The sequence below is a fragment of the Schistocerca serialis genome, chromosome 11 (genome assembly GCF_023864345.2).
Source record: "Schistocerca serialis cubense isolate TAMUIC-IGC-003099 chromosome 11, iqSchSeri2.2, whole genome shotgun sequence".
NCBI lineage: Eukaryota > Metazoa > Arthropoda > Insecta > Orthoptera > Acrididae > Schistocerca > Schistocerca serialis.
In genome coordinates, this window is record NC_064648.1 from 189,522,073 (window position 1) to 189,594,161 (window position 72,089).

Consider the following 72,089-nt stretch of genomic DNA (forward strand, 5'->3'; position numbering starts at 1 on the left):
CACATCTATCAACACATGGTCAATCTGGTTTATTGTGTTTCCATCGGATGAGTTTCATGTTCCCTTATGAATTTCTTTATGTGGGAACAGTGTTGATCCTATTACCATATTTCTAGATGCTATGAACAGTATAAGCCTGTTCCATTATCATTACGTGTTGCGTGTTTGCTGTGGGGGCCAATTATCGGTCTCTAAATCTGTTCTTTCCCCACCTGAGCGTTTAGATCTCCAGCTATTATTTTAATATCATGCCCTGGGCACTCATCATATACTCTTTCCAAAGATTCATAGAATACTTCTTTCTCTTCTTCTTCAGATTCTTCTTGCTGGCGCATTGGCATTAATTATGGAGTGGGTAAAGAATTTCCCCTTTATCCTGAGTGTTGATAATCTTGGACTAATGGGTGTAAATCCTATTACCAAATGCTTTAATTGATGATGTACAACAAATACTGTCCCCAGCTGGTGATTTCTTTCACTGCAGCTATAGTATATATTCGTCTCTTTCTTTTCTAAAACTCCACTCCCTGTCCATTTAATTTCTTGTAGTGCTATTACACTTTGCTTCAGACTCATTATTTGATGCAGCATTACTTTCAGTGCTCCTGGTCGATATAGGCATCTCACATTCCAAGTACCAGTATATAGATCTGATCTACACCTTATAGTTCCTTCTTCCTAATTTTTCCTCCTTCATTTACTTGTATTCCATCCTCTTTGTCCTTTTTCATGCCAGGTCTGTCTTCCTTCATCCGTCCAACGTTACTTTGTAGAACTTTCGCAACATGTAGTGATGTTATTCTAATGATGTTTTCTAATTTGATATCTAGTGATGTTATTCTGCTTATGTTTGTTCTTTCCATACCGCCAGGTTCTATAAAATATTCTATAATTCATTCAATATACCTTTGATTTATTTTCAGAAACACATTGCAAAGCCAGTACCACAACAGAATGGCTACAGGATTGCGCAACCAAATGTTCTCTGCCACAACACTATATTTTCTGGGATGGTTACTAGGGATAGGCGAAAGAAAATACCCAAGATCATTATTTTTATTTTACCATCTGTGCCAAATTAATATGTCGGGTAATATATTAATGTTATGTCATGGTCTGTAGTAGTATCATAGATGTTCTGGGTTTGCAGTCAGATGAACCGCGGCGGGGTCAGGGATTTTCTCTGCCTCGTGATGGCTGGGTGTTGTGTGCTGTCCTTAGGTTAGTTCGGGTTAAGTAGTTCTAAGTTCTAGGGGACTGATGACCATAGATGTATTCCCATAGTGTTCAGATCCATTTTTTGTTACTGAACCAGTCTTTTGACTGCATAACTTCCAGCAATCTGAATTTTTATGGGATGAAGAAATACTGAATATTCATCTGTCCTAGGAACCTCATCAGAGATTCACCATGTATATGTTTAGAATAAAGTATAATGAGCCACTTGTAACACATTCAGCCAATGATACACAGCTTTTTATTTGTCATGTATTCAGTTCTTTTTCCTTGATTCTTTCCACACATCACCTCTCCTCTGTTTGTAACTTCAGATTGATCAGTCCGTGAGAGTATGAAATGGGCTATGAAAATGAACTATCATTTACAACAGTTTCTTCTAGATATGTGCAGTTTGGTTTGACCTTTTGGATGCAACATGATCGTGAAGGAATAAAACAAGTAGGAGTAGCAACAGTTACGACCAGTGCTTGATTTGTAAAATAGAAAAGGTACTAGTACTGTGACTTACCAGAGGTATCAATATGGCGTAACATCACAAATAGAGGACTGGTTATAACAACAAAAGCAATTGTTTGGTTTTCCTTTGTCATCTCACAGCAATAAAAAAAGGAAGATTTATGTTTGACAGTATTATGAAAAGAATAGTTGCTACTCACCATACAGTGGGAGTCGCTGATTCACAGATAAGCACAACAAAACGACTGTCAAACACTGCTTTTGGCTACAGTAAGTCTTCATTAGATTTAGACTGCACACAACACACAAATGCAATGTGTGCTGATGTGGCCACATTCTATTTCTTTATTTATTTATTTATTTAGCATCCAGTAGATCACACATGTGATATAGGAATTGTCATTTGATTACACGTAACACATAACAACACATACACATAATAAATTGACAAACATATACAAACAGCAAACAAATTACATATACGTAGTACATAAGTAGTGTACAAGAACTTATTATCCAAAAAACAAAAGTACATGCTCACGATAAACAATTTTAGATAATGAACTATGCCTTATACCCAAAACATGTTACAGATGTACACAAATTGTATTACGGATATTTAACAGATTTTTCCTAAGTATCATAATTACAAAGTTGAAAACATCATTTGATTAGTCTGAATTTTTAAAAAATAAGTAGGCTACAGGTTTCAATCCACAGTCTGAGACAGGTATTCATTTACACTATAGCAGCATTTTTCCATCAAGTATTTTTTTACTTCATGCTTGAAATTATTTTTGCCTTTCAATTCTTTAGTTTGAGATGGAAGTGCATTTAAAAGCTTTATTCCTAAGTGGCTAACATGTTTCTGACTTCTAGTTTTTGCTACATACGGAATGTGGAAGTCTTTACAATGCCTTGTATTGTGATCATGGTAGCTTGAGCTGGTTTGGAGATCGCAGTTATTTTTACTTATCATTTCCAGGCATTTAAAAATATATATTGATGGTATTGTAAGTATCTTTAGTTGTCTGAATAAGCGTCTTCAGTGAGTTTGTGGTGCGCTGTGTGTCATGATACGAATAACTCTTTTTTGCATAACAAAAATGTCATTTAGTCTTGACCTGGTTTTTCCCCAAAAACTTATGCCATAGCTTGCAACTGATTGGAAATAACTGAAATACACTGCTCTAATACATTCTTTGCTGCATACCTTGGATATTATTCTTAAGGCAAAACATGCTGAGCTAAGTTTCTGAGTAAGATATACACTGTGTTCATTCCAGTTTAAATCTTGGTCAATTCGCATTTCCAGAAACAGAAACTTTGTGGTGCACACTTTTTCTATTTGTTTGCTATCCAGCATAAGGCACATATTTTCCCCTTGACACTTGCTTCCATACTGTATAAGGTTTGTTTTCTTTGTATTTAATGTCAGCTTATGAATAAAACCATGACTGTATGTATGAGAGCGTTTTCTCTGCTGTAGTACACAATGATTCTTTTATGTTATTAATTATGATACTCGTGTCATCTGCAAATAGTAGAATTTTGGCTGAGCTGTCTGGAGCTTGTACATCATTGATATAAATTAGAAATAACAATGGGCCCAGAATGCTGCCCTGTGGAACACCTATTTCAATTTGTTTTGGTTCAGATATGAGTTTAAAATTGTAAAGATTGTTGGATGACCTCAGCTCAACAACTTGTGACCTGTTTTGCAGATAAGATTCAAACCATCTTGTAACAGTACCCCTGATGCCTATTGCTTCAAGTTTCTCTAATAATATCACATGGTTCACAGTATCGAAGGCTTTGGATAAATCTAGATTAATTCCAACAATCTGTTTATTTGACTCCAAATTTCTTACTATTTCTGTTGTGTAGTCCAATATGGCTGTTTCTGTATTGTGCCCTGCTCGTAAGCCATGTTGACTGTTATTTATTAGTTTATGTTTTTCTAGATATTTTGTAACCCTGATTTTCATAAATTCCTCAAGTATTTTGGAGGAGGCTGGGAGGAGAGATATAGGTCGGTAATGTTCTATTTTATGTCTGTCACCATTTTTGTATAGAGGTATCACTTTGGAGATTTTAAGTTTGTCCGGAATATCACTTCACTAAGGGACAAGTTTGCTATGTGCACTGTAGGTTTGACAACACATGGAGCAATTTTCTTAATTATTGATACAGGTACATCATCCAACCCAGAGGACATTTTGGATTTCAAGCATTTAATGAATTTTAGAACTTAATGCTCATCTGTTGGCATTGCCATCATGCTGGTATTTACCATTGGAGTTGTCACTGTTGGTTGCTGCTTAAATTTACTACTTAAAGTAAGGGGAATATTTACAAAATAATTGTTTACATAGTTTGCCATAGCATCTTTTTCTATGGGAATATTTTCATTATTTTTAAGATTGATTTCCTGTTCTTTAGTTTGACTCCCAGTTTTTTTAACCATTTTCCACACCATTCTGGACTTGTTACTAGCCTGTCTTATTAATCTATCATTACTTAATAATTTTGCTTTTGCTATTACTTTGTGGTAAGTCTTTTTGTATGTCCTCACATACTCAACAAACTGCTGATCATGACATGTTTTTAACTTTAAACTTCGTAATTTCATGGTTTCACTTGACTTTTTAATTCCGGGTTTAATCCAGGTCCCTTTGGATCCAGATGATCTATAACTCAAAAGCTTTTTTGGGAAACACATTTCAAAGTATGTCATAAAAGTGGAAGCAAATATATTGTAAGCATCATTTGTGTTTGTTTGTGCCAGGACCTCTGACCAAACTGCATTTTTAAAATTATTTTTGAACTGATTACAGTTTTCTGTAGAGAAAAATCATTTTTATTTTCCTCCTCCTTGGGAGTTGCAGTGAGATTAAAGGTTAGTGCATTATGATCTGATAATCCTATATACACATTTGTAACTGCAACTTCATGTGTGTCCACATTTGAGAAGATGTTATCTATTAGGCTTTCACTGGAATCTGTTGTTCTAATGGGAGCTGATATGTGGGGGAACATGTTGAAGCTTTTTAGTATGTCCAAAAACTTGTTTTTTACTGGACTCTGGACCAATAGATTAATATTAAGGTCACCACAAAGAATTATGGTAGAGTTCTCATTTGAGAAAATGTTGAGCATTTCTTCCAAATTCTAAAGAAAGACTTCAGTATCTCCAGATGGTGACCTGTATATTGCTGCAACAATTATTTTCTTCTTTAAACTATATAACTGAATGGCTATTGCCTCAAAATCCTTTTCTATGATTAATGGTTTAGCCTCGTATCTTAACTTAAATTTAAGCTTGAGATTTAGATAAATGCATACACCACCACCTTTGGCATTTTGGCTACAGTACTGACTGGCAAGTTTATATTGGCTTAAGTTTACGCTGTTTAGTTCATTGTCCCTGCACCAATGTTCTATAACACATAAACAATCAATATGGTCACTATTTGCTGCTACCTCACTTTCAAGGTACTTGTTTTTAAGACACTGAATGTTCAGACTCATAATTCTTAGCTGATTTGAACAATCCAACTGACCTGTGACTTTACACTCTGTTGATGCATTTTCTCTTACACTGTTACAAGATTTCATACCTTGTTGTAGATTCCTCTGCTTGCAAACATTTCCCTGTTTCCCTGTTATGTGCTGTTGTTCACTGTTTTGCCCCAGCAGAAATCCTGGCTTCTAAAGGGTGGCTGCCTTCTTCTGGTGTGATGACTGCTCCGATTTCCACTGCTGCTGCTGTGTGCTGTTGCAGTGAATGTCAGTGATTCTGGTTGCTTGGTTATTGATGGAACTACTGTTTCTGATGTTGCTGTGACTGCTAATGATTCTGGTTGGTTGGTTTCTGTCGCTGTAACTATTGTAGCTCTGGCTGCCAAGGAAAGACTTTGAGCATCTAGTACTGCTGCTTGTGTGTGTGTGTGTGTGTGTGTGTGTGTGTGTGTGTGTGTGTGTGTGTGTGTGTGTGTGTGTGTGTGTGCGTGTGAGAGAGAGAGAGAGAGAGAGAGAGAAAGAGAGAGATTCTTATGAATGGCTGTTTGGCCAAAAGCTTTGTGTGACAGTCTTTTTATTGTATGTATCTATAACTCAGCACCTCCATTATGGATCTACATCTGCATCTGCATCTACATCTACATCCATACTCCGCAAGCCACCTGAGGTGTGTAGCGGAGGGTACCTTCTTTAAACTATATAACTGAATGGCTATTGCCTCAAAATCCTTTTCTATGATTAATGGTTTAGCCTCGTATCTTAACTTAAATTTAAGCTTGAGATTTAGATAAATGCATACACCACCACCTTTGGCATTTTGGCTACAGTACTGACTGGCAAGTTTATATTGGCTTAAGTTTACGCTGTTTAGTTCATTGTCCCTGCACCAATGTTCTATAACACATAAACAATCAATATGGTCACTATTTGCTGCTACCTCACTTTCAAGGTACTTGTTTTTAAGACACTGAATGTTCAGACTCATAATTCTTAGCTGATTTGAACAATCCAACTGACCTGTGACTTTACACTCTGTTGATGCATTTTCTCTTACACTGTTACAAGATTTCATACCTTGTTGTAGATTCCTCTGCTTGCAAACATTTCCCTGTTTCCCTGTTATGTGCTGTTGTTCACTGTTTTGCCCCAGCAGAAATCCTGGCTTCTAAAGGGTGGCTGCCTTCTTCTGGTGTGATGACTGCTCCGATTTCCACTGCTGCTGCTGTGTGCTGTTGCAGTGAATGTCAGTGATTCTGGTTGCTTGGTTATTGATGGAACTACTGTTTCTGATGTTGCTGTGACTGCTAATGATTCTGGTTGGTTGGTTTCTGTCGCTGTAACTATTGTAGCTCTGGCTGCCAAGGAAAGACTTTGAGCATCTAGTACTGCTGCTTGTGTGTGTGTGTGTGTGTGTGTGTGTGTGTGTGTGTGTGTGTGTGTGTGTGTGTGTGTGTGTGCGTGTGAGAGAGAGAGAGAGAGAGAGAGAGAAAGAGAGAGATTCTTATGAATGGCTGTTTGGCCAAAAGCTTTGTGTGACAGTCTTTTTATTGTATGTATCTATAACTCAGCACCTCCATTATGGATCTACATCTGCATCTGCATCTACATCTACATCCATACTCCGCAAGCCACCTGAGGTGTGTAGCGGAGGGTACCTTGAGTACCTCTATCGGTTCTCACTTCTATTCCAGTCTCGTATTGTTCGTGGAAAGAAGGATTGTCGGTATGCTTCTGTGTGGGCTCTAATCTCTCTGATTTTATCCTCATCATATCTTCGCAAGATATATGTAGGAGGGAGCAATATACTGCTTGACTCTTCAGTGAAGGTATGTTCTCAAAACTTTAACAAAAGCCCGTACCGAGCTAATTAGCGTCTCTCCTGCAGAGTTTTCCACTGGAGTTTATCTATCATCTCCATAATGCTTTTGCAATTACTAAATGATCCTGTAACGAAGTGCGCTGCTCTCCGCTGGATCTTCTCTCTCTCTTCTATCGACCCTATCTGGTACGGATCCCACACTGCTGAGCAGTACTCAAGCGGTGGGCGAACAAGCATACTGTAACCTACTTCCTTTGTTTTCGGATTGCATTTCCTTAGGATTCTTCCAATGAATCTCAGTCTCGCATATGCTTTACCAACGATTAATGTTATATGATCATTCCATTATAAATCACTCCTAATGCGTACTCCCAGATAATTTATGGAATTAACTGCTTCCAGTTGCTGACCTTCTATATTTTAGCTAAATGACAAAGGATCTTTCTTTCTATGTATTCGCAGCACATTACACTTGTCTACATTGAGATTCAATTCCCATTCCCTGCACCATGCGTCAACTTGCTGCAGATCCTCCTGCATTTCAGTACAATTTTCCATTGTTACAACCTCTCGATATACCACAGCATCATCCGCAAAAAGCCTCAGTGAACTTCCGATGTCATCCGCAAGGTCATTTATGTATATTGTGAAAAGCAATGGTCCTACGACACTCCCCTGTGGCACACCTAAAATCACTCTTACTTCGGAAGACTTCTCTCCATTGAGAATGACATGCTGCGTTCTGTTATCTAGGAACTCTTCAATCCCATCACACAATCGGTCTGATGGTCCATATGCTCTTACTTTGTTCATTAAACGACTGTGGGGAACTGTATGGAATGCCTTGCGGAAGTCAAGAAACACGGCATCTACCTGGGAACCCGTGTCTATGGCCCTCTGTGTCTTGTGGACGAATAGAGTGAGCTGGATTTCACACAACCGTCTTTTTTGAAACCCATGCTGAATCCTACAGAGTAGATTTCTAGTCTCCAGAAAAGTCATTGTACTCGAACATAATACGTGTTCCAAAATTCTACAACTGATCGACGTTAGAGATATAGGTCTATAGTTGTGTACATCTGTTCGACATCCCTTCTTCAAAACAGAGGTGACATGTGCCCTTTTCCAATCCTTTGGGACAGCATGCTCTTCTAGAGACCTACGGTACACTGTTGCAAGAATGGGGGCAAGTTCCTTCACGTGCTCTGTGTAAAATCGAACTGGTATCCCATCAGGTCCAGCGGCCTTTCCTCTTTGGATTTGTTATAACGTCCACCGTCGTGCCATCTCCTTGTAAGACAATCAGTAGAAGGAGTCACTAATGAGATATGTTTTAAATTTTCCTTTGAATTATGTCCTTGTTCCCCCCAAAGAAACTGATAAATGAAATTGATCTTATGAATTTTTGTGTGGTGGAGGGGGGAGGGTGGAAACAGAGGGTATGGTTTGCACTGCTCACATGGAAAAATCTCTCTTAGCATGTGTTAATTAAGAAATGCCAACCTCATCATTGATCTGCCATTATAGATTTATCATTGAGTCAACATAGCAGAATTAATATATTCATCTTTTTTGTCGTAATCTATTTGGATACACTGATGCAAAACTTCAGAAAGAGTACACAAGATAAACGCCCCATGTATAAGGGGCTGTCAAATGAAAATAAGACTGATGGAAAAAGTAAGTAAAATGTTTAGTATTACAAAAGTAATCACCATATCTGTGAATACATTTATGCCACTGTGAGACAAGATGGTCCATCACTCCATGGAAAAATGTTTGCGGTTATCTATGAAACCATAATTGTACCCATGTGTGCACCTCTTGGTGTGAACTAACGAATGGCCAAGAATGTTTTTTTAGGGCTCCAAAAATATGGAAATCACACGAGGAGAGACTGGAATGCTATGGAGGTTGTGTGAAGGCCTCCCAGACAAAACTGCGGCACAGTTTAAGCAACCTGGCAATAAAGTGCCTGCCAAGATTGTACAGAGTATGCTGTAGAAGTTTCGCTGGGAAACACACATTATCCATAAAGTCCCAATCTGTCCTCATGTGATTTCCATATTTTTAGAGCCCTGAAGAAAGGTATTCATGGCTGTCCCTTTGGTTCAGATAAAGAGGTACGTGCCTGGCAACTGCAAACATTTTTCCACCAAGGCATTGACCGTTGTAAATGTGTTAACAACTATGGCAAGTATTTCTGTATTAATGAATAGTTTACTTACTTTTTTCCCATCTTTTTCGTATTAATCTCACTGCCCTTGAAAGCTACTCTATCTTACGTTTGCTTTTGTAGATCTGTGTTCTATGTGCACAAGTGCTCTATTACTGTTTCACAGCATTTTATTTTTTTTAATACTGTGTTCACTTCAAACTTGCAGCTGTGTGCTGGATTAAATATATCCCAAATCTGGTAGAAGAGGGCACCAGAATACAAGCTTCTAGTGTACAGATGAGGAACTTGAAACTTAGCAAGTTCGAGTAAAAAGTCGTATTTAGGTAATGTATCAGTAAAATTAATTATTCATCAATTTATCTGAGTTCTGCTAATGCCAATGGTATAGTTAATTTTTCACTGTACATGTTCTTTTAAGAGAAATATTTAATTTGCTTTATTGAGAAGCCATATGCTCAGGAACATATTGTGAGCTAGCAGTTGAATATTACAAGAATGACAAATTATTTGAAAGCGCTCATTTCACTCTATCAGTAAATATCTTGTTATTTGTGAAAAGTCATTAACTAAAATGTTGTTCGCAATTAAAGTTTCCATACCCAGAAAATAATATTATTTGGACCTTTAAGTATGTTTACAAAATCATAGCTGTAATAATTTCTTGCTGTAATTTTTCTGAACTAGAAAATAGCTTTGGTTATCAGAGTAATTTGACAATTAAGAGAGGAAGAACACTATCTTGTTAAATGTACAAGTGGGTAAGTAAATTCTCATGGAAGTGCACATGGTATGAATAAAGTAATCCACCAACTTTATTATTTCCCAATCATCTATCACATACATAAACCAAATTATTATTTTCTTCCCCATAATGTCATTGCCACTAATTTCGAAATTGCTCTCTTTATATAGCAACAGGAATTCAGGTCCTAGTAAAAGATACGGGAACTTCTGCACGGCAGAGTCACAACTAGCTACTTTCACCTTAATATCTCGATGTGAACATTCATAGAGTTCACTCGAACATTCCACATTCCAATGTCAGTCACTAATTTGAGCAGATCTTACTTTTACAGTCACTCAGTGTGATTATTTAATGAACTTGTTTGGAAAATCTGTCTAGTCGTCCGCATAACTTCTTTGTATTAAAGTGTTAGTAAAGTTTTGGAGACAAAGTTCTTTGAAATGTTATTTTCTGAAGATTTACTTTTTTGTAGATTTGGATGATGACTTCACCACGGAAAGAACCTGCCACTGTTTAGGGTTCATAAAGTGTAGTAGTTGACTTGATTTATTTGAATTATAAAAATAGTTGATAGCAGAAGTTAATCATCATTGTGTGTTTTGGCACCAAGAAATGTGAAGTAATCTCAAGTTTAAATCAATGACATCATGTCCATCACTGAAATATCAGATTACAATTTCAACCAATTTCAGAGAATGAGACTTCTGAAGTTTAGCATTACGAAAGAATACCAGCTATTTAACCAGGTCAGTAATGCTACGTAGTATGTTTAGCTTTTCACTGGGCAACTGAGAATACCTAATGACGATGAAGAGCTTCCTAAAGATGCTTTAAACATAAAATGTGCCTACCCATACAACTAAGTATGAGAGCAGTGCACATTAAAAAAAAGCATTTTGTAAGGAACTTCCTTTCCAACTGAAAAAACAGGGTGCCCATAACTGCAATACTAAGTTCTATACTGTACAGTGCATTCATTGACACAGCGAGCGAGCAAGTGAGTGAGCGAGCATGCTGGGACATACTAGACACAGGATAATGAGCTGCTAATTGCAGCATCTGCAGGCTATGCTGGGACTGTGGGGGAAGTGGAGTAAAGTAGAGAAGGTAAAAGGATTCTGCCACTGCGCCGGTGGGATAGACGGTTGTGTAGGGCTCAGGTGGAAGGAGGGTAGGTTGAGATCAGGCAGTGGTGTGGGTGGAAAGAGTCCAGTCAGTGAAGCAGTCATTGACTTCGGGCATATCATGTTCGGTGGCATGCTCAGCAAATGGGTGATCCAGTTGTCCTTGGCCAGTTTGGCACTGGCCATTCATGTGGGCACACAACTTGGCAGTGGTCTTGACATGTAGAATGACTGAAAGTGGTTGCAGATAACTTGGTAGATCACGACTGCTTTCACATTTGTCCCTGCCTTTGATGGGATGGGAGATGCCTGGGACAGGACTGGAGCATGTTGTCATATGGTTCAGGTTTTGCATCTATTACAGATAAGCCCCATGGGACAATTGGTGTGTGTGTGGGGAGGGGGGGGAGGGAGGGAGGGATATTTTTCAATTCAGGACATGATGAGACGTAGTCGAAACCCTGCCATTCTCTGAAGCATTGTTAATGAATCCTGATGATGACAGAAAAATTATTATGAACTATCATTAATGCAATACAAATCATCCATTTTAAGGAAACTAAAGAGTTTGGGCAGAGAGCCAAAACTCTTTGCCTTTACAAATGTCTGCTTGTGTCTGTGTATGTGCGGATGTATATGTGTGGATGGATGTGTGTGTGTGTGTGTGTGCGCGCGAGTGTATACCTGTCTGTTTTTCCACCTAAAGTAAGTCTTTCTGCTCCCGGGATTGGAATGACTCCTTACCCTCTCCCTTACGATAATTTTCTTGAAAGTTAATTTTTTCCATAAAACTTTAACTATGTTAATGACAAGTTGGAGTGCTAGTCTTTACAATGAGTGGTATCATCTTTAACAAATCTATTTATTAGCTCAAAATATTTTCACTGCTTTTTACTATAGTAAAATTTTTAAATCAGACATAACTTGTAATTAACATGGTTTTAAACAAAACTAATTGTATTTTTGCTGTCAGATACTGAGACTACAACTGTAACAATGAAATCTGACCTAAATAACAAATGGGCAGATTTATGCATACATCACATACAAATATTACTGAAAATCAGAACCAAAAGACGCCCAAGGTCAGAAAAGAGAGAAAAAAATTACTGGCAGTAGTTGCGGTGTAATTAGTGCAGGTGGCGGAAGCCAGCTCGATCTGCCACAGTATGCCACTATCATCCCCTGTGATATGTTCAGTTGTAGCTTACCTTCACTGAGCCAGTGTTTATTAACACACAATGTAGTCTTATTGTTTACACCTAATAGACTACTAAGATTACCAATTTCATTTTTAATGACCTGACATTTATATACCAGAATAATCATGAGTCATCACCACAAAATGGTAAAGGTGGATTCTTAGTCAGCAGCTCATCATTGTCTTCACTTTATACACAGTCTTCTGTTGAGAGGAGATTGCATACATACAACAGCAGATACCTCCTTGATTGCACTGAATGCAGATGCTCCCGATAAAGCAATTTGCTCAGAACTACCCATATAAAAACCACAGTTCCTTTCTTGTTCTGGCAGACTCTCATACAATGACTTCTTTCTTTTCATTCAAATTCTGTGTATATGTTTTATGCAATGTCGTACTAATATAATTGAACATTTGTAATACTGTTCTATGAAAGAAAAGTAATTTTCCTTTTTCATGGTTTTGTCCATGTGTTTGTAGCAGTATCAGTAAATATGAAAAGACGCAACAGCACAATACACCGCCCTGCAGCCTACAGATAAGTTAACAAACAGAATTAGGAGATATGAGGACAATAAAAGCAGGCGATAAAATGGGGACTGTTATAAACTGAAACATGGAGAAAAAGATGTGAAGAAAAGATAAAAGCAAACAGTCGGCGATGCTGATTAAAACACATAGTAAATAGACAAGCACAACTTAAAAAAAACATGGCGACAGTCTGGTTTCTGTTTTCACGAGATAAAAAACACAACTAGCGACAGAATGGTGGCTGTTCACAACACTGTCAGGGGACACACAACACTGAACACTCAGTTGAAACAGCACTATAGAGGCGACACGACATCAGATGGAGGGAGGGAGGACCCAGACCAATGAGGGGGGAAGCGGGAGGCGAGGATAAAAAGAGGAGAGCCAATGGAGGGAGGGGACATAGAAAAAAGGGGGGCTGGGTGGACGGAAGAAGTGGGAAAGGCAGTGGAGGGGAGAGCAAAAGGGGTCAGGGGAGAGAAGGGAGTCAAGAGCAAGGGCGGGCAGGGGAAAAACAGGATGGAAGGATGGGAAGAGGGAGGGTAGGCAGGGAAAAAACAGGATGGAAGGACGGGGAGGGGAAGCCCGGGAAAAGGATAGAGGAAGGGAGGGGGAGGTGAGGATCAGGGTTGATAGGAGGGATAAATGGAGGGAGAGAGGTCATCATCTGGGAGCGGGAGTTGGTGGAAGCCACTTTGGGAAAGGAGATTAAGGGTGCAGAGGCGGAGGGTAGGGGGGACACAATGGTGAAGGTGCGGGAGAAGGCAAGGGTTGGAGAGGAGAAGGGCAACCAGGGAATGAGGGATATCAAGTTTGCGGGAGGTGTAAAGGATCCAGATATATTCGAGGAAAATGAGCAGATGGGGGAAAGCAATCAGGTCATAGAGGATCCACGTGGGGACAGGAGGTGTATATGGATGAGACAGAGTGCATCGCACTCAAGGATCTGGAGGGACTCGTAGAATTTGGGGGGGAGGGGGGGGGGGATATCCAGGTGGGACTGGAATAAGAGAGGATACGATGAATTTCAGTAGTTGCAAGGGCAACAGTCTGGATGATTGAGTGAAAGCAAGGGGAAACAACGGCCGTAATTTTCCTGAGGGCATGCAGCTTTACTGTATGAGGGGGGAAGCGGGAGGAGAGGAAAAAAATAGGGAAGCCAATGGAGGGAGGGGACATAGAAAAAAGGGGGGCTGGGTGGACGCAAGAAGTGGGAAAGGCAGTGGAGGTAAAATAGTTCCATATTCGGATCTCCGGGCGGGGACTACCCAAGAGGATGTCGTTATCAGGAGAAAGAAAACTGGCATTCTACGGATCGGAGCGTGGAATGTCAGATCCCTTAACTGGGCAGGTAGGTTAGAAAATTTAAAAAGGGAAATGGATAGGTTAAAGTTAGATATAGTGGGAATTAGTGAAGTTCGGTGGCAGGAGGAACAAGACTTCTGGTCAGGTGACTACAGGGTTATAAACAAAAAGTCAAATAGGGTAATGCAGGAGTAGGTTTAATAATGAATAGGAAAATAGGAATGCAGGTAAGCTACTACAAACAGCATAGTGAACGCATTATTGTGGCCAAGATAGATACAAAGCCCACACCTACTACAGTAGTACAAGTTTATGTGCCAACTAGCTCTACAGATGCTGAAGAAATTGAAGAAATGTATGATGAAATAAAAGAAATTATTCAGATAGTAAAGGGAGACATAATTTAATAGTCATGGGTGACTGGAATTCGAGTGTAGGAAAAGGGAGAGAAGGAAACGTTGTAAGTGAATATGGATTGGGGCTAAGAAATGAAAGAGGAAGCCGCCTGGTAGAATATTGCACAGAGCACAACTTAATCATAGCTAACACCTGGTTTAAGAATCATGATAGAAGGTTGTATACATGGAAGAACCCTGGAGATACTAAAAGGTATCAGATAGATTATATAATGGTAAGACAGAGATTTAGGAACCAGGTTTTAAATTGTAAGACATTTCCAGGGGCAGATGTCGACTCTGACCACAATCTATTGGTTATGACCTGTAGATTAAAACTGAAGAAACTGCAAAAAGGTGGGAATTTAAGGAGATGGGACATGGATAAACTGCAAGAACCAGAGGTTGTACAGGGTTTCAGGGAGAGCATAAGGGAATGACTGACAGGAATGGGGGAAAGAAATACAGTAGAAGAAGAATGGGTAGCTTTGAGGGATGAAATAGTGAAGGCAGCAGAGGGTCAAGTGGGTAAAAAGATGAGGGCTAGTAGAAATCCTTGGGTAACAGAAGAAATATTGAATTTAATTGATGAAAGGAGAAAATATAAAAATGCAGTAAATGAAGCAGGCAAAAAGGAATACAAACGTCTCAAAAATGAGATCGACAGGAAGTGCAAAATGGCTAAGCAGGGATGGCTAGAGGACAAATGTAAGGATGTAGAGGCTTATCTCACTAGGGGTAAGATAGATACTGCCTACAGGAAAATTAAAGAGACCTGTGGAGATAAGAGAACCACTTGTATGAACATCAAGAGCTCAGATGGAAACCCAGTTCTAAGCAAAGAACGGAAAGCAGAAAGGTGGAGGGAGTATATAGAGGGTCTATACAAGGTCGATGTACTTGAGGGCAATATTATGGAAATGGAAGATGATGTAGATGAAGATGAAATGGGAGATACGATACTGCGTGAAGAGTTTGACAGAGCACTGAAAGACCTGAGTCAAAACAAGGCCCCCGGAGTAGACAACATTCCATTAGAACTACTGACAGCCTTGGGAGAGCCAGTCCTGACAAAAATCTACCATACGGTAAGCAAGATGTATGAGACAGGTGAAATATTATCAGACTTCAAGAAGAATATAATAATTCCAATCCCAAAGAAAGCAGGTGTTGACAGATGTGAAAATTACCGAACAATCAGTTTAATAAGCCACAGCTGCAAAATACTGACACGAATTCTTTACAGACGAACGGCAAACATAGTAGAAGCCGACCTCGGGGAAGATCAGTTTGGATTTCATAGAAATACTGGAACACGTGAGGCAATACTGACCTTATGACTTATCTTAGAAGAAAGATTAAGGAAAGGCAAACCTACGTTTCTAGCATTTGTAGACTTAGAGAAAACTTTTGACAATGTTGACTGGAATACTCTCTTTCAAATTCTAAAGGTGGCAGGGGTAAAATACAGGGAGCGAAATGCTATTTACAATTTGTACAGAAACCAGATGGCAGTTATAAGAGTCGAGGGACATGAAAGGGAAGCAGTGGTTGGGAAGGGAGTAAGACAGGGTTGTAGCTTCTCCCCGATGTTATTCAATCTGTATATTGAGCAAGCCATAAAGGAAACAAAAGAAAAGTTCGGAGTAGGTATTAAAATCCATGGAGAAGAAATAAAAACTTTGAGGTTCGCCGATGACATTGTAATTCTGTCAGAGACAGCAAAGGACTTGGAAGAGCAGTTGAACGGTATGGATGGTGTCTTGAAAGGAGGATATAAGATGAACATCAACAAAAGCAAAACGAGGATAATGGAATGTAGTCGAATTAAGTCGGGTGATGTTGAGGGTATTAGATTAAGAAATGAGACACTTAAATTAGTAAAGGAGTTTCTGAAGAAGAGAAGTTTGTTAACATCGAGTATAGATTTAAGTGTCAGGAAGTCGTTTCTGAAAGTATTTGTATGGAGTGAAACATGGACGATAAATAGTTTGGACAAGAAGTGAATAGAAGCTTTCGAAATGTGGTGCTACAGAAGAATGCTGAAGATTAGATGGGTAGATCACATAACTAATGAGGAGGTACTGAATAGGATTGGGGAGAAGAGGAGTTTGTGGCTCAACTTGACCAGAAGAAGGGATCGGTTGGTAGGACATGTTCTGAGGCATCAAGGGATCACCAATTTAGTATTGGAGGGCAGGGTGGAGGGCAAAAATCGTAGGGGGAGACCAAGAGATGAATACACTAAGCAGAGTCAGAAGGATGTAGGTTGCAGTAGGTACTGGGAGATGAAGAAGCTCGCACAGGATAGAGTAGCATGGAGAGCTACATCAAACCAGTCTCAGGACTGAAGACCACAAAAACAACAACACGATGAATTAAGGAATTCTAGGCGTGGAGGATGGTAGCGGGGTTCAAACCCCATGTCCAGCCAGAAAGGATTTGAATGAGTCAGAGGCGGTTGTGAGCTTTCTATTGGATTTTTTTTTTTTAATTTTTTTAATCAATGCATCACCACAAGTGTTGCTGAGTGTGAAGAATTCTCTTTGCAAATAATTAATAAACTTCAGCACTTATACCAACTTTGTTAACAAACTATAAGTAAGCAATAAACATAGCTAAAGTTTCTAATTGTGACATCAAATAAAAGGTTCTCCATTGCTTGCACTGGTGCTTGGTGTCACCAACCGATGTGAGCTCGGCACGATGCCGGGAAAAATATGGCGATCCTTTTACCACCTGTCTCCTGTCACCATCTGATCTGCAGTGGCTGATAGAGCAGCATCCTTGGCTTACATTTCAGCAAGATAATGCCCATCTCCACACAGCGACACTTTCTACTGCTTGTCTCCATGCTTAAAAACCCTTCCTTGTCCAGTGAGGTCACAGGATCGCTCCTCATCTGAAAACATATGTAACATTATTGGTGATGCCAACTGGACAGTATATGGCTCAACATCCCTCAAGAGGACATCCAACAAATCTATCAATCAATGCAAAGCCAAATAACAGCTTATATAAGGACCAATGGCGCATCAACACATTACTGACTTGCTCCTTTTGTGAAGCTCTTTCTCTTGAATAAGTCGTCCAAATTTTTCTGCATTTGTGATCATTTGGTTGACTGTACATGTATATAACATTCATCAATTTCGGCCCCTTGTGGACAATTTCTTCAAGGTGAGTTGTTTTTTTTTTCTATCTTAGAGGTTTTTCCCCATGTGGGAATCATGAATTGTGCAAGTATAAGGGTTGTGACTATGTGACACGTGTAAGTTTCGATTGATACTGAAAGTGTGCTCAGGTAGTTGCAGTTCTTAAGGTGAGCGCTTGTGGTAAGCAACAAATCTGGGTTTGAATCCCGGACTGGCACAAATTTTCTTCTGGTCCAAATGGCTGATGTCAATATAGTGTCTCAGTACATGAAGTTATTTTGTAACATTTTGGAAGTATTCATAGCTAGCTGTATCATTCAGCAACAAGAAATGCTTTTTTTTGTTATCACATTTTATATCCTCTTCACTTCAGCCAGAATCAGTTATTTTGCCACCTAATTTGGTAAAGGCATATACTACTTCAGTGTGTCATTTTCTAGTCTAATTCCCTCAGCATCAGCTGGTTTGTTTCAACTACATAGCTGTACCCTAGTTTTATTTTTGTCACTGTTCTTCATATGACCGCTTTTCAACACACTGTTCATTCCATTCAACTGCTCTTCATAGCCTTTTGCTGTCTCTGAGAGAACTACAATATCATTAGAAAACCTCAAAGCCTTTGTTGTTTGTCCCAGAACTTTAATTTCCCTCACAAATTTCTCCTTGATTTCCTTTACTCCATACTCAATGTACAGCCTGAGTAACACCAGTGGTACACTACAACCCAGTTTTCTCCACTTACTCACTGCTTTCCTTTCACATTCTGTGACTCTTGCAACTGCAGTCTTGTTTCTGTACCAGTCTTGAATAATTGTTCACTCCATTTTCTAAAAATCTGTGATACCTTCAAACTTCAAAGAGTGTATATAAGTAAAAATTGTTACAATCTCTTTCTAAATCAGCCAATGCTATGAGAAGAAGAGCATAATATGTTATTTCTCAAGACAACAAATCTCTTGTGAACATTTACTAATTGTACACAGCCAAATGTGGTATCACTAGAAAGAGTTTTATTTGGCACTGCATACCATTTTGTGCCATGACTTACTATTTTTTGAAAATTTTAATAAAAAAGACACTTTTAGCTATTGTAGGCAAAAGGGCGTCATGGATGTCCAGGTTCATACCTCTAATTTACGAAGTTAATTCATTAATCACAAATAAGAGATGGTCTTTCTATACAATGTTATCACAAATGCCTTTTTATTTGTTTTAAAGTGCTTATTAACTGGATAATTTGTACACAGCATTGTCATAAACGTTAACTATGACCACTAAGGTAGTCCATTATCTCTGGCCATCATGCAAGTTGACATTTCTAAACAAATATACTTTCTGAATAGCTAAATATATTTGTCATTTGTGCTTTGAATTGTAATTTACGTATTGCTCCTATGGTCTAATGTGCTTACTGTAGTTGAAAATGTTTGTCAACTTAAAGTTTCGGGTTGTGTAGCCCTACTGCCAACCTCCATGGGGTCTATGGCAGAGGGTATGCTCCACTATAGTAGTGTTCCTGTTTCCTTCTCGAATGGAGCATGGGAATAATCATTGTTTGACACACTCACAATCCCTGCATGAGCAATACATTGGGGGTGTAGCATATTTCTAGAGTAATCATTTATAGCTTTTTCTCAGAACTTTCACAGATTTTCTTGGGGTAGTTTATGTCTGTCTTCAAGAGTTTGCCATTTCAGTTCCTTTAGTGTGTATATGACACTCTCCCATGAATTAAACAAATTTGTGGTCACAGATGCTGCCCTTCTCTGTATAAGTTCAGTATATAAGTATATCTAGTATAGGTACACATGCTTGACCAGTAATCTAAGATGGGTCACATAATTGATTTATAAGCAATCTCTTTAGTAGACTTGTTACACTTCAAGCATTCCAAGTACAAAACACATTTTAGAAAACACAGAAACGTATATACAAGGCTGTACGATAAATTCACAATTAGTATTTCCCATTATTCAGTTCATTTTCAGACATGTTTCTCTTCATTCCCACAACAACCCATATCCCAGAAACTACACTTACTCCAGATGCTGTCATTATTTGAAACTGTAAACGTGGAAGAGCATCACATGACTCATCTGGTACCTTGAAGAAATGCAATTCCACATTTGAATTGGAATGTTGAAATATCCCACATCTTCAAGATACTAAAATTTTCAGACGATACAATACATTTTCCATGTATTAATATTATGCTAAAATTTTCTTTTTCTACTCCGTTAAGATGAATGTGGAGGGATTAAGGCTAATGCTCTGCAGCAAATCCTAATATGTTTGCTTAACATTTTGATAAAATGGCCTTTCTGTATATATTGCAATAAATGCACATAAATCACTACATAACTCAGATATTATTCTATGTCTTAATATTATGCTTAAATTATGTTTTTCTGCTCCATTAAAATGAATGTGGAGGAATGAATGCCAATGCTCTGCCAGTAATCCTAATATATTTTCTGGATGTTCTGTTAAAATTTATGAATTGAACATATGGCCTTTCTGAATATATTGTAATAAATGCACATAACTCAGTTCATAACTCAGAGTTTCTTGCCAATAGAAGCAAAAATCGTACAAATTATGGCTAGTTCCCAGTGTCTTTGGCGTTATACTCTACTCATGGTTCATTCTTTGACTTATCGTCAGTTGTATACATTAGATTAGAAACTCTTGATGATTCCTTCTTTTGGTAGGAATGGTACAAATCGCCTTAGAAGGTATGTTCTTCTCATTTATGGGTACATGACCCCAATTGGGATTGGTGGAACTCCAGTCTAATCAGACAGTTGGAATGTGTGATCTTCAGATGCATCAATGAAAGGGCTAACTTGTGAACAACAGAATTGCACAAATTGTGTTACCTGGCAGTGCTGTTAGTTATTTCTGTGTGAAGCCCTTCCTTTACTTTCAACAGAAATATTATTTTTTCTGTAGAATTTTGGCCACCATTCCTTAAACGTTAGCACCTCTCCTGTTTTTGATATTTTCATTTCAAAATTCATCTTTTTGTGGGAGTCAATTATTGATTCTGCATCTTTCTTCACAAAATATATCCTATCCATCTTCCTAATTTTCCCCTTTATCTGTTGAAATCTCTATCACGTGCAAGGTAGCACTACCCTCCTGTTGGAAAGTAATGGGTGATGAATTGAAACCTTCACTCTGCCACAAGCATTAAACAAACCTCACCAGTGCATGGTTTTTATTTTTGCCTCCAAAACAGGCTTCATCAGAGCTTTTTCGTGATAGAGGTAACATATGGCCATTGCACTCTGTAACTCGTGCACATTAAAGATATTTAATGATATCTGACCCAAGTTAAATGGAAACTGAATTGGTACTTGAGGTAATTGCAAATTCTGCATACAATCAAACGAGAGGCCTGCAATGCTAGAATCAGTGTCAGTTTTTACTGTAACTGTGTGTAATTTCTTGAAGAATTAATCACCACACCTCTTGTGCACTATTAACTCAGCTATTGCTGCCCTTTTACCAGCATCATTCAGAGATGGACTTTTGATTTTTATCCAAATCTCTTCACATGTACTGCTCGTATACACCTGTGGTTCCCCAGATTTTAAATTAAAGTGGAAAGTTTTCAAATGAAATTGACAATCAACGTGAATATCCATTTTAATAGTTTTGAACATGTGCCACATAATCTGCACATGTTTGGGGTCAAGATAATTAGATTCTTCATTGGCGTAATGTGCTTCCCGGATTGGAAACGATTCGATGTGCTTTTTATTTCCACTTCTTAAGCCACTGGTTCTGCATGGCCAGGGTTACATTTTCCCCTCTTACAACACACCAGTGCCTGTGTTATTCTGAATTACGATGCAATGTCCCATGGGACAAGGACCCTCTTGATAAGTGGGTTATCTGGATTCGAGTGCCACTCTGGCAAAAATTTTCATTGTCATCACTCCATTATACAGCTGTTGGTTGTCCATTTTCACAACTGTGAATTCATTCCAGGTTTCCTCCTTTACCTCTTGGAGATTTACCTTCTTTTAACATATTGCTATATTCACCCATTGCTGACATCACCAACAACTTTGGAAGGCAGTTTTACAAACTTGAATCTTTCCTTCAGACCTTGATAGCCAACAAATGCATCACTACAATTTTGGTTTCTTCCCACTAAATTCCTTATCACTTCTAGGCTTCTTTCTTGCACTTGTTTTACTTCTATGAGGCTTTGAACGATTCCATCCTGTTCATTTTTTGTTCTATCTTGCTGCCCTCTGTCATCCCAGTTGCCATGCTTTTTATCTGACAACTGGAAACAGAATGACATATTCAGTTGAACTTAATGTTCTACATTATTATGTTCGCTGTGGTAGTTAAACGTTAATTTTGAAGTAATACTAAATTTCAGGTTAAGACACACGTGCTGATATAACCATTACGTTTTAGTTGGTATCTATTCCCTCTCCAATTTATATATGCTTCATTTTCACTCTGATCATTATATGGCTATATGTTTTGGAACCTACACTGCATTCTTTCTTTTTCCGTTACTCCCTGATATTTGTCACTAACATCACGACTGTCTGACATCTTACCACCAATAACAAAATAGATTAATAAAAGAGTAAGAGGAATATTGATTATTCTCCCTGCCTTAAACTGAGTTGATAGTACAAAATTTTTAGCGAGCCCAAATATTTTGTACCTGTGGGCTTTCACTTCGAGAGAATGTGATAACAATGGCTGTATAACAATACAAAATGTTCCAGGACATAAGGGATTTCTTTACATCTTGATTGGGCTACATCCTTAAAGCACAAACACATATGTAACTCAATGCTGTCAAAAATGGATGTGTTTGTTTTTGTAATATTCCCATTCATTTACAAAATAAATCAGTATTGCTTCTTCTGTTCTTACCTTACTCCTAAACCTGATCTGATCATTCTTGAGGTCATGTATTACTAATATTTACAATCAAAAACACTCTTGATCACAAATTATTTATTCTGGTGACCAGTTTCGACCACAACTGTGGTCATTTTCAGACCAAAGATTAAGAACCTCCTTCTGGTAGTAAATGAGCACTGTAGTGATTTACCAGCAGGAGGAGGTTATTACTCATTCATATTAAGATGACCACAATTGTGGCCGAAACTGGTCTCTGGAATAAATAATTTGTGATCAAGACTGTTTTTGATATTAAATATTTATAATAGCATTGATCACTGCATAATCCCACAATGTATTCAAAAGTAATTTCATGTATTACTGCCTATTCACTCATCTTGTAGATATTTCCTGGTAGTTTTTTTACAGCTATGCATATGCTGTATTTCATAAGTTATTAGGCAATAAATGGACAGATAGATCATAATCTACAACAGCAGTTGTAAAAGGCAAAGGGCGTGAAAGTAGAACAGTGGTTGAGAAGGAACTGAGGCAGGATTGTAGTCTATTCACCGTGTTATTCAATCTGTGCACTGAACAAGCTGTCAAGGACACTGATAAAAATTTGGACATGTTTTTATAGTTCATGAAGAAGAAATTATGGGTTTAAGGTTTGCCAATGACAGTATAGTTCTGTCACTGTTGGCAAAGGTCTTGCAGGGTAAGTTGAATGGAAGGAATAGTGTCTCGAAAAGAGATTATAAGATGAACATCAAGAAAAGTGGTTCCTTGTGGCTATTGTCATTAAGGAGTTGATCATCATTTGTTTTACATGTCAATTGTTTCATGGGTAACAGTGCTCCACATTTGGTAACTGAGGGATCAAGTGTTTTAGTCCATAATTATTTTTTTTATGTTTTGATGAGAAAGTCAAGATAATTACAATATTGTCCATGGGCGATTTTAAAGTCTTGATTACAGCTAGTTCTCTGCATTAAACACAGCTCTCTCTTCCTGGTATGACATAGATTGAACCAGAGGAAGGAAAGACTTCCTCCTTCTCATCCACTGGGTAAGTCTCCCCAGACCCAGTGTTCTGGGTGGCTTTCTCAGACACTACACTTTTCCCAAACCTCACCAGCCTTATCCTTCACCCCTCTTGTTTCCCCTTCAATGCTTCTACAAGAAGAAGGAGCCACTGGCTCCTAAACTTGAGTATTTCTACAATATATGTATATGTTTTCTCCTGCCACCGCTTATTGAGTAGACCTGTATCTACAAAATTACACTATGACTTCAATGAGAGGAGAAGACACAGGCTCAGACCACTATATAGTTGAAATTAAAATCAAATTCACACCTTTAAAGAAAATGAGTTCCAACCCACCTCAGCTGATTAAAAATGAGAAGTAGCACCAAATAAAACAAATCATCAAATTAAGAAATGACCTAGGTGAACTGATATCTATTACAAGAAAAAACAAAAAACTATCAGCCTCAAAACAACAAAACAACTTCCAGGAGTTACTGCAAAATCCTTGGGAAACAACTGCAGTAGTACTAACTATTAACGGTAATATTTGAGAATAAAGATAGAAGACACACAGTAACAAAGAAAGTGCTGAAACCATGACAGAAGCATTTCATAAACGTTTGGACTGTGAGAAAGGCAAATATATCTTACAGATCGGTGCAAATAACACAACAAAAACCAAACCTAACAAATCAGGTTCTTAAAATTTCCTAGATGTTGAAGGAGAACTCACAGATCAAAATCTGGTAAGGCTGTTGCTGAAATGTGAATATATTTAAGTCACACAGTCAATATCTCGTTACACATGACTAACAGAAAGATGGACTATGTAGCCATTCCCTGAACATTATACCACAACCGTCATCCAGATGGGGGATAAAAGCAGTCTGAATATCTACAGAGCAATCTCTCTCCTAGACTCCACATGCAAGACTTGGTCCTAGATTCTACGTGGAACAATCAAGGGATAACTAAAACAGGAGTTATGAGGAAATCTGGAAGGTTTCAGACCATGGAGACTTTGTGCAGAGCAGGTCATTAGTTTAAAGTTGATTATGGTGTGCTGTAGGAGACAGAACAATCTCTGGCAATAACGTTTGTAAACTTTAAAAAGCCATTCAATGTCTCCATGGAACTCCAGTTTTAAAAATTCTTAGAAATCTGAGACTTTATCCAAAATTAATTAAACTAGTAGAACTTACTCTAAACAACACTAAATTGAAAGTAAGGCTTAGAGAAAAAATTTCTGAAACATTCCTCATAACAATAGGCGTAAGATAAGGTGAATGCCTATTATCATTACTGTTCGACTGAGCACTGGAATATGTAATGAGAGAATGGTACAAGGACAACGCAAAGAACATAAGAATTGGAAGTGTGAAAACTGATAAAAGGTTAAACTGCTTGGGATTTGTTGCTGATAATATGCTCCTAGCCAAGAACGTTCAAGAAACTACTAAAGTAGTTAAATCATTAAAAAAATAGCACAGAAACTCGGCCTCAGAATACCATTTGCAAAAACAAATTATGCCAGCTGGTCCACAAAAATACAGCGGAAGAACAGGAAATCAAAATCGATAATCAATTTAAATATTTAGGTGACATCATAACGGGAAATCTAAATGAGGAACATGACAAAATATAATAAAAATCTCACTAAGGAAAATTAAATCAGCAAAAAAAAGACATACAACAAAAAACGGCTGTCTGTAGTTGCAAATTTAAAACATTACAAAACAATCAAACGACCAGAAATAACATATGCAGCAACAACCATCTTCAGGACAAGGGTTGTTGGCGCCTTCAGTCCTGGTACTGGCTCGATGCAGCTCTCCATGCATGGTCGCTGGAGAGAAATGGGGAGCTCTCTAGTGCATTCAGTAAATTAAAATAAAACCGTGCACTTACAGACACGTAATTTTGACTAACATCCCTCGCCACTTTACGCCTTATACCATTATCAATGTATTTGCCGGTTCGCACCTAGAGGCACGAACCCTCCAAAAATTGTAAATAATAACCGTAGGACCGTCTACTTACAATCACGTAATTGTGACTAACATGCATCACTGCTTTAGGCCTCATTACAGTATCTATGTTATTCGCGGTTCGCACCTAACGGCATGAACCTTCCAAAAATTAAAACAAACGAGTTCACTACTGGTTACACCCAACATTTTTTTTTTTTTTTTTTTTTTTTTTTTTTCTTTATTGAATTTCAATTTCCCCCAAAGGGGGCGGGCTGGCAGCAGCTTAGGACGCCGCTCTGCAGCCTACAGATTTTCTGACAAAGAGCAGGAGAATAAAGAATAATAAAAAACAGGTGATAAAATCGGGGACTTAGTGAGTAACAAGGTGAAAAGAAAATGGGGAAATTAAAACATGCAACAGAGGGATGATGAGGCGAATAAAAATACATACGGAGCAGACAGGGAAAACAACAGACAGTTAAAAAAAACACGGCGACAGTCTGGATTCTGTTCGCAAAGTATATAAAAGTCACACCCAGCGACAGCATGGTTTCTGTTCGCAACACAACACTGAATAGGCACTAGAACACAGCACGAAAAAGTCGGCAAAGGTGACACCACAGTCGAGAGCAGGTGGGGGAAACTGGACAGGAGATGGGAAAACAAAAGGGGGGAAAGGAGAGTAAAAGCGAAGGGGGCGGGGGGGGAACCGGGAAAGGAGCTGATGGAGGATGAGGACCCATAAGAGGGGTAGGGGGCAGACGCGACAGGGAGGGGGGTAGGTAGAGGAGGGGAATACAAAAGGACTGGGGGGGAGAAGGGAGGTAGGGAGAGCTGTAGTGGGGAGGAAACAGGACGGAAGGGGGGGAAGAGGGAGCCCAGGGAAAGGACAGAGGAAAGGAGGGGGAGGGAGGATCAGAGTTGATAGGAAGGATAAATGGAGGGAGAGAGGGCATCATCCGGGAGGGGGAGCTGACGGAAGCCACCTTGGGAAAGGAGATGGAGGGTGTAGAGATGGAGGGTAGGGGGGACACAACGGTGAAGACGTGGCAGGGGGCGAGGATGGGAGAGGAGAGGAGCAACCAGGGGGTGAGGGGGTTCAAGACGGTGGGAGGTGTAGAGGATGCGGATATGTTCGAGGAAGAGGAGCAGATGGGGGAAAGGAATGAGATCATAGAGGATCCGCGTGGGGGACGGGAGGCGGATACGGAAGGCGAGGCGGAGTGCATGACGCTCAAGGATCTGGAGGGACTGATAGAATTTGGGGGGGGCAGATATCCAGGCAGGACTGGCATAACAGAGGATGGGACGGATTAAGGATTTGTAGGTGTGGAGGATGGTGGAGGGGTGCAACCCCCATGTCCGGCCAGAGAGGAGTTTGAGGAGGCGGAGGCGGTTGTGGGCTTTGGATTGGATGGATCGGAGATGAGGGATCCAGGTGAGGTGACGGTCAATGGTGAGGCCAAGGTAGGTGAGGGTGGGGGTGAGACGGACAGGACGTGCGCAGACAGTAAGGGAGAAATCCAGGAGCCGGAAGGAGCGAGTGGTACGACCTACGATGATTGCCTGGGTCTTGGAAGGATTTAGTTTCAGGAGCCATTGGTTACACCATGCAGAAAAAAGGTCAAGGTGATTCTGGAGAAGGCGTTGGGACCGTTGGAGGGTAGGAGCGAGGGCGAGGAATGCGGTGTCATCAGCATATTGCAAGAGGTGCACTGGAGGGGGGGGTTGGGGCATATCGGCCGTGTACAGGAGGTAGAGGAGAGGGGAGAGGACAGAGCCCTGGGGCACACCGGCAGAGGGGTAGAAGGTGCGGGAATTGGCATGATGGATGGTAACGTATGAGGGGCGGCGGGAGAGGAAGAAGGCCACCAGACGGATGTAGTTGATAGGAAGGGCGTAGGTTTGGAGTTTAAACAGGAGACCGGGATGCCAGACACGGTCGTAGGCCTTTTCAAGGTCAAGTGAGACAAAAATGGCGGAGCGACGGGAGTTAAGCTGGAGGGAGAGGAGATGAGTGAGGCGGAGGAGTTGGTCATCAGCAGGGAAGGAAGGTCGAAAGCCACATTGGGTGTTTGGGAGGAGGTGGTTTTGGTGGAGGTGGAGATGTATGCGCCGGGAAAGGATGGATTCCAAGAGCTTGCTGAACACCGACGTGAGACAGATAGGACGATAGGAAGAGGCATCAGATGGAGGCTTATTGGGTTTGGAGAACATCAGGATACGGGAGGTTTTCCACAGGTCGGGATAGAAGCCAGTGGCAAGGATGACATTGTAGAGGGCGGCAAGGAGGGAAAGGAAGGAGGGAGGGCAGTGTTTGAGGTGGCGGTAGGTAACGCAGTCGTGGCCGGGAGCAGTGTTGCGTTTAGTGCGGAGTGTGAGGCTGATGTCCTGTGTAGTGATGGGAGTGTTAAGTGCAGATGGTGGGGTGTGGCCCAAGTACTGGAAGCTAGGAGCAAGGGGAGGAACAGAGGTATCCGTACGGTCCACGACATCAGGGAAGAGGGAATAATCAAAGTGGGGATCATCTGGGATGGAAAAAACATCAGAGAGGTGGGAGGCAAAGTGGTTGGCCTTACTGAGGTTGTCAGGAAAGGGACGGTCATTAAGGAGGAGAGGGTACTGGGGGGTGGGGCGGTTCCCAGTAAGGCGGTGGAAAGCAGACCAATACTTGGAAGAGTTGATGGGGAGCGTGGTGTTGAGGTGTGTACATGTCTGGCGCCAGGCTCGGCGTTTCTTCGCAACAAGCAGGTTGCGGATGTGTCGCTGTAATTGCCGGTGGCGGGTAAGTGTATCCCGGTCACGAGTGCGGAGAAAAGAGCGGTAGAGGCGGCGGGACTCCCGAAGGAGAAGGACGGCCTGTGGAGGCAGGGCAGGGCGGTGAGGGTGGATGGCTTTGGTGGGGATATGGGTGGCGACGGCGTCAGACAAGGTCTGGTGCAGGAAGGCAGCAGTGCGAGAGATGTCATCAGGAGACTGGAGGGTAAGGTCGTGGCTGTCAACCTGGGTGTGAATGGAATCCCGGTAGGCATCCCAGTTGGCACGGGAGTAATCATGGACAAGTTTAGGAGGGACGTCAGGGCGAGGAGTGTGGCGGGGATGGCGACCGTTAGAGATAGTGAGGAGGACAGGAGCATGGTCACTGCCAATGAGGTCAAGGACATCCGCGGTGATGCGCCCAAGAAGGTTGGGAGAGGCAAGGACTACATCAGGAGTGGTGTTGGATTCGGGCCGGGTGTGCTGGGGCAGGGGAACCAGGTCTCCCTGGAGAGTGGTGAGAAACTGATGCCACCGCCGGAGGTCGGCAGGATCACGGCTGTGGATATTGAGGTCGGCGGCAATCACGTAGGTGGAGAAGGTGCGGTCAATGTGGGCCAGGAAATCGCACGGGATGGGGGTGCGAGGGCGGACATAAATGGTGGCACAGGTGATGGTAAGGGCGGGGAAGAAGAGGCTGAGGGTGAGATGCTCGGCAGGATTGTTAAGGAGAGGTTGGGGCTGGACTGGGAGGTGCTTGAGGTGGCCTATAGCAACTCCGCCACGTGCCAGAGGGTACGGGTTATCGGTGCGATGGAGGGTGTAAGGGGCAGTGGAGACGGAGATACGGGGCTGAAGGAAGGTTTCATTGAGGACGAAGGCATCCACGCGGTGCTGACGTAGGGTGTGGAGGAAGAGGAGTTTGTGGGTGGGCAGGGAGCGAATGTTGTGGTACAGGATACGGTACGGTTGTTGTACCATGGGAGTGGAGAGTTAGACGAGGGTGGTGAGGGGGGTGAAGGTGAAGTGGGCCTGGTTGTGGGAGTAAGTGGCTTAGGTGGTAAGATGGAAGATGGAGCGGGCAGCGAGGGCGATTTGGGAAAGAGTGTGGGAGCGCTGGAAGGGGTGGATGTTTTGGAGCACAATGGTGGTGAAACGGATGATGTCCTCAGCAGTAGGGGGAGGGCGGAGCGAGTTGTTGGGGTGGATGGGGTCATCAACAGGACGGACAGGGACGGTGAGCTCAGGGGTTACTGGTGGAGGTTTCGCTTTACACTTCGAGGAGTAGGTAGGATGGGGTTCATTACAAGTGTTGCAGGAGGGGGGAGAGGTGAGGTTGGGGCAATGCTTGAGAAAGTGGGAAGCTTTGCAGTGGGGACAAGTAGGGGGGTTCTTGCAGGCAGAGGTAACGTGGTCGTTGTAGGTGAGACAGCGTTGGCAGCGGTAGGATTGGACTGGGGAACGGGAGGGGTCCACCTTATGGCGCTGATTGTAGATGAGGGCTCCCTCGGTGAGGAGGCGGTCAATAGAGGAGGAGGATTCAGTGAATATCCGCATGAGAAAAGTCGGCCCGGCATCATTGAAGATGCGACGGGCCGAGCGGATTTCTATGTCGGGCCGGGAGTTGAGTTCCGCCAACACCTCAGCCTCCGTGATCACGGGGCTAAGCTTGGTGATCACAGCGGTGAAGGTCGGCGGACGTCGGGGAGGTTGAAGCTGACGGGGAGAGGACGGGGTGTGGTAGGGGGTGAGGGTTGCACGTTGGCCAAATTGGATACGAGGGATGCGGGAGAGGAGGTCGGTGTGGAAGGAACCATTGGGGGATTTTATGAGGACCGAGTCCTTGCGAGGAATCAGTTGGGAGATGGGAGCATTGGGGCAGTATTTCCGGATGGCGAGAGTGAGGGAGCGGGCATCAAGGAATTGAGGGTCAGGATTGGAGAGGACAAAGGTGTGGGTGGCAGGCGTGGCGGGGGCGGGGGTCGGGGCCGCGTCCATGGGAGTGGGCGGGTCACGGGGATTGGGGGTTTTTTTGGAGGAGACTTCAGGGGAAGGGTCAGCATTCGGGCGCTTGGAAGGTTTCGTGGACACCACTGGGTGGGGAGGGGGCAGGGGGATGGGTTGCAGGGGGAGATGGCGGGGGGCAGGACCACCCTGAGCAGCGGAAGACGCAGACGGTGGGGGCGTGGGTGTCACTGAGACTGTGGAACGTCGAGCAGAGATCCGTGCTGGCTTGGAGCCTGTCGGAGGCGGTGCGGGGAGCGGCGGAAAGTCTGTAGCTGTCGATGGGGCGACAGTGATAGGGGAAGAGGAGTTGGGGGTGGGTACAGCCGAAAGTGGCGCAGGGGTGGGGTGGACAGGGAGAGAAGGAAGGACGGGACGTGGGGTGGAGGATGAGCTCCATGTGATGGTGGTTGGAGCAGTGGAGGGAGAGGTGAAAATGATAGTGGTAGTGGTGGTGGGTTGGGACATGGCGGCGGCGCGCGAGAAGGGCGGCGGCGGCGACCAGACGGCGCCGGCGGCGACCGGCAGGCGGCGGCGGCGGCGGTGGCGGCGGCGAGCACCGGCAGGCGACGGCGGCGGCGAGCCCCGGCAGGCGGCGACGGCGGCGGCGGCGGCGGCGGCGGCGGGGACCGGAAGGCGGCCAAACGGCGGCGCAGACGGCGACGGCGGCGACCAGCAGGCGGCGGCGGCGGCGGCGGCGGCGGCGGCGGCGGCGGCGGCGGCGAGGACCGGAAGGCGGCGATGAAGCGGCGGCGGCGGCGGCGGCGGCGGCGGCGGCGAGCACCGGCAGGCAGTATCGACGGCAAGCAGACGACACGGCAGGGAAACGGCGGGAATCTTCCACGTCGAAGGTGCACCCTGAGAGTAGCCCAGGCAGTAATACTCTTCGATGAAGAAGAGAGGGATTCCAAACCTCGAATGACACCCAACATTATTTTTTTTTTTTTTTTTTTTTTTACTTTATTGGTATTTTAAAACCTGTACAATTCAGGTAGGCTGGCAGCGGCACACTACGCCGCTCTTCAGCCATAGCGTTTTACAAGAGTATGAAACATGGTGAATGACAATGAACAAAGTGACGGGCAAAAGAGAGAGGTCACAGAGACATAAAAAACACGGAGTCGTTCACAGGTGACGATAACAACACTGAAAACACGTTGGCACGGCGCATAAAACACTGGTGAGTCCGACGGCACAAGTGAACGTAGGAGTGGGACGGCGGACACCAAAAACACTATATGACGTCACACACACGAAGCACAAAAGGTGACGATCTCCGGCGCGCGAATGTTCACTATACGTGTGCGAGTCTGGGGACCTGCCAAGAGAGGAGGAGGAGGGAGGGGAGTGGGAGAGCGAGAGGGGAGAGCAGAGATGCCACGGGCAGGGGAGATAGGGGGAGGGAGGAAGGGGGAGAGGAAGCCAGGGGGAAGAGGGGGAAGGGAGGGGACAGGGAGATGGGAAAAGAAGGGAAGAGAAGAGAAGGGAGGGAGGGTGCCGAAAGGAAAGGACACGGGAAGTGGGGGGTGGGGCTGGGTCAAAGTTGATAGGAGGGGTAGATGGAGGGGACGAGGACATCATCAGGGAGAGGGAGCCGGCGGAAGCCACCTTGGGAGAGGGCATGGAGGGTGGAGAGATGGAGACCGGGTGGGACGTGCGAATACAGGCGCGGCAGCGGGCGGGGGTGGGAGAGGAGTGGGGAAACGAGCGGGTGAGGAGGATCAAGTTTACGTGAGGTGTACAGGATACGAATCCTTTCAAGGAAAAGGAGGAGGTGGGGGAAGGGGATGAGATCATACAGGATCTGCGTGGGGGAGGGGAGACGGATGCGATAGGCAAGGCGGAGAGCATGGCGTTCAAGGATTTGGAGGGATTTATAGAAGGTAGGGGGGGCGGAGATCCAGGCTGGATGGGCGTAACAAAGGATAGGGCGGATGAGGGATTTATAGGTGTGGAGGATTGTGGAGGGGTCCAGACCCCACGTGCGGCCGGAAAGGAGCTTGAGGAGACGGAGTCGGGAACGTGCCTTGGCTTGGATTGTCTGGAGATGGGGAGTCCAGGAGAGGCGACGGTCAAGGGTGATGCCAAGGTACTTAAGGGTGGGAGTGAGGGCGATAGGACGGCCATAGACGGTGAGATAGAAATCAAGGAGGCGGAAGGAAGGGGTGGTTTTGCCTGCAATGATCGCCTGGGTTTTGGAGGGATTGACCTTGAGCAACCACTGGTTGCACCAAGCGGTGAACCGGTCAAGATGGGATTGGAGAAGGCGTTGGGAGCGTTGCAGGGTGGGGGCAAGGGCGAGGAAGGCGGTGTCATCGGCAAACTGGAGGAGGTGGACGGGGGGCGACGGCGGCGGCATGTCCGCCGTGTACAAAAGGTACAGAAGGGGGGAGAGGACGGAGCCTTGGGGCACACCGGCGGAGGGGAAAAAGGTGTAGGAATCGGTGTTATGGATGGTGACATAGGAAGGACGGCGGGAGAGAAAGGAACCGATCAGACGGACGTAGTTAATGGGAAGGGCAAAGGTTTGGAGCTTGAAGAGGAGACCGGAATGCCAGACGCGGTCATAAGCGCGTTCGAGGTCAAGTGAGAGGAAGGTGGCGGAGCGACGGGAATTAAGCTGTTCGGAAAGGAGATGAGTGAGGTGAAGGAGAAGATCGTCGGAAGAGAAGGATGGCCGAAAGACACACTGGGTGACGGGAAGGAGGCGGTGCTGGCGGAGATGCTGGTGGATGCGGCGGGTGAGAATAGATTCTAGGACCTTGCTGAAGACCGAGGTAAGGCTGATGGGACGGTAGGAGGAGACTGCGGACGGCGATTTGCCAGGTTTTAGGAACATGAGGATACGGGAGGTTTTCCACAGGTCGGGGTAGTAACCGGTGGACAGGACTACATTGTAGAGCCTGGCCAGGGTGGAGAGGAAAGAGACAAGAGCTTCACGAAGGTGACGGTAGGTGGCACGATCGTGACCAGGAGCGGTGTTGCGTTTTGTGCGGAGTGTATCAATGAGATCCTGTGTAGTGATAGGGGCATTGAGTTCCGTGTGTGTAATGTTGTCCAAGTACTGGAAGCCAGGAGCGAGGGGAGGGGAAGAGGTGTCAGTTCGATCGCGGACATCTGGGAAGAGGGAGTAATCGAACTGGGGATCATCGGGGACGGAAAATACATCGGAGAGGTAGGAGGCAAAGTGATTGGCCTTACTAAGGGAGTCAGGGAAAGGGTGATCATCATGGAGAAGAGGATAATATGGGGAGGGTTTAGTTCCGGTAAGGTGACGGAAGGCCGACCAGAACTTGGACGAGTTGATTGGTAGGGTTGCATTTAAACGGGTGCATGTCTGTCGCCAGTCCCGGCGTTTCTTAACCGCGAGCAAATTACGAACGTGTCGCTGGAGTTGCCGGTGGCGTCGTAGTGTGTCCGGGTCACGCGTGCGGAGGAAGGCACGGTAGAGACGACGGGATTCACGGAGGAGGAGAACGGCCTGTGGGGGTAAGGGAGGACGGTGGGGTTGGATGGCGACAGTAGGAACGTGGGCCTCCACGGCCTCAGACAAGGTCCGCTGGAGAAAGGAGGCGGCATGGGTGACATCGTCAGGGTGGTGGTAGGTGAGAGGGTGGCTATCGACCTGGGTGGAAAGGGTATCCCGGTAGGCATTCCAGTCGGCTCGGGAATAGTCGTGGACATACTTAGGGGGAGGGTCAGTACGAGGGTCGGGGCGAGGGCGACGACCGTCTGAAACGGTGAGGAGGACAGGGAGATGGTCGCTACCAATAGGCTCCAGGACATCCACCGTGATGCGGCCAAGGAGGTTGGGGGAGGAGAGGATAACGTCAGGAGTGGAGTTGGATTCAGGACGGGTATGCCGGGGGATGGGGACGAGGTCACCTTGAAGGGTGGAGAGGAACCGATGCCATCGCCGTAACTGGGCAGCGGAACGACTATGGATGTTGAGGTCGGCGGCGATCACGTAGGAGGAAAAGGTACGATCGACGTGGGAGAGGAAGTCGAAGGAAATAGGAGCGTTGGGGCGGACATAGATGGTGGCGCAGGTAACCGTAAGGCCGGGGAAGAAGAGACTAAGGATCAGGTGTTCGGTGGGGTCGGGAAGGAGAGGTTGGAGCCGAACGGGGATCTGGCGGTGGTGACCAATGGCAACTCCGCCACGCGCAATCGGGAGGGGATTATCGGAGCGGTGGAGGAGGTAGGGCGAAGTGTGGACTGTGTGTTGGGGTTGCAGGAAGGTTTCATTGAGGAGGAAGGCATCCACGCGGTGGGTGGCAAGGGTGTGCAGGAACAGGTTTTTGTTGGCCGGAAGGGAGCGTATGTTGTTGAAAAGGATACGTTGCTGTCGCGCCATGACTGGGATTTAAACGAGGGTGTCAAGACGGGAGAAGGTGAAATGGGCCTGGTTGTTGGAGTAGGTGGCGTACATCTTGAGTTGGAAGATGGAACGGGCAGCAAGGGAGATCTGCTGGAGGGTGTGAGGGCGCTGAAAGGGATGAACATTCTGGAGGACGATGGTGAGGAACCTGATGATGTCCTCAGCGGTGGGTGGGGGACGAAGGGAATTGCCAGGGGGGGTGGGGGCGTCCAGAGGACGGACAGGTACGGTGAGTTCAGGAGTGGTTGGAGGGGGTCGGGCTTTACACTTTTGGGAGTAGGTGGGATGAGGGAGATTGCAGGTATTACAGGAGGGAGGGGATTGGAGGTTAGGGCACTGCCGGAGGAAGTGCGCCTGCCGACAATGCGGGCAGGTGGGGGCCTCGCGGCACTCAGCTGTGGGGTGCGCATTATAGCGCAGACACCTCTGGCAGTGCAGGGATTGAGGAGGGGAACGGGAAGGGTCGACCTTGTACCGCTGGTGGAAGAGGAGGGCACCCTCCTTCAGGAGACGGTCAATGGAGGGGGCGTCCTCAGAGAAAACCCGCATAAGGCGGGTGGGGCCGGCCGAGTTGAAAATGCGGCGGACCGCCCGCACCTCCAGCGTGGGATGGGCCTGGAGCTCCGCCAACACCTCCTCCTCCGTGATCGACGGACTGAGCCGTGTGATCACGGCGGTGAGGGTCGGCGGGCGACGCGGGGGTTGGGGTTGGCGGGTAGGAGATGGAGAAGGAGCAGGGGTAAGGGAGGCGTTGGGACCAAAACGGGTGACGGGGAGACGGGAGAGGATGTCAGTATGGAGGGTTGGGCTGGGGGAGGAGATGAGAACAGAATCTCGGCGAGGAGTGAGGAGGGAGATGGGGGCACCAGGACAATGCTGGCGAAGGAAGAGGGTGAGGTTCCGGGCTTCAAGGAGAGAGGGATCAGGACGGGAGAGGAGGTAGCGGTAGGAGGAAGGGAGAGAGGAGGAGGAGGAGGGGGCAGGGACAGGCGGGGAGACTTCCATGGCATCAAGGGTGGGGGAAGGAGGACGAGGTGCAGCCTTTTTGGAAGCAGAGGAAGCAGGGGTGCCACCGGGGCGCTTGACGGCGGTGGAGGAGGTGTGGGGGATGGGAACAACGGGAATGTGGCGGGGAGGGGCAGGTCCCGGGGCCGGAGTCGGCGCCGGAGATGGTGACGGTGACAGTGAAGGCGACGATGACGATGACGGCGGCAGAGGCGGCGGTGATGGCGAAGGTGACGGGGAGAGCTGGGCGTGGGCAGTGGCCCGACGGGCCACCACCCGAGCTGGAGCTGCAGTGACAGGCTGGGGGAGTGGGGGGAAGGGATCAGAACGAGAGGAGCGGGAGGAAGAAGCGGGAGAGGGGGCGACAAAGATAGAGGGTGAAGGGACAGTGAGGAGAGGTGGAATGGAAGGAGGGAGGTGGGACTGGGCACACCAAGTTATAGTGGTGGAGGCGGCGGAAGGGGAGGTATAGACAATGGCGGTGGTGGTAGTAGTGACAGTGGTGGTGGGGGCGGACATGACGGGAGAGAGAAACAAGAACGAACAGAACGAAGAGGAGAGGACAGAAACCGGGGACAGACAAAGACGAAGACGGATGAAGACGAAGACGGCCGTAGACCAGGGTCAGGACGGCGGCGATGGTGGCGACCAGGCGGCACCGGATGGCGGCGGCGGCGGCGGCGGCGGCGGCGGCGGCGAGCACCGGCAGGCGGCGACCAGGCGGGGGCGGCGAGCCCCGGCAGGCGGCGACCAGGCGGGGGCGACGGGCGACGAGCCCCGGCAGGCGGCGGCGGCGGCAAGGACCGGAAGGCGGCGACCAAGCGGCGGCGGCGGCAAACAGACGACACGGCAAGGATCTTCCACGTCGAAGGCGCACCCTGAGAGTAGCCCAGGCAGTGAAACTCTTCGATGAAGAAGAGAGGGAATCCAACCCTCGAATCGATGACACCCAACATTTTTACTTTCTCAGTTTTAAACAACATGTCATCATAAATATTGCTGAGTATGAAAAATTGTCTTTGTAAATAAAAAAGAGACACGGATGAGCTTGCCATCCTTGTTAAGATACTAAATATATTCAGTTGCAGTAGATAAGGAGGTATTTGTTATTTCCAACCATTTCCTGTTAAGCTTCCTATTTCGAAATCGAATAATCGGCCGGCGGTTGAATACCCTGTTGCTTGGCGTCGCCAACAGATGTCAGCGCGGTGCGCTCCGGGAAAAACATGACGAGCCTTTCACCTCCATCTGTCGCCGTCTGCTTTGCAGTGCCTGTATAGCGGAGCAAACACAGACTAATTGCAGTGAACACTAGCATTATTCTATGGAGGGGTGAATGCAAATGCTCTGCTGGTAAACCTAATATACTTTCTTGGCGTTCTGTTAAAATTTATTAAGTGAACATATGGCCTTCTTGAATACAGTGCAATAAATGTACATAAATCTATACGTAACTCAGTTTATTGTAATATGGGCAAAAATCAAGTATAGTATGGCTAATTCCCATTGTCTTTCGTATTATACTCCACTCGTGGTTGATTCTTTGACATATTGCCAATTGTATATGTTAGAATAGAAGTTCTTTATGATGTCTTGTTTTGGGAGGAATGGTAGAAATCGCCTTAGATGGTGCATGTTCCTCTCATTTACCGTTACATGAGCCCAATTGAGCCTGATTTACAGGGCTTGGTAGAACTGCAGTTTGATCAGTAAGTTGGAATGTGTGCTCTTCTGCCACATCAATGAATGGCTTAACTTTAACAACACCACGAGTGTCTTGAGAACAACAGAATTGCACAAATTGTGTTATATAAAAGAGCTGTTAGTTTCAGTGTGAAGCCCTTCCTTTCCTTTGAACAGAAATATTAGTATTTCTATGGAATTTTGGCCACCAATCCTTAAAATTTGGAACCTCTTATGTTTTTGATACTTTCACTACAAAATTCCTCTTTGTGCGGGATTCAGTTATTAATTCTGCATATTCTTTCAGAACATATATCCTATCAACCTTTCTAATTTTCCTTTTCGTCTGTTGATATGCCTATCATGTGCAAGGTAGGACTACCCTCCAGTTGGAAAGTAATGGGTGATAAACTGAAACCTTCCCTGTGCCACAAGCATTAAACAAACCTCACCATTGAATGGTTTTTATTTTGGCCTCCACAACAGTCAGAGAATGCGTGAATGTCTTTAACACATTGTCCAACATTTTCATTAATATAATTAAAAAGAAATGAACAAGCTTCATCAGAGCTTTTTCGTGCTATTCCTTTTCAAGATAGAGACAAAAACCTGGCTGTTCCACTTTGTAATTCTGCGGATGTAAGAAATTAGTGAAAGCTGCCACAAGTGAAATGTAAGTTGTCTTTGTATCTGAGGTAATTGCAAATTCTGCATTATATCAAACGAGAGGCCTGCAATGGTAGAATCAATCAGTTTTTGCTGTAACTGGATGTAATTTCTTGTGCACTATTAACTCAGCTTTGCTGGCCTTTTAGCAGCATCATTCAGAGATGGACTTTTCATATTTATCTGAGACTCTCCACATGTACTGCTCGCATACACCTGTGGTTGCCCAAATTTTAAATTAAAATGTCCATACTTAATTTTCAAATAAAACTGATAATCAACTTGAATATGGAGTTCAAAAGTTTTGTACATCAGCCACATAATCTTCACACGTTTATGGTCCAGATAATTCTGTTCTTCATTGGCGTAATGTGCTTTCTGGACTGGAAATGAGTTGATGTGATTTTTCATTTCCATTTCCTAAGCCACTAGTTTTGCACCGCCAGGATGACATTTTCCCCTCTTACAATACTCCAGCGCCTGTGTTACTCCGAATTCTGATGCAATTAATGAATCTAGCAGAACTTACTCCAAACAACGTGAATTTGAAAGTAAAGCTTAGAGAAAAAATTTCTCAACCATTCTTCATAAAACGAGGTTTAAGACAAGGTGAATGCCTATCACCATTAGTGTTCGACTGTGCACTGGAATATGTAATGACCGAATGGTACAAGGTAAGGCAAAGAATATAAGAACTGGAAGTTTGACAAATGGTAAAAGTTGAAACTGCTTGGGATTTGCTGCAGATCTTACTCTCCTAATCACGAATGTTCAAGAAACCACTAAACTATTTACACCTCTAAGAAATATCACAGAAAGTCACCCTCAGAATATCATTTGAAAAAACAAATTATGACAGCTGATCCACAAAATTTCAGTGGAAGAACAGGACATGAAAATCGTTGATCAATTTAAATATTTAGGTGACATCATAACTGGAAATCAAAATGCGAAACAAACATGACAAAGTAGAATAAAAACCCCATCAAGGAAAATTAGATTAGCAAAAACGCATACAACAAAAAAGCCTGTCTGTAGTTGTAAATTTAAAACATCGTAGAACAGTTACACAACCAGAAATAACATATGCATCTGCAACCATCTTCAAAACGACCGTTGTTGTTGTTGTCGTTGTCATCTTCAGACCATGTACTGGCGTGATGCAGTTCTCCATGCATGGTAGCTGGAGGGAAGGGATGAGTTTTGTAGTGCATTCGAAAAATAAACAAGAATGGGTAATTGCATACGTGTTACTGTAACTGGCACCCCAAAATCTAACATTCACGAACTATTTGACAGCTCGCACAACACAGCAGAAGCCCTCCAAAATTTCGTATACATTTAATGGTTTCATGTATAGGAATTTGTTGCTTTGTTTCTTTACTGTGGGAACGGCGTTGCCACAGTGGATGCACTGGTTCCCGTGAGATGACAGGAGTTAAGCGCTGTCGGGCGTGGTTGGCAGTTGGATGGGTGGCCTGAAGACGGAGTGGTTTCTTTATTGTTTTTTCATTCCAATGTCCAATATGGGCAGGGAAGGCCTGACAGCGGCACAATCCACTGCTCTTCTGCCGAGTGACATGACAACTATGACAAGAATAAAATGTTACACACATAAGGCGATAAAATGGGGAACTTAAAACAGAGCAAGGGGAGATAATGGAGGTAAAAAGATACTGACATGGAGATGTTCATGGGGTGACAATTAAAAAAGTCGACATAAGGTTAAAAAACACAAAGAAGACACGTAAGGCACGCGCACAGATTAAAAGTCGGCCACAGTATTAAAAACCCTCCAGAATAACGCACTTAAAACCCACTTGGAGCACACATCATGAAGATTAAAACTACCACGCGGGAGCTGCTGAGGGAGAGGCCAGAGAGGATGGAGAAGGAGGGGAGAGCAAGGGGCAGCAAGGGAGGTGGTGGGATGAAAAGAGTAGGGGCGTCAGCGGGCAGGAGACTGGTGGGGCAGGAGATGAAGCGGGAAGACAAGGCAGGAGGGAGTGCAGAGACACTGAAGGGGAGCACAAGAGAGGGAGGGGGAGTAGGATGGGGAAGCCGCTCTGGAGAAGGGAGGGGGAGGAGAGGGACCCCTGAAGAAGAGGCAGGAAGATGGGGTTAGAGTTGGTGGGAAGGGTAGTTGTGAGGGCAAAGCGCATCATCTGGCAGGGGTAGATGGTGGAAGTTGCGTTGGGCAAGGAGGCGGAGGGTGTGGAGATGGAGAGAGGGTGGGACACAACGGTAAACGTGCGGCAATGGATTGGGGGTGGAGAGCAAGGGAGATACCAGGGGGTGAGGGGGATCAACGCGGCGGACAATATACAGTGTACAGATGTGTTCAAGAGAAGGAGGAGGTGGGGAAAGGGGGTGAGGGATGCGCGTGATGGATGGAAAGTGGATGCGGAAGGTGAGGCGGAGTACATGGTGTTCGAGGATTTGGAGGGATTTATAGGGCCTGGAACGAATTTGCTTTTTTCCCCTTTATTGTTAATTTCACACCTTATACAGGTAGGCCACCAACAGCGTACTACGCCGCTCTTCAGACACAGATAAAACTAATGATACAAATTAAGACAATCACAGAACAGACATGGTGGATATACAAACGTAAAATTAAAACACACGGAGCCGTTCACAAGCACAGAGTCCAAATTAAAAATGTTGAGACATGTGGACATGCGCAGAGATGGCAGATGACACACGCAAACTTTGGAGCACAAACTATTAAACACTGGAACACTTGAGGACAAACACAACGGCACACACAAACACTAGGTGATGATCTCTGGTGCGCAAAAGTTCACTATACGTGTACGGGTCCGGGAACCTGCCAAAAGGGGAAAAAGGGGAGAGGAGGGAGAGGGGAGTGCATAGATGCCAGTGGCAGAGGAGATGGGAGTGGCAGGAAAGAAAGTAAAGGGGGTAGGGGAAGCCCGGGGGAGGAGGGAGGAAGGAAAGGAGGAGGGAGAGAAGGAAGAGAGAGTGCCATTGGGAAAAAACATCGGATGTGGTAGAGGAGAATCAAAGGTGGCAGGAGGGGTAGATGGAGGGGATGAGGGCATCATCAGGGAGGGGGAGTTGGTGGAAGCCACCTTGAGAGAGGGTATGGTGAGTGGAAAGATTGAGTGCAGGTAGGATGTGGGAATGAAGGTGGACACAGGATGTGGGTGGGAGAGGATGGGAGAGACAAGCGGGTGAGGGGGATCAAGTTTGCAGGAGATGTAGAGGATCCGTATCCATTCGAGGAAGAGAAGGAGGTGCGGGATCAGAATAAGATAATATAGGATCCGTGTGGGGGACGGGAGACGGATGCGATAGGCGAGGTGGTGCTCATGGCGTTCTAGAATTTGAAGGGATTTGTAAAAGGTAGGAGGGACAGAGATCCAGGTGGGATGAGTGTAGCAGAGGATAGGGCAGATAAGGGATTTATAGGTGTGGAGAATGCGGCCAGGAAGGAGATTGAGGAGACAGAGTCGAGAGCGTTCTTTGGCATGGATTGTCCAGAGATGGGGGTCCAGGAGAGGTGATGGTCAAGGGTGACGCCAAGGTACTTCATGGTGGGGGTGAGGACGATACGACGGCCATAAATGGTGAGTTAGAAGTCTAGGAGACTGAAGGAAGTGGTGGTTTTGCCTACAATGATCGCCTGGGTTTTGGAAGGATAGACCTTGAGCAACACTGGTTACACCAAACGGTCAACCAGTCAAGATGCGATTGGAGAAAGTGTTGGGAGCGTTGCAGGGTGGGGGTGAGGGAAAGAGAGGCTGTTTCATCGAAGTACTGGAGAAGGTGGATGGGGGGGTGAAGGTGGCGGCATATCCGCCGTATACAAAAGGTATAGAAGAGGGGAGAGGATAGAACCTTGGGCCCAGCGGCGGAGGGGTAGAAGGTGTAGGAATCCGTGTTATGGATGGTGACATAGGAAGGACGTTGGGAAAGATAGGACCCAATCAGACAGACGTAGTTGATAGAAAGTGCAAAGATTTGGAACTGAAAGAGGAGACCAGACTGCTACACACTGTCGTAGGCGCGTTCCAGGTCGAGGGAGAGGAAGTGGAGGAGTGACAGGAAATGAGCTGTTCAGAGAGGATATGAGTGAGGTGAAGGAGAAGGTCGTCAGTAGAGAAGGATGGTCGAAAGCCACACTTGGGTAACAGAAAGGACGCTGCGATGGCGGAGATGCTGGTGGTTGTGTCGGCTAAGGATGGATTCCAGGACCTTGCTAAAGACTGAGGTAAGGCTGATGGGATGGTAGGAGGTGACAGCGGATGGCGATTTGTCGGGTTTGAGGAACATCAGGATAAGGGGAGGTCTGGCTAGGGTGGAGAGAAAGGAGGTGGGAGCTTCACGGAGGTGGCGATAGATAACATGATCGTGACCGGGAGTGGTGTCGTGTTTCGTGCAGAGTGTAGTGATGAAATCCTGAGTAGTGATGTGGGCATTGAGTTTGTTGGGTGTAATGTTGTCCAAGTACTGGAAACCAGGGGCGAATGGAGGACATAGGTGTCAGTTCGATCGCGGACATCTGGGAAGAGGGAGTAATCGAACTGGGGATCGTAAGGGAGGGTAAAGGGATTGGACAGGTAGGAGGCAAAGTGATTGGCCTTACTAAGGTTGTAAGGGAAATGTTGGTCATGATGAGGGAGAGGATGGTACAGGAGGGGGGGGGGAGGCAGACCAGTACTTGGATGAGTTGATAGGAAGTGTAACATTATGACAGGTGCATTTCTGTCGCCAGTCGCGGCGATTCTTAGCCTTGAGCCAGTTTTGGACGTGTCTTTGTAGTTGCCAGTGGCGTTGTAGTGTGTCCAGGTCACACGTGTGAATGTAGGCATGGTAGAGACGTCGGCATTCACGGAGGGGAAGGACGGCCAGTGGGAGTAAAGGGGAATTGGAATAATCATCGACATACTTTGGGGGAGGGTCATTACGAGGGTCAGGGCGGGGGTGACGACCGTCTGAAACGGTGAGGAGGACAGACCAATGGGGTCCAGGACATCAACTGCTATGCAGCCAAGGAGGTTAGGCGGAACAACTATGAATGTTGAGGTCGGCGGCGATTACGTAGAAGGAGAAGGTGCAGTCGATGTAGGAAAGGAAGTCAAAAGGAATAGGGGCGTTAGGGTAGACATGGATGGTGGCGCAGGTAACAGTGAGGCCGGGGAAGAAGAGACTAAGGATCAGGTGTTCTGTGAGATTAGGAAGGATGGGTTGGAGCCGAATAGGGATCTGGCGGTGGTGGACAATTATTGGAGCAGTTGAGGAGGTAGGGAGAAGTGTGGACAGTATGCTGAGGCTGTAGAAAGGTTTGGTTTAAGAGGAAGGAGTGCACACTGTGGGTCGTGAGGGTGTGCATGAGGAGGTTCTTCTTGGTGGGTAGGGACTGGATGTTGTTAAACTAGATACAGTGCTGTCGCGCTATGATAGGAATTTACACAAGGGTGCCGAGGTGGGAGAAGGTGAAGTGGGATTGGTTGTGGGAATAGGTGGCATAAGTATTAAGGTGGAAGGCGGATTGGGTGGCGAGGGATATCTGCTGGTGGGTGAGGGGGCGCTGTAACGGGTGGACATTCTGGAGGACGATTGTGACAAACCAGATGATGTCCTCAGCAGTGGGGGTGGGGGGGATGGAGGGAGTTGCCAGGAGGGGTGGGGGTGTCCAGAGGACGGATGGGGACGGTTATTTCAGGAGTATGCGGGGGGGGGGGGGTTGGCCTTGCATTTCTGGGAGTAGGTGGGATGCGGGTGGTTGCAGGTGTTGCAGGAGAGAGGGGACTGGAGGTTGTGACAGTGCCTGAGGAAGTGCGCCTGTTTGCAGCGTGGGCAAATGGGGTCCTTGCAGCACCCTGATGTTGGGTGTGCATTGTAGTGCAGGCACCTCTGGCAGCAGATGGACTGAGGAGGGGAATAGGAGGGGTCGATCATGTACCAACGATAGAACAGAAGGGCACCCTCCTTCAGGAGAAGGAGAAGATAGGGTGAGTAGCTTGGGGGATAGAATGAGGGGGGGCCAATTGGGCACACCACGTAATTGTGGTGGTGGTGGCAGAGGGAGAGGTATATACAATGGCGGTGGTGGTGGTGGTGGTGGTGGTAGTGGTGGTGGTGGTGGTAGTGGTGGTTGTCATGATTACAACGAGAAAATAAGGAAAAGAACAGGACAGGACTGGACAAAACTAAAGAAGAAAACAAGGAGCTCATAAAGACGGACGAAATGCTGCCTGGGGACGAATCACCACTCCGCTGCTGCTGGCGGGAGGTGACCGCAGAGGCTGCTGGGATGGCAGGCTGGCAGGTCCTGGAACACCTAACACTTCAATAAGTGGCTATGCCGTGACTGAAGGGCGGTACTCTTTTGAGGTACCGCCAGAGATGGAATTTGTTTTTTTTTCCTACAGACTTTGTTTTAAAAACATGAAGATAATAAATAATAAAAACAGGCGATAAAACCAGAGACTTAAATAGTAACATGACGAAAAAATCGTGGAACTTAAAACATAGACAAAAGGGATGATGACGTAAATAAAATATATACGAAGCAGACGGGTAAAAAAATACAGACAATTAACAACATATGGCGACAGTTTGGTTTCTGTTCGCAAAAGACTTAAAATTCACACCCAGCGACAGCATGGTTTCTCTTTGCAACACTAGAAAGGCGAATAACACTGAACATTCACTGGAACACTGCACTATAAAGTTGGCAAATGTGACATACCACAGCCGAGACAGATGATGGACAGATGATGGGAAAATAAAAAGAAGGGATGGAGAGGGTAAGCGAAGGGGGTGGAGGGGGGAAAGGAGCCAATGGAGGGGTGGGGGGTGCTGGGCAGATGCGACAGGCAGTGGGGAATGCAGAGGAGGGGAATACAAAAGGACTCGGCAGGGGGGGGGGGGGGAGAAGGGAGGTAGGGAGAGGTTTGGCTGGGAGAAAACAGGATGGAAGGGGGGGAAGGAGCCCAGGGAATGGACTGAGGAAAGGACGGGGGGGGGGGTGAGGATCAGAGTTGATAGGAGGGAAATATGGAGGGAAAGAGGGCATCATCCAGGAGGGGGAGTTGATGGAAGCCACCTTGGTAAAGGAGATGAAGGGTGTAGAGATGGAGGGTAGAGGGGACACAAGAGTAAAGGCGTGGCAGGAGGTGGGGACAGGACAAGAGAGGAGCCACCAGGGGGTGAGGGGATCAGAGTTGATAGGAGGGAAATATGGAGGGAATGAGGGCATCATCCAGGAGGGGGAGTTGATGGAAGCCACCTTGGTAAAGGAGATGAAGGGTGTAGAGATGGAGGGTAGAGGGGACACAACAGTGAAGGCGTGGCAGGAGGTGGGGACAGGACAAGAGAGGAGCCATCAGGGGGTGAGGGGAATCAACGCAGTGGGAGGTGTAGAGTAGGTGTATATGTTCGGGGAATAGGAGCAGATGGGGAAAAGGAATGAGGTCATAGAGGATCCACGTGGGGGACAGAAGGCGTATACAGAAGGCGCCACTGGATACACCATGCAGCAAAAAGGTCAAGTGGATTCTGGAAAAGGCGTTGGGACCGTTGGAGGGTAGGAGCGAGGGCGAGGAATGCAGTGTCATCGGCATATTGCAAGAGGTGTACTGGAGAGGGTGTTGGGGCACATCTGCCATGTACAGGAGGTAGAGGAGAGGAGAGAGGACAGAGCCCTGGGGCACCCCAGCAGAAGGGTAGAAGGTGTGGGAATTGGCATTATTGGTGGTAACATATGAGGGGTGGCAGGAGAGGAAGGAGGCCATCAGACGGATGTAGTTGACAGGAAGGGCGTAGGTTTGGAGTTTAAACAGGAGACCAGGATGCCAGACATGGTCGTAGGCCTTTTTGAGGTAGAGGGAGACGAAAATGGCGGAGCGACAGGAGTTAAGCTGGAGGGAGAGGAGATGAGTGAGGTGGAGGAGCCGGTCATCGGCAGAGAAGGAAGGTCGAAAGCCACATTGGGTGTCGGGTAGGAGGTGGTTTTGGCGGAGGTGGTGATGGATGATCCGGGAAAGGATGGATTCCAAGAGCTTACTGAACACCGATGTGAGACAGATAGGACGTTAGGAAGAGGCATCAGATGGAGGCTTGTTGGGTTTGGAGAACTTCAGGATACAGGAGGTTTTGCACAGGTCAGGGTAGAAACCAGTGGCAAGGATGATATTGTAGAGGGTGGCAAGGACTGAAAGGAAGGAGGGAGGACAGTGTTTGAGGTGGCGGCAGGTAATTCACTCGTGGCCGGGAGCAGTGTTGCGTTTAGTGCGGAGTGTGAGGCAGACGTCCTGTGTACTGATGGGAGTGTCAAGTTCATATGGTGGTGTGTGGCCCAAGTACTGGAAGCTAGGGGAGGGGGAGGAACAGAGGTATTCATATGGTCCATGAGGTCAGGGAAGAGGGAATAATCAAATTGGGGATCATCTGGTATTGAAAAAAATCTGAGAGTTGAGAGGCAAAGTGGTTGGCCGCACTGAGGTTGTCAGGAAAGGGACGGTCATCAAGGAGGAGAGGGAACTAGGGGGTGGGGAGGTTTCCAGTAAGGTAGTGGAAAGCAGACCAATACTTGCAAGAGTTTATTGGGAGCATGGTGTTGAGTTGTGTATATGTCTGGCGGCAGGCATGGCGTTTCTTCGCAGTAAGCAGGTTGCAGATATGTTGTCGTAATTGCCGGTAGCGGGTAAGTGTGTCCCGGCCACGAGTGCGGAGAAAAGAGCGGTAGAGGTGGCGGGACTATCGAATTAGGATGGCCTGTGGAGGCAGGGTGGGCCGGTGAGGGTGGATGGCTTAGATGGAGATATGGGTGGCGATGGCGTCAGACAAGATCTGGTGCAGTAAGTCGGCAATGCGAGAGATGTCATCAGGAGATTGGAGGGCAAGGTCGTGGCCGTCACCCTGGGTGGAATGGAGTCCCGGTAGGCATCCCAGTTGGCACAGGAGTAATCATGGACAAGTTTAGGAGGGACGTCAAGGTGAGGAGCGGCGCGGGTATTGCGACCACTAGAGATAATGAGGAGAACAGGTGCATGGTCACTGCCAATAAGGTGAAGGACATCTGCGGTGATGCGCCCAAGGAGGTTGGGAGAGGCAAGGACCACATAAGGAGTGGTGTTGGGTTCGAGTCGGGTGTGCTTGGGGAGGGGACCAGGTCTCCCTGGAGGGTGGTGATAAACCGATGCCACCACTGGAGATTGGCAGGATCACGACTGTGGATATTGAGGTCAGTGGCAATCATGTAGGTGGAGAAGGTGCGGTCAATGTGGGCCCGGAAATCGTACGGGATGGGGATGCGAGGGCGGACATAAATGGTGGCACAGGTGACAGTAAGGGTGGGGAAGAAGAGGCTGAGGGTGAGATGCTCGGCAGGATTGTTAAGGAGAGGTTGGGGCCGGACAGGGAGGTGCTTGAGGTGGCCTATAGCAACTCTGCCATGCGCCAGAGGGTATGGGATATCGGTGCGGTGAAGGGTGTAAGGAGGTGTGGAGATGGAGATACATGGTTGAAGGAATGTTTCATTTAGGACAAAGGCATCCATGTTGTGCTGATGGATGGTGTGGAGGAAGAGGAGTTTGTGGGTGGGCAGGGAGCAAATATTGTGGTACAGGATATGTAGGGATGTTGTACCATGGGAGGCGAGAGCAATACGAGGGTGGTGAGTGGGGTGAAGGTGAAGTGGGCCTGGTTGTAGGAGTGGGTGGCATAGGTGATAAGATGGAAGATGGAACGGACATTGAGGGCGATCTGGGGAAGGCTGTGGGGGCGCTGAGGGGTGGATGTTTCGGAGCACAATGGTGATGAAACGGATTACGTTCTCTGCAGTAGGCGGAGAGCAGAGCGAGTGTTTGGGGTGGATGGGATCATCAACAGGACGAGCAGGGACGATGAGCTCAGGGGTGAGTGGAGGAGGTTTCACTTTACACTTCTAGGAGAAGGTTGGATGTGGTTTGTTACAGGTGTTGCAGGAGGGGGGAGAGGTGAGGTTGGGGCAGTTCTTGAGGAAGTGGGAAGCTTTGCAGTGGGGACAAGTAGGGGGGTTATTCCAGGCAGAGGTAACATGGTCATTGTATGTGAGGCAGCTTTGGCAGTGGTAAGATTGGACTGGGGAACAGGAGGGGTCCACCTTATGACGGCGATCGTAGATGAGGGCTCCCTTGGTGAGGAGGCGGTCAATGGAGCAGGAGGATTATGTGAATACCCGCATGAGAAAAGTCGGCCCGGCATCATTGAAGATGCGATGGGCCGAGCGGATTTCAATGTCGGGCTGGGAGTTGAGTTCTGCCAATACCTCAGCCTCTGTGATCACGAAGCTAAGCTTCGTGATCACAGCGGTGAAGGTTGGCGGACGTCGGGGAGGTTGAGGCTGACGGGGAGAGGACGGGGTGTGGTAGGATGTGAGGGTTGCACGTTGGCCAAATTGGATACAGAGGATGCGGGAGAGGAGATCGGTGTGGAAGGAATCATTGGGGGATTTAATGAGGACCGAGTCCTTGCGAGGAATCAGAAGGGAGATGGGGGCATTGGGGTAGTATTTCCAGATGGCGAGGGTGAGGGAGTGGGCATCAAGGAATTGGGGGTCAGGATTGGAGAGGACAAAGGTGTGGGTGGCAGGCGTGGTGGGGGCAGGGGTCAGGGCCACGTCCATGGTGGTGGGTGGGTCACGGGGATTGGGGGTTTTTTTGGAGGAGACTTCGGGGGAAGGGTCAACATGCGGGCGCTTTGAAGGTTTCGTGGTCACGACCGGGTGTAGAGGGGGCAGGGGGATGGGTTGCAGGGGGAGATGGCGGGGGGCAGGACCACCCTGAGCAGCGGATGACGCAGACGGCCGGGGCGTGGGTGTCACAGAGACTGGGGAACGTCGAGCCGAAATTCATGCTGGCTTGGAGCCCGTCGGAGGCGATGCAGAGAGCGGCGGAAAGTTAGTAGCTGTCGATGGGGCGACAGTGATAGGGGAGGAGGAGTTGGGGGTGGTTACAGCCGAAAGTGGCGCAGGGGTGGGGTGGACAGGGAGAGATGGAAGGACGGGAAGTGGGGTGGAGGATGAGCTCCATGTGATGGTGGTTGGAGCAGCGGAGGGAGAGGTGAAAATGATTGTGCTGGTGGGTTGGGACATGGTGGCGGCGCGCGAGAAGGGCGGCGGCGGGGAGCACCGGCAGGCGGCGGCGGTGGCGGCGAGGAGGACCGGACGGCGAGCAGTAGTGACAGCAAGCAGACGACACAGCAAGGAAATGGATCTTCCTCGTCGAAGATGCACCCTGAGAGTAGCCCAGGCAGTGAAAGCCTTCGCCGAAGAAGTGAGGGAATCCAACCCTCGAATGGAATTTGTTGTTTTTTTTTTTTTTTCTTTATTGAATTTCAATTCCCCCCGAAGGGGGCGGGCTGGCAGCAGCTTAGTATGCCGCTCTTCAGCCGACAGATTTTGTGACAAAGATCAAGAGAACAAATAATAAAAAACAGGCGATAAAATCGAAGACTTAGAAAGTAACAAAGCGAAAAGAAATCGTGGAACTTAAAACAACAAGAGAGGGATGATGATGCTAAGAAAAATACATATGAAGCAGACAGGGAAAACAATAGACAATTAAAAAACACGGCGACAGTCTGGATTCTGTTCGCAAAAGACATAAAATTCACACGGAGCGACAGCATGGTGTCTGTTCGCAACACGATAAAGGCAAACAACACTGAATAGTCACTGGAACACTGCACTAAAAATGTTGGCTAATGTGACACCACAGTCGAGAGCAGGTGGGGGGAGACGGGACAGAAGATGGGAAAAAAGGGGGGGAAAGGAGAGTAAAAGCGAAGAGGGGAACCTGGAAAGGAGTTGATGGAGGATGAGGACCCAGAAGAGGGCTGGAGGGCAGACGCGACAGGGAGTGGGGGAGGCAGAGGAGGGGAATACAAAAGGACTGGGGGGAGAAGAGAGGTAGGGAGAGGTGTAGTGGCGAGAAAACAGGACGGAAGGGGGGGGGAAGAGGGAGCCCAGGGAAAGGACAGAGGAAAGGAGGGGGAGTGAGGATCAGAGTTGATAGGAAGGATAAATGGAGGGAGAGAGGGCATCATCTGGGAGGGGGAGTTGACGGAAGCCACACTGGGAAAGAAGATGGAGGGTGTACAGATGGAGGGTAGGGGGGACACAACGGTGAAGACGTGGCAGGGGGTGGGGATGGGAGAGGAGAGGAGCAACCAGGGGGTGAGGAGGTTCAAGACGGCGGGAGGTGTAGAGGATGCAGATATGTTCGAGGAATAGGAGCAGATGGGGGAAAGGAATGAGATCATAGAGGATCCGCGTGGGGGACGGGAGGCGGATACGGAAGGCGAGGCGGTGTGCATGACGCTCAAGGATCTGGAGGGATTGATAGAATTTGGGGGGGGGGGGGGGCAGACATCCAGGCAGGACTGGCATAACAGAGGACGGGACGGATGAAGGATGTGTAGGTGTGGAGGATGGTAGAGGGGTGCAACCCCCATGTCCGGCCAGAGAGGAGTTTGAGGAGTCGGAGGTGGTTGTGGGCTTTGGATTGGATGGAGCGGAGATGAGGTATCCAGGTGAGGTGACGGTCAATGGTGGGGCCAAGGTAGGTGAGGGTGGGGGTGAGGCGGACAGGACATGCGCAGACAGTAAGGGAGAAATCCAGGAGCCGGAAGGAGCGAGTGGTACGACCTACGATGATTGCCTGGGTCTTGGAAGGATTGAGTTTCAGGAGCCATTGGTTACACCATGCAGCAAAAAGGTCAAGGTGATTCTGGAGAAGGCGTTGGGACTGTTGGAGGGTAGGAGCGAGGGCGAGGAATGCGGTGTCATCAGCATATTGCAAGAGGTGTACTGGATGGGGGGGGGGGGGGTTGGGGCATATCTGCCGTGTACAGGAGGTAGGGGAGAGGGGAGAGGACAGAGCCCTGTGGCACACCGGCAGAGGGGTAGAAGGTGTGGGAATTGGCATGATGGATGGTAACATAGGAGGGGCGGTGGGAGAGGAAGGAGGCCACCAGACGGATGTAGTTGATAGGAAGGGCGTAGGTTTGGAGTTTAAACAGGAGACCGGGATGCCAGACACGGTTGTAGGCCTTTTCGAAGTCAAGTGAGACATAAATGGCGGAGCGACGGGAGTTAAGCTGGAGGGAGAGGAAATGAGTGAGGCGGAGGAGCTGGTCATCAGCAGAGAAGGAAGGTCGAAAGCCACATTGGGTGTTTGGGAGGAGGTGGTTTTGGTGGAGGTGGAGATGGATGCGCCGGGAAAGGTTGGATTCCAAGAGCTTGCTGAACACCGATGTGAGACAGATAGGACGATAGGAAGAGGCATCAGATGGAGGCTTATTGGGTTTGGAGAACATCACGATACGGGAGGTTTTCCACAGGTCGGGATAGAAGCCAGTGGCAAGGATGACATTGTAGAGGGTGGCAAGGAGGGAAAGGAAGGAGGGAGGGCAGTGTTTGAGGTGGCGGTAGGTAACGCAGTTGTGGCCGGGAGCAGTGTTGCATTTAGTGCGGAGTGTGAGGCTGATGTCCTGTGTAGTGATGGGAGTGTTAAGTGCAGATGGTGGGGTGTGGCCCAAGTACTGGAAGCTAGGAGCAAGGGGAGGAACAGAGGTATTCGTACGGTCCATGACATCAGGGAAGAGGGAATAATCAAAGTGGGGATCATCTGGGATGGAAAAAACATCAGAGAGGTGGGAGGCAAAGTGGTTGGCCTTACTGAGGTTGTCAGGAAAGGAACGGTCATTAAGGAGGAGAGGGTACTGGGGGGTGGGGCGGTTCCCAGTAAGGCGGTGGAAGGCAGACCAATACTTGGAAGAGTTGATGGGGAGTGTGGTGTTGAGTCGTGTACATGTCTGGCGCCAGGCTCTGCGTTTCTTCGCAACAAGCAGGTTGCGGATGTGTCGCTGTAATTGCCGGTGGCGGGTAAGTGTATCCCGGTCATGAATGTGGAGAAAAGAGCGGTAGAGGCGACGGGACTCTCGAAGGAGAAGGACGGCCTGTGGAGGCAGGGCGGGGCGGTGAGGGTGGATGGCTTTGGTGGGGATATGGGTGGCGACGGCGTCAGACAATGTCTGGTGCGGGAAGGCAGCAGCACGAGCGATGTCATCAGGAGACTGGAGGGTAAGGTCGTATCCGTCAACCTGGGTGTGAATGGAATCCCGGTAGGCATCCCAGTTGGCAAGGGAGTAATCATGGACAAGTTTAGGAGGGACGTCAGGGCGAGGAGCGTGGCGGGGTTGGCGACCGTTAGAGATAGTGAGGAGGACAGGAGTATGGTCACTGCCAATGAGGTCAAGGACATCCGCGGTGAGGGCCCAAGGAGGTTTGGAGAGGCAAGGACCACATCAGGAGTGGTGTTGGATTCGGGCCGGGTGTGCTGAGGCAGGGGAACCAGGTCTCCCTGGAGAGTGGTGAGAAACTGATGCCACCATCGGAGGTTGGCAGGATCACGGCTGTGGAAATTGAGGTCAGCGGCAATCACGTAGGTGGAGAAGGTGCGGTCAATGTGGGCCAGGAAATCGTACGGGATGGGGGTGCGAGGGTGGACATAAATGGTGGCACAGGTGATGGTAAGGGTGGGGAAGAAGAGGCTGAGGGTGAGATGCTCGGCAGGATTGTTAAGGAGAGGTTGGGGCTGGACAGGGAGGTGCTTGAGGTGGCCTATAACAACTCCGCCACGCGCGAGAGGGTACGGGTTATCGGTGCGGTGTAGAGTGTAAGGAGCCGTGGAGACGGAGAGATGGGGTTGAAGGAAGGTTTCATTTAGGACGAAGGCATCCACGCGGTGCTGACGTAGGGTGTGGAGGAAGAGGAGTTTGTGGGTGGGCAGGGAGCGAATGTTGTGGTACAGGATACGGTACGGTTGTTGTGCCATGGGAGTGGAGAGTTAGACAAGGGTGGTGAGGGGGGTGAAGGTGAAGTGGGCCTGGTTGTGGGAGTATGTGGCATAGGTGGTAAGATGGAAGATGGAACGGGCAGCGAGGGCGATTTGGGAAAGAGTGTGTGAGCGCTGGAAGGGGTGGATGTTTTGGAGCACAATGGTGGTGAAACGGATGATGTCCTCAGCAGTAGGGGGAGGGCGGAGCGAGTTGTTGGGGTGGATGGGGTCATCAACAGGACGGACAGGCACGGTGAGCTCAGGGGTTACAGGCGGAGGTTTCGCTTTACACTTCGAGGAGTAGGTAGGATGCGGTTCATTGCAAGTGTTGCAGGAGGGGGGAGAGGTGAGGTTGGGGCAATGCTTGAGGAAGTGGGAAGCTTTGCAGAGGGGACAAGTAGGGGGGTTCCTGCAGGCAGAGGTAACGTGGTCGTTGTAGGTGAGACAGCGTTGGCAGCGGTAGGATTGGACGGGGGAACGGGAGGGGTCCACCTTTTGGCGTCGGTTGTATATGAGGGCTCCCTCGGTGAGGAGGCGGTCAATGGAGGAGGAGGATTCGGTGAATATCCGCATGAGAAAAGTCGGCCCCGCATCATTGAAGATGCGACGGGCCGAGCGGATTTCAATGTCGGGCCGGGAGTTGAGTTCCGCCAACACCTCAGCCTCCGTGATCACGGGGCTAAGCTTCGTGATCACAGCGGTGAAGGTCGGCGGACGCCGGGGAGGTTGATGCTGACGGGGAGAGGACGGGGTGTAGGGGGTGAGGGTTGCATGTTGGCCAAATTAGATACGGGGGATGCGGGAGAGGAGATCGGTGTGGAGGGAAGCACTGGGGGATTTGATGAGGACCAAGTCCTTGCGAGGAATCAGTTGGGAGATGGGAGCATTGGGGTAGTATTTCCGGATGGCGAGGGTGAGGGAGCGGGCATCAAGGAATTGAGGGTCAGGATTGGAGAGGACAAAGGTGTGGGTGGCAGGCGGGGCAGGGGGGGGGTCGGAGCCGCGTCCATGGGGGTGGGTGGGTCACGGGGGCTGGGGGTTTTTTTGGAGGAGACTGCAGGGGAAGGGTCAGCATTCGGGCGCTTTGAAGGTTTCGCGGGCACGACTGGGTGGAGAGGGGGCAGGGGTATGGGTTGCAGGGGGAGATGGCGGGGGGCAGGACCACCCTGAGCAGCGGATGACGCAGACGGAGGGGGCGTGGGTGTCACTGAGACTGTGGAACGTCGAGCAGAGATCCGTGCTGGCTTGGAGCCTGTCGGAGACGGTGCGGGGAGCAGCGGAAAGTCAGTAGCTGTCGATGGGGCGACAGTGATAGGGGAGGAGGAGTTGGGGGTGGTTACAGCCGAATGTGGTGCAGGGGTGGGGTGGACAGGGAGAGAAGGAAGGACGGGGAGTGGGGTGGAGGAGGAGCTCCATGTGATGGTGGTTGGAGCAGCGGAGGGAGAGGTGAAAATGATAGTGGTGGTGGTGGTGCGTTGGGACATGGCGGCGGCGCGCGAAAAGGGCGGCGGCGGCGACCAGACGGCGAAGGCGGCGACCGGCAGGCGGCGGCGGCGGCGGCGAGCCCCGGCAGGCGACGGCGGCGGCGGCGGCGGCGGCGGCGAGGACCGGAAGGCGGCCAAACGGCGGCGCAGACGGCGACGGCGGCGAGCACCGGCAGGCGGCGACCAGGCGGCGGCGGCGAGCCCCGGCAGGCGGCGACGGCGGCGGCGAGCACCGGCAGGCAGTATGGACGGCAAGCAGACGACACGGCAGGGAAACGGCGGGGATCTTCCACGTCGAAGTTGCACCCTGAGAGTAGCCCAGGCAGTGAAACTCTTCGCTGAAGAAGAGAGGGAATCCAACCCTCGAATGTCGGAATTTGTTGCATATCTTTCACTTTTTTAACGAACGCATCATCACTAGTGTTGCTGAGTATGAAGAACTGTCTTTGGAAATAAACAAGAGACATGAACGGGGTTACCCCTTTGTTACCAGACAATCGATACTCAATAGACGCAGATAAGGTGACTTTTCTTACTTCCAAACGTTTCCTGTTAAGCTTATTATTGCGACATCGAATAAACGGCCGTCCGTTGAATGCACTGTTGCCTGGCGTCGCCGACAGATGTCAGCTCGTTACGCTGCCGGGAAAAACTTCCGTCTCCTGTCTCCAATTCCTCTGCAATGCCTGTACGCCGGAGCAAACAACAGGCGAACGACCAGTCATCAGAACAATGATAGTATTCACTACAGTTGGCCTGAACTTACGAACAAGATTTTACGCAGTACGAATGAAAGACAGTACTGTCGGACGAATAATGAGCTAAGGAACACAAGCGATTCTCTTTCTTAGACGCAAACCACACAGAGCTACACACACACACACACACACACACACACACACACACACACATATGCAATAGAACGCTATTGTAGCGAAATACTTGCAATGAAAAGCCGTGATATCCACACAGGATAGTTGTGTATGTCAGCTGCACTGTTGGTGATGCAGAAAGCAAAGCAGCGAAGGAAAGGAAAAATATGGGCGTCTGAATTTTCACAGAAGCTGACAAATACGTGGCGGCAGTTCACGAGTCATTGAATTACAGCTACAGACTTTATGAGGCGTGTGTCGCAATTTTACTTGTATGTCTGTGGACAATTACTGAATTCGATTTGTTCAGTATTCCGTTTGAAACGGATAAACATACTAAGTGGTAAAACAACAGGGACTATGTAATGGCTACTGTAATGCTTTATACAATATTACTAGTGCCGGTACTTAGACATGAAGTACTGACATGCTGAACTTCTCTAAATTCTGCCAGTATGCAAGTCCAGCAATCAAATAATTTGCAAAAGGTAATAACAAGCAACGCATTTCTGCTGGGCTGTTTTTTACCTGAAGCTAGAGGGTGTGTAAGAAGAAAATGCCAGTAGGTAGGTCAGTGCAGCTCCCTTTCCTGAGGAGGAGTTGTTGATACCACCTGGGAAGCACCAGGAATTGCTACATCATTCATGTTACCTCAAACATAGCATCCTGAAAGGAACACGGAATTCAAGATACAGATATTTGAAAGCCGATTTTTGGTTATGATATCAATGTCAGCAACGTTCATGGTGATGTGATAGCAATGTGACAATTTTGGACAGCTTGTATTCTGTGATTCGAGCCAGTAAACGATAGATAATTGTAAGTGGGTGTTGGTTGTTTTAGGGGAAGGGGACAAAACAGTGAGGTCGTTGGTCGCATTGGATTAGGGTAGGACGGGAAAGGGGTCTGCCGTGACGTTCAAAGGAACCATTCTGGCATTTGCCTGAAGCGATTTAGGGAAGAAAACACGGAAATCCTAAATCAGGTTGGCGGACACGAGTTTGAACTGCCGTCCTCCCGAATGCGAGTCCAGCGCTCTAACCACTGCGCAACCTCGCTCGGTGTAGTGAGTGTGATGTGGGTGACTGCATGCTCATGAGTTGTGAGATGTGTGATGCTGGTAACTCCCAAGCGCAACTCCACATTCCTCTCAAACCAACCCTCAGTTTTCAACAGTTCTCGCAATAAAACGTGAGACTCGCGAGCTGTAGTATTTCCAAACTTTACCCTTCGGAAAGATGTGACGCTTGTGCTTTGTTTACAAGGACTATCGAGTTTACAGAACTGCAGCGCAATAATTTTTTACTCTGCTGTTTATTTCTTTCCCTACCCATCCAATCATCAACTTCAGTTACCACAAATTTCAAAACTAAAAAGCTTCTATGACTTTCGTGTTACGATGTCAAGTGCTGGATAAATGCCGTGAAATTGCATTTTTCTTCCAATTGGTTCGGGGTCAGTCCTCCATTGCTTCACTATTCAGATGACGATAGAAGGAAGAAATTAATTTGTTTTCGTCTATGGCAAGCCGTCCACGCTGACTTGTGACGGACCAGTGGTGCAGAAGATTGTGAGACGTGCGATAAGGCTGCGCTCACATTGTCACTGACAACGGTCGTTGGACTCCGTCGCCAAAGGTTGACCTCCAACATCGTCTGACAGCTTGGTCACTGTGCGTCCCACCTGATTCGTTAGTTTTTGACGAGATCGAGGAGGTTAGATTAGGTCAGAACCTATTTTATGTATGAAGTAGGCTATATTCTAACCTACAATGATGGGATGGATACCACGGCGCATCTGTCTCGAAACGAACGTGGCGAGTACTGCACACTCCGTCCGCAGTTACTGTAATTACCAGACAAGTTTCACAAACATACGGGATGAAAGATAAACACTGTGCCACAAATATTAAAATCGCCATTATTTTGTGTATCCACTTTCCTACTCTCACCAGCGATTTCAGAAGGGACCAAGACCTTACAAACGAACAGGCCGTAATTGATTTTTTTCATATTTATACACGCGTCGTACGAAAATATGTAGTTTCAGTGATACACAGCACTCATGATCTCTCCAAAACACAGGCGCATAATGGGGCCCCTTAGGGATATGGCAGCAAGAGAGGGGAAGAAAACCCATGTGCACTCCGTGTGCATACCGGGGGGAGTCATTCCAGATGTGGAAAGGGTCCTTCCGGATGCCATGAAGGGTACAGGGTGCACCCATCTGCAGGTGGTCGCTCATGTCGGCACCAATGATGTGTGTCGCTATGGATCGGAGGAAATCCTCTCTGGCTTCCGGAGGCTATCTGATTTGGTGAAGACTGCCAGTCTCGCTAGCGGGATGAAAGCAGAGCTCACCATCTGCAGCATCGTCGACAGGACTTACTGCGGACCTTTGGTACAGAGCCGAGTGGAGGGTCTGAATCAGAGCCTGAGACTGTTCTGGGACCGTGTGGGCTGCAGATTCCTCGATTTGCGCCATAGGATGGTGGGGTTTCGGGTTCCGCTGGATAGGTCAGGAGTCCACTACACGCAGCAAGCGGCTACACGGGTAGCAGGGGCTGTGTGGCGTGGACTGGGCGGTTTTTTAGGTTAGATGGCCTCGGGCAAGTACAGAAAGGGCAACAGCCTCAAAGGGTACGGGGCAAAGTCAGGACACGCGGGGACCAAGCAGCAATCGGTATTGTAATTGTAAACTGTCGAAGCTGCATTGGTAAAGTACCGGAACTTCAAGTGCTGATAGAAAGCACCGAAGCTGAAATCGTTATAGGTACAGAAAGCTGGCTGAAGCCAGAGAGAAATTCAGCCAAAATTTTTACAAAGGCACATACAGTGTTTAGAAAGGATAGATTGCATGCAACCGATGGTGGCGTGTTTGTCGCTGTTAGTAGTAGCTTATCCTGTAGTGAAGTAGAAGTGGATAGTTCCTGTGAGTTATTATGGGTGGAGGTTACACTCAACAACCCAGCTAGGTTAATAATTAGCTCCTTTTACCGACCTCCCGACTCAGCAGCATTAGTGGCAAAACAACTGAGAGAAAATTTGGAATACATTTCACATAAATTTTCTCAGCATGTTATAGTTTTAGGTGGAGATTTCAATTTACCAGATATAGACTGGGACAATCAGATGTTTAGGACGGGTGGTAGGGACAGAGCATCGAGTGACATTATACTGAGTGCACTATCCGAAAATTACCTCAAACAATTAAACAGAGAACCGACTCGTGGAGATAACATCTTGGCCCTACTGATAACAAACAGACCCGAACTTCTCGACTCTGTAAGTGCAGAACAGGGAATCAGTGATCATAAGGCCGTTGCAGCATCCCTGAATATGGAAATTAATAGGAATATAAAAAAAGGGAGGAAGGTTTATCTGTTTAGCAAGAGTAATAGAAGGCAGATTTCAGTCAACCTAACAGATCAAAACGAAAATTTTTGTTCTGACACTGACAATGTGGAGTGTTTATGGAAAAACTTTAAGGCAATCGTAAAATGCGTTTTAGACAGGTACGTGCCGAGTAAAACTGTGAGGGACGGGAAAAACCTATTGTGGTACAACAACAAAGTTAGGAAACTACTGCGAAAGCAAAGAGAGCTTCACTCCAAGTTTAAACGCAGCCAAAACCTCTCAGACAAACAGAAGCTAAATGATGTCAAAGTTAGCGTAAGGAGGGCTATGCGTGAATTCGAAAGTAAAATTCTATGTACCGACTTGACAGAAAATCCTAGGAAGTTCTGGTCTTACGTTAAATCAGTAAGTGGCTCGAAACAGCATATCCAGACACTCCGGGATGATGATGGCATGGAAACAGAGGATGAACGCGTAAAGCTGGAATACTAAACACCTTTTTCCAAAACTGTTTCACAGAGGAAGACCGCACTGCAGTTCCTTCTCTAAATCCTCGCACAAACGAAAAAAATGGCTGACATCGAAATAAGTGTCCAAGGAATAGAAAAGCAACTGGAATCACTCAACAGAGGAAAGTCCACTGGACTTGACGGGATACCAATTCGATTCTACACAGAGTACGCAAAAGAACTTTCCCCCCCTTCTAACAGACGTGTACCGCAAGTATCTAGAGGAACGGAAGGTTCCAAACGATTGGAAAAGAGCACAGGTAGTCCCAGTCTTCAAGAAGGGTCGTCGAGCAGATGCGCAAAACTATAGACCTATATCTTTGACGTCGATCTGTTGTAGAATTTTAGAACATGTTTTTTGCTCGAGTATCATGTCGTTTTTGGAAACCCAAAATCTACTCTGTAGGAATCAACATGGATTCCGGAAACAGCGATCGTGTGAGACCCATCTCGCTTTATTTGTTCATGAGACCCAGAAAATATTAGATACAGGCTCCCAGGTAGATGCCATTTTCCTTGACTTCCGGGAAGCGTTCGATACAGTTCCGCACTGTCGCCTGATAAACAAAGTAAGAGCCTACGGAATATCAGACCAGGTGTGTGGCTTGATTGAAGAGTTTTTAGCAAACAGAACACAGCATGTTGTTATCAATGGAGAGACGTCTACAGACGTTAAAGTAACCTCTGGTGTGCCACAGGGGAGTGTTATGGAACCATTCCTTTTCACAATATATATAAATGACCTAGTAGATAGTGTCGGAAGTTCCATGCGGCTTTTTGCGGAAGATGCTGTAGTATACAGAGAAGTTGCAGCATTAGAAAATTGTAGCGAAATGTAGGGAGATCTGCAGAGGATGGGCACTTGGTGCAGGGAGTGGCAACTGACCCTTAACATAGACAAATGTAATGTATTGTGCATACATAGAAAGAAGGATCCTTTATTGTATGAATATATGATAGCGGAACAAACACTGGTAGCAGTTACTTCTGTAAAATATCTGGAGTATGCATGCGGAACGATTTGAAGTAGAATGATCATATAAAATTAATTGTTGGTAAGGCGGGTACCAGGTTGAGATTCATTCTGAGAGTCCTTAGAAAATGTAGTCCATCAACAAAGGAGGTGGCTTACAAAACACTCGTTCGACCTATACTTGAGTATTGCTCATCAGTGTGGGATCCGTACCAGATCGGGTTGACGGAGGAGTTAGAGAAGATCCAAAGAAGAGCGGCGCGTTTCGTCACAGGGTGATTTGGTAACCGTGATAGCGTTACGGAGATGTTTAGCAAACTCGAGTGGCAGACTCCGCAAGAGAGGCGCTCTGCATCGCGGTGTAGCTTGCTCGCCAGGTTTCGAGAGGGTGCGTTTCTGGATGAGGTATCGAATATATTGCTTCCCCCTACTTATACCTCCCGAGGAGATCACGAATGTAAAATTAGAGAGATTCGAGCGCGCACGGAGGCTTTCTGACAGTCATTCTTCCCGCGAACCGTACGCGACTGGAACAGAAACGGGAGGTAATGACAGTGGCACGTAAAGTGCCCTCCGCCACACACCGTTGGGTGGCTTGCGGAGTATAAAGGTAGACGTAGATGTTCAGAGTGTGGTTAATTATGCTACAGTGGCAGGATGTCCGACTTCGTTGGACGTTTTCTATGTGATAATGAGCACAAAGTAGTTAATTTACGTTATGGAAGTATATGTTTCTATTATAAACTGAAGGGGCAAAGTAACTGGTGTACCTGCCTAATATGGTGTGGGGCCCCTGCGAGCACGTAGAGGTGGCATAACATGATATGGCATGGACTCAACTAACGTCTGAAGTAGTTCTAAAAGAAAATAACACCATGAACCCTGCCAAGCTGCCCATAATTCCATAAGAGTACACGGGCTTTCAGTGAGGTAACCCGAATAATCAGACAGCTCAACAATGAAGGCGCTCTATCTGGTATGCAGAAGTTCACAAAACGTTGGGAAGCTGTCACTAGCAGACAAGCTTTGGACAAACGAACAACTACAGTGAAATAATGAGACTGACAGGAAACACATTACAAATTAATAACGCCACGTGCGTAGTGCACAAGATTGCGAGTGACACGATCCGCAGGAAGGAGAAAGTGAAGTAAAATATGCAAGTGTTACCACCTAAACTTGAATTACAATGACAAAATCCTGTTTGGCAGTTAAAATTTAAAAAGTAAATTTGTAGCTTTAGAAAAATACAAAGATTGCATGTATATATCTACAGGATAAAAAATATAAAGGAATTAACATTTAGAGAAAAGGGCTACCTGAGGGGAGTTCAATTTGAGGGCTCAAATAAACTGATCAAACACTTAACATAAACAAAGCCAACTGAAGCATAAAAACTGGCTGGAAATGCATCATGTAAAAATACATAAATTAATACACAGTAAAAAAAAAGCAATTTCAATGCAGAATAACTAAAGTAAAGAAACTGGCTAAGTAAATATTTCAAAAATTGACATCGTGGTGTCAAGGTAGTTCTGATCCTTACTAATCAGCTGATCATTAAACAGGTGATCATTAACTCCATATCCATGTTTGATAATTTACAATTCTTCTAGAAGTCCACAACAAAACCCAGCACAATCCTATGACTGGTGGGAGGTTTAAGACTTTGGCCAGATGAAGCAGCATTCTGCCTCTGTTGAGAATTTTAAGTCAACAGGGCATCGACCACCCATGCTGTGGGACCTCCAGATTCTGAATTATGCCAGAAAGTGGCAAAAAAAGTGACCTTCTTGTTAAATTGGAAGAATCAGAATTACTTTGACATCCTGATGTGAGTTTTTAAAAAATTTTGGTTTGGGTTATTCTTCTTTTAAGTTGCTTTTTCCTATATATTGTTCAGTGTATTTTAATATTATGCATTACGTGCAATTTTGGTTCTATGGAAGCCGTTTCTTATATAAACCATTTATTATTGATTTTTCTTTTAACTTGTTCTCCCCTTGGGTGTGCCACTCTTCTGATGATGTCTATTATTTCATATGTTCCAATGCACAACGCTTTGTCTTGCTAAGGTCGCAGAAAAACATATGGACTGATGCAAGACAAAGCATAGTCTACTGGAACATAGTGCAGGAGCTGACGACATGCTGTTGATGAATACATAAACGTAACTGGAAACGTCAGCCATGTGAAGATGGGCACAGATTCCCAAGGCCAGTTATGGCACTGAAATAAGGCACTTCGAAACTGTTTATACAGTATCTGTGTCTTCACAATACTATGCCCTTCAGAACGGCATGCAAATCTGAAGGAACAGGCACTGTCATTGACAATTATAGCAGTGGTGAACATTAGGGATTTAAGTCCCAGACAGGAACAAATTTTCACGTGTCACACACATCTGACATCAATGTATAACCGCAGTAAGCGAAGCTATTTTGTAATGTTTACCACTGCTGTAATGGCCAGTGAGGTTTCTGCTCTCTCAGATGTGTATAGATGTTTGAAGGAATATACTGTAAATATACGGTCACTGTATAAACACAATATTGGAACAATCAATGATGTATCTATTCCTCTACCGTAAAAATCACGAGGTAACACACACAAAATAATACTATGCATGAAATGGCAAAATGAGACATAAATCAATAGATGAAAATCCTGAGCAGGTTTGATGGCCCTGCCCTGGCCATAATGCTCCAAACATTCTCAGTTGGGGAGAGAACCAGCGGCTATGGTGTCCAAGATAGGGTTTGACAACCACAAAGACAAGCACTTGAAACTCTCACAGTGTACAGGCATATAATGTTGCTGAAATGTAAGCCCAGGGTGGCTTGTTATGAAGGGAAACAAAATGGTGCATAGAATCTCCTCGACTTTTCTCTGTACTGTATGGGTGCCACAGATGGCAACCAGTGGGGCTCTGCTATGAAAAGACATGGCACCCCAGACCATATAGTTCTCAGGCCACATGGTGGGCAACGTTCAGGTTGGCATCCCACAGCTGTCCAGGGCGTCTTGAAACACGTATCAGACCTGGAATTTCGTTGACTGGTGTAGAATTGTCTTCAGTGACGAATCCCACTTGTAACTGAGCCTGGATGACGAGTAAAGAAGTGTCGGGAGGCGCTACATACAGCCATGGGATACCAATATGACTGTCGCCCACCACACCGACCGTCAATGTGGAGCCGCGGTCCACGGTTCCATTTCATTTTGTAGTAGGACCCCTTTGGTTGTCATCCACAGTACTGTTAGAGCACAGTCGTATGTGGGTGATATTCTATGCACCCATTTGTAGCACTCTACGGAAAGGCATCCTTGGCTTACATTTCAGCAAGATAATGCACATCTGCACATAGCGATAGTTTCTACTGCTTGTCTTCATGCTTGAAAACCCTTCCTTGGCCAGTGAGGTCGCAGGTTCGCTCCCATCTGAAAACGTATGTAACATTATTGGTGAGGCCATCTGACCAGCTCAGGATTTTGATGAGCTAAAGCGCCAACTGGACAATATATGACTCGACATCCCTCAAGAGGACATCCAACAAATCTATCAATCAATGCCAAGCCAAATAACTGCTAATATAAGGACCAGTGGTAGACCAACACTTTACTGACTTGCTCAATTTGTGGAGCTCTTTCTCTTGAATAAGTCGACCAATTTTTCTACAGTTGTGGCCATTTGGTAAGCTGTACATGTACATAATGTCTACGAATTTCAGTCCCAAGTGGACAATTTCTTCGAGGTGAGTATAAGGGTTGTGACTATGTGACACATGTAAGTTTCGATTGATACTGGAAGTGTGCTCCGGTAGTTGTAGTTCTTAAGGCGAGCACTTGTGGTAAGCGACAAATCTGTGTTCGAATCCTGGTCTGGCACAAATTTTCTTCTGGTCCAAATGGCAGATGTCAATATAGTGTCTCAGTACGTGAAGTTATTTTGTAACATTTCGGAAGTATTCGTAGCTAGCTGCATTATTCAGCAACAAGAAATGCTTTTTTTTTGCCATAATACTGTTCATTCCGTTCAACTGCTCTTCATAGCCTTTTGCTGTCTCTGAGATAAATAAAATATCATTAGAAAACCTCAATGCCTTTGTTGTTTGTCCCAGAACTTTAATTTCGCTCACAAATTACTCCTTGGTTTCCTTTTCTCCTTACTCAGTGTACAGACTGAATAACACCAGTCGTACACTACAACCCACTTTTCCCCCTTAGCCACCGCTTTCCTCTCACATTCTATGACTTTTGCAACTGCAGTCTGGTTTCTGTACGTGTCTTGAATAATCGTTCACTCCATTTTCTAAAAATCTGTGATACCTTCAAACTTCAAAGTTTGGTATATAAGTAAAAATTTTTACAATCTCTTGCTAAATCGGCCAATGTTACGAGAAGAAGAGTATAATATATTATTTCTCAAGACAACAAATATTTTGTGAACATGTACTAATTGTACACAGCCGAATGTGGTATTACTAGAAATAGTTTTATTTGGCACTGCATACCAATGTAGTGCTATGACTTACTATTTTTTTAAAATTTTAATGCAAAAGATAATTTTAGCTATTGTAGACAAAAGGGCATCATGGATGTCCAGGTTCATACCTCTATTTTACGAAGCTAACCCATTAATCACGAATTAGAGACGGTTTAATTATACAATCTTATCACAAATGCCTTTTCATTTGTTTTAAAGTGCTTATTAACTCGATAATTTGTACACAGCATTGTCATAAACAATAACCATGACCACTAAGGTAGTCCAATATCTCTGGCCATCGTGCAAGTAGACGTTTCAAAACGAATATACTTTCCGAATTGCTAAATATATTTGTCATTGTTGCCTTGAATTGTAATTTACGTATTGCTCCCTCGGCCTAATGTGCTTATTGTAACTGAAAATGTTTGTCGACTTAAAGTTTTAGGTACAACTAAAACAGGAGTTACGAGGAAATCTAGAAGGTTTCAGACCATGGAGAAATTGTGAAGAGCAGATCATTAGTTTAAAGTTGATTATGGTGTGCTGTAGGAGACAGAACAAATCTATGGCAATAACGTTTGTAAACTTTAAGAAGCCATCCAATGTCTCCATGGAACTCCAGTTTTAAAAATTCTAAGAAATCTAAGACTTTATCCAAAATTAATTAAAGTAGTAGAACTTACTCTAAACAACGCTAAATTGAAAATAAGGCTTAGAGAAAAAAATTCTGAAACATTCCTCATAAAAACAGGCCTATTACCATTACTGTTCGACTGAGCACTGGAATATGTAATGAGAGAATGTTACAAGAATAACGCAAAGAACATAACAACTGGAAGTGTGAAAACTGATAAAAGCTTAAACTGCTTGGGATTTATTGCTGATATTATGCTCCTAGTCAAGAACGTTCAAGAAACTACTAAAGTAGTTAAATCATTAAAAAATAACACAGAAACTCATTTTGATTGACATGCCGCAGCACTTAACGCCTTACAACATCGTCAATCTAATTGCCGGTTCGCACCTAACGGCACAAACCCTCCAAAAATAGATCCTTTTACTGTTGTATTCACGTACCCTTACTTTTTTTTTTTTTTTTTTTTTGTGGTGGTGCTGAAGTCTGATCAACTTCGTTGATTTTTACTTCTGTAGGGAATGGAAGGGGTAAAAATTCTCTCTTTATTTATTTATTCTTCTTTCAGCTTTAGTTTGGGCACACAGAAGGGTCCTTTAACTCGCTGCTTTTGGTGTGTGTTTGAAAACATGTGCGTAGAAGTGCTAAAGGACGATATGTCCTTAAATTATGGAGAATTCCGTAGGGATATTATTTATGGAGGCTCAAATACTATCGCCTTCGGTACTTTGTATTTGTGGTTGCGTAAGGGTTCTACCGCACCTAATGTGGTGAGTTGTGGTGTACTGTCACGTATCAAGTCCAACTTCCGAAATAAGGTTCGTGCCTTCTCCTTGACCTTGTCTGAGAGGTAAGTTTCGCTTAAGGCTCGATGAATGTCATGATTTCGGATCCACCACTGGGCTCCTGTGATCCATCGTAGGCATCTGCTTTGTACAACCTATAACTTCTTGTAGTTAGTTGCACACGTAGTACCCCAAGAGGTCGATCCATACAAAATAGATGGTTCGACTGTGGCGTGGTACAACTGGAGTTTCGTGCGTTGGCTGAGGTATGAGCTCTTCAGAAATGGGAGGAGAGCTCCCAACATTTTGAGGCCAAACGTCTTCTTCTGCATAATGTGATGACTATACAACAGTTTTTCGTCTAGATGCACTCCCAGGTATTTTACAGCTGTTGCCCAGGGGAGTGGCTGGTCTGATATCCGCAGGCAGTCATTGTCGATGGGCCTCCGACGTGTGAAGACAATAACTTTTGTTTTTTCTGCATTGATCATTATTTTGTTCATGTGGGTCCAGTGGTCCACTACATCTAGTTGGCGCTGCATCCGTGTGACGAGGTGGTCCATTCTGGTGCCTGCAGTCAGGAGCGCTGTGTTGTCGGCATAGAAACTGGCAGTAACATGTGGCACCGTCGGGAGGCCGTTAATATATAAATTAAACAGCAGTGGAGAGATGACCGATCCTTGTGGAAGTCCTTCAAGGACAGGCCGTGTTGTTGAATTCTTGTCATCAATGCGAACATATAATCTGCGATCCTGAAGAAAATTGTCAAGAAGTTTTAAATAGCAATCTGGTAGGGGAGTGGTACGTCGGAGCTTGACGATCAAGTTGCGTCGCCATACTTTATCGTAAGCCTTCTCTATATCGAGAAAGACTCCAATAGTATGTCGTTTCTTGTTGAAATTGTCTTGGATAGATTCCGTGATGCGCAGTAGTTGTAACTCAGCCGATAGCTTTGCCTGGAAGCCAAACTGCTCCAGTCGGATGATGTTGTGTGCCACAAGGATGTCCAGCATGCGTTTCAGTAGGACACGTTCCAGTACCTTTCCCAGCGTTGGCAGTAAACTTATGGGCCTGTAGCTGTCAGGGTGTGAGAGATCCTTGTCCGGTTTTGGTATTGGCACTATTCTGGCAATCTTCCATGCCTCTGGGAAGTATCCAGTCCTGAGGCAGCTGTTCACTATCCGGGTGAGAAGCACAACAGGCTTTCTCGGGAGGTGTTTCAATTCCATATTGCTGATTCTATCTGCTCCAGGTGAGGTGTGTTTACTATACTTGATAATCCTCCGAATTTCCTCCGGCGTTGTCAGCTGGGGCATAGTGTTAGTCGGGGCGTCCCGAATAGCTTCCCATTCCGCCGCTGTGTCCTCCTCTGCACGGTGGAGTGCATCATCTCCATCCTCCGTGGGGGGTGTAGTCATCTGTTGCTGGTATGTATCCGCATACAACTCCGACTGCGCCAGTGAGTCGTACAAGAGGCCATGGGGTCCTCGAATTGCCCTTTTGGGGGGCTGTTGCTGTCTGAGACTTTTAACTATTCGCCATTCATCTTTGGTGCGTAATAGAAAGTTGTCCATTTTGATTTCCCACGTGTGTTGCTTCCAGTCCTGAACCTTCCGCCGGAGTTCTCGGGTTAGTCTGTGAGTTTCCCGTCTATCGTCCGGATGGCGGTAACGGACCCATCGCTTCCGACAGCGATTGTGCCTTGTCTTAAGCTCCTGCAGTGGTGGTGGAAACTCGTCATAATTGACTTCTGGTTGCAGGTGCTCCGTGAGTGCACGTTGTTTCGCACTGGTAATCTTCTTCGTGAGTACTGCGACTGCCACATCAATCGCTTCTCTGGTAGTAACAACCTGGGTTGGTCGCACATTGTTGTTGAGGTACGCTTGGAACTGCTGCCAGTCGTAAGTTCTTGTCGTCGGCAGTGGGAGTTGCAAAGTAGCCCTCTCTATGAGTCCTAACACCGGTCTGTGGTCCAACGAAAGATCATCCAGCGTCCGCAGATGGAGATTTGGGTTGATGTTCTTGATTATGGCGATGTCTAGAACATCAGCGTCTTGTGTCTGGACGTAAGGTATCCTCGTCGGTTCCTGTGGTCCATGGACGGAAACATGTAAATTCTCAGCCAGTGCAAACAACATATGTCCTTTTGGGTTAGTCTTACGGGAATTCCAGGCAACATGTTTATTATTAAGATCCCCTCCAAGGAGGGTCTTGTCATAACCCTCTGTAACGGAGTAAAGATCTTCTGGGTGGAGAGGCTTGTTCGGGCTAAGGTAAGCCGCAATACAGGTAATGTTTCCGAGCGTCGTGTGGATTGTTACTGCCGTGGCCTCTAAAGTCTGGAGTTGGGGTAAACATTCTTGGTGGTGACGAATACATTTTTTGATTAGAACTGCGGTCCCTCCACCCCGTTGGTCCCGTCTGTCCGTCCGGTAGATGTGCATGTTCCTCTAGCGGAGGTCGGTTGACTCGCGGAGATGTGTTTCGGAGACAAATGCTACGTCTATCTTGTGGCGATGTAAGAAGTCCGTGAATTCTATTTTCTTCAGTTTCAGGCCGTTGGCATTCCAAATGCAGAAGTTAAGACTCCTCGCGTGATGCCGTCTATCCATTTAGGGTGTCTGAAAAGCTGTCAGTACGCTTTCTACAAGCGAGAGGATAGACGTCAGCTTCTGCTGGAGGGCGGTGAGTAGTTGAAGAATATCTGTTAACGCTGGTGTAAAGGTGGTCGACCAGGCAGATGACGTCTCCGCTGGTGTTGGAGTCGGCGGATGGGCATGTATTGCTTCGGAGTACGAGCGCTGTTGTTTTGTCTGTCGTAGAGTCACTCTGGGTGCTGGTTGTGGTCGAGAGGCGATTGTTTCCACAGGGAGAGGTGCCGCTTGTTGTTGGGTGGCCGGAATCGCTGCCATGGCCGAGTTCTTAAAAATTATAGGCCGTTGTGGGGTCGACTTCTTTGGTGTCCTTCTAGTATATTTCCGTAGGAGTTCTTGAAATTTGGGGCAGCCACAGAAGGTCGCTGGATGTTCTTGTTCACAATTGGCGCACTTTGGGAGCGCCGTCCTAGGATGGGTACAATTCAATGATTTATGGGATCCACCGCAGCGGACGCAGCGTGCTGGGATGCTGCAGTAGTTCGCTGTATGCTCGAAACGTTGGCAATGTCGGCACTGGACTGGTCCTTCTTTACTATTATAGGTTTCGATTATCACTCGTGTGTAGAGCAGGTATTTGACATCATATATCTTGTCACAGTCTTTTCCGGATGGGAGGGTGACTCGGTACACAGGTTGCGGTATCAATTGTTTCGTCTTCTCGTCGCGTTCCTTAAATTGGTAGACTTGTAGCACTTTGAAGCCTTTTTCCTTGAGGGCATAGTGAAATTCTTCTTCGGTAACTTCCGCCGGAAGGCGTTTGACAACTACTTTCAGTTCCCTGTCGTCTGGTGCTTGATGTGTAAAATAGGAGAAGTTGTGGTTCGTGAAGAATTTTATTGCACGCCTTTGGTCTTCGAAGGACTCAAAGTGGTATTTGATGCGGTCCTTTTGGTATATAGCTTTAAGGTTGCCCTCTAGAAGTCCGTTGAGCGTTTCATTGAGGTGAACGTAATCCTTTGTGTAATAAATTGTGACTGGGGGCACTTTGCGAAGCACATTCTTGTCTCTGTCCAAGGCTTCTGCGGCATTAGAAGTTTGTGCCTGCGGCTTGTTGGTGGTTGATAGAGGCGCAGCTTGAGGTATCAGTGGGGCGAATAGGTTCGTTGTGGCGATGGTCTCCGTTCGTCTCTTAGCCGGGTTGGCTAAGTCCTTGGCTAATGCGTTGCTACTGCGCCGTTTGTTGTGTACGAGCGCAAAGTCCCCCTCTGCGTGTAGGGAGTCGTTGTCGTTGTCTGCTGGAAAGGCCGCTGCCATCTCCGCGTCGTCGACCGTTTGGTGGGAATGCTGTGATTCGACATCTGAGTCCACAGATGGAGATGCCAGACAGGTGTCGTTATCCTGCTCTTGCGTTTCCCGTGAATAGCGGATAAGGCGTTGTATGTCCTTCAGCGTTTCTTTGTCCTCCTCCCGACATATATCGAGTCTTCTGGCGTAGTCCTGGCGGTCGTCTTCATTGCTGCGTCCTTCGTGATGTGATGTATGGCCGACGTCCGAATACGGTTTCGTCGTGTGGTGTGTAGTTTTCTGCGGTCGAATAGCGCCTGTCGATCGTCGTTCTATCCTGTCATGAACCGGTGCCGTAGCCTGGGTCGTCAACCTGGGATCCGTCCTGTGTGGAGCGGCCGCTGGAGCGTCCGGCGGGCCAGGCCCAACCGACCGACCAGCGGCCGACTCCAGCGCGTCCGGGGCGGCTGCCCCGGCCGCGCGTGCATCGTCCTCGCTCGTCGGCATCGCGAACTCGACTCTGCGTATCCGTACTTTTTTTTTAATTTTTTATTTATTGTATTTCAATTCCCCATCGGGGCGGGCTGGCAGCAGCATATGCGCTGCTCTTCAGCCGAAAGACATAGAACAAAACAATAGAAGACATTTAAAAACAGCAAAGGAGAGAAGAAGGCGAACATAGATATAAAAAGGGAGAACATCATGGAAGGCAATAGACAAAGAAAAAAACGGGGTGACTGTAAAATGGAGATAAAAAACTGTTTAAAAGTAGCACACACAAAAAGCCACACACTGCGACGATTAAAAGAACACAAGGCACAGTATGACTGGAGCATAAAGGTGTTGACGGATGGCATAGCACACAACGTAACACTGACGGCGGACCTCAAGGCAGTACACAATTAAAATCACACCTCTTGACGCACACGAGAAACAGCACTAAACACAACGTTGATGTGGCACACTGATGATGATCAATACAGAGGATCTGCCAGGTTCAAGGAGATGAGGGAGACCTGAAGAAGGGAGGGAGGGGAAGAGATGGGGGAGGGGAATGGGGGGCGCGCGGAAGAGGGCCAGGTAGGGAGGGTTGTGGGAAGGAGAGAGGCAAGTATGGGGTGCAGGATCTCAGGGGAGGGGGGTATGGAGGAAAACCCGCTCTGGGAGAAGGAGGAAAGAGGAGAAGGGGGCCCTGGGGAGGGGGGGGGGGAAACAAGGCCGGGTTATAGTTGGAAGGAAGGGTATATGTCACGGCGAAGTTCGTCATCCGGGAGGGGGAGGCGTTGGAAATTGCCCTGATGAAGGAGATGGAGGGTGTGGAGGTGGAGAGAGGGAGGGATACAGCGATAGAGGCGCGGCAACGGGCAGGGGGTGGAGAGGAAGGAGGAAACCAGAGGGTGGGGGGGATCAACCCTGCGAACAATGTAAAGGATGCGGAGATGTTGGAGGAACAAGAGGAGGTGGGGGAAGGGGATCAGTTCATACAGGAGCCGTGTGGGGGAAGGAAGGCGGATACGGAAGGCAAGGCGGAGCGCATGGCGTTCAAGGATTTGGAGGGCCTTGTAAAAGCGGGTGGGGGCAGAGATCCAGGCGACGCTGGCATAACAGAGGATAGGACGGATGAGGGATTTGTAGGTGGGGAGGATGGTAGAAGGATGCAATCCCCATGTCCGGCCGGACAGGAGTTTCAGCAGGCAGAGGAGGGAATGGGCTTTCTGCTGGATGGTTAGGAGATGAGGGGTCCAGGTGAGGTGTCGGTCAAGGGTGAAGCCAAGGTATTTCAGGGTGGGGGTACTGTTGAATTTTTTTTTTTTCATTTATTGAATTTCAATTCCCCCCCAAGGGGGCGGGCTGGCAGCAGCTGAGTATGCCGCTCTTCAGCCGACAGATTTTGTGACAAAGATCACGAGAACAAATAATAAAAAACAGGCGATAAAATCGGAGACTTAGAGAGTAACAAGGCGAAAAGAAATCGTGGAACTTAAAACAACAACACAGGGATGATGACGCTAGTAAAAATACATACGAAGCAGACAGGGAAAACAGTAGACAATTAAATAAACACGGCGACAGTCTGGATTCTGTTCGCAAAGGACATAAAATTCACACCTAGCGACAGCATGGTTTCTGTTCGCAACACGAGAAAGACAAACAACACTGAATAGTCACTGGAACACTGCACTAAAAAGTTGGCAAA